The sequence below is a fragment of the Leopardus geoffroyi genome, chromosome A2 (assembly GCF_018350155.1).
Source record: "Leopardus geoffroyi isolate Oge1 chromosome A2, O.geoffroyi_Oge1_pat1.0, whole genome shotgun sequence".
NCBI lineage: Eukaryota > Metazoa > Chordata > Mammalia > Carnivora > Felidae > Leopardus > Leopardus geoffroyi.
The window spans coordinates 50,330,048-50,401,569 of NC_059331.1; the positions used below are offsets into that span (position 1 = coordinate 50,330,048).

A 71,522-nucleotide genomic window follows, 5' to 3' on the forward strand; every position below is an offset into this window, starting at 1 on the left:
AGGGGAGGGCAGAGAGAGAGGGAGACACAGAATCGGAAACAGGCTCCAGGCTCTGAGCCATCAGCCCAGAGCCCGACGCGGGGCTCAAACTCACGGACCGCGAGATCGTGACCTGGCTGAAGTCGGACGCTTAACCGACTGCGCCACCCAGGCGCCCCTATTTGGTCTATTTCTACAGACAGACATCTGTCTATTAACATCCATCTACACCGTCTAACTCAACCACCTCAACAACTGACGAGTAGAGTTATCCCCACTATATAGGAGGGGAAACTGAGGCTCTGAAACATTAAGTAAGTTGCCCAAAGTTTGCAAAGCATATTGGTTTGGAAGTGCAGGGGGTAGAAAAAGCTGTGGCTTTGAAGACCTGGTTCCAACACTGGTTTGTGATTGTCACCAAGTTACTTTCCCTTCTCCAGTTTCAGTTTGCTCATCTGGAAAATGGGAATAACTGCCTCCTCTGCATACTTGTTGTGGGTACCAGCTGACTCTGTCATGATCAGAGAGTATTCAAGCTTCCCGGGGGGTCCACATTTGTTGTCTTCCTGGCTGTGCCCCCAGTTCCTTGCGCTTTGGATGGGTCATGGTAAGGGGCTCAATCAAAAGTAACTGGATGGGGGCGCCTGGGTGGCTCAGTCGGTTAAGCGGCCGACTTGGGCTCAGGTCACGATCTCACGGTCCGAGAGTTCGAGCCCCGCGTCGGGCTCTGTGCTGACCGCTCAGAGCCTGGAGCCTGTTTCAGATTCTGTGTCTCCCTCTCTCTCTGACCCTCCCCTGTTCATGCTCTGTCTCTCTCTGTCTCAAAAATAAATAAACGTTAAAAAAAATTAAAAAACAAAAGTAACTGGATGAATGGGCAAATTAATTGGTTTTGAGAAACCAATTGCTTTGAGAAACCGTTTCTCAGAGCAGAAGTTTCCTGAGTAATTCCCCAAACGCTAGCAATCTTGTGGTCCTCAGCACCTGAGACAATAGTCACAATATTTGTCCTAGTTTTATCTGTGATTCCAAAGAGAAAAAAAACAGATCCCAGGTTTCAGGAGGGATTGGGATGCCTTAATGCAGGCTGGCTGTGCCAGAGGGAGGAATAGTTAGTATTTCTGCAAAGGCTGCAGTGGCTGGGCCCACTCCACAGGGAGGGTAAAGTCCCGGGAGTGTCTCATACGCTGAGTTTCACATAGAAAATAAATGTCAGTTACATTTATGTCCTTATTTTGGTGGTTCAGAGCTCAGCCTCCCTTTTGAAGGCCACACTAGGTTGGGTAGAGCATTCTAAGTCACTCACCGACTGCCCTGTGGCTGTCCCTGCATTCAACTTGCGTTCCTCCAACTCTGCTCAGCAGAGATTAGATTCTCATTAGTTTTCTACTGTATCTTGGAGGAAGCATATATCTGGTGATGAATCATGCCTGGAAAAATGAAGAAAACCCTCCAGAGGCAGCCATTTATTTGTTTGCAGATAAAACTGCAAAGGAAACCAATTAAGGTTTTTATTTTTAATTTAGGTTCAGTTTTGAAATGCTCCATTACCGAGAGCCCAAAGGAATGTGCTTCTAGTATCCTGAGGACTCGAGCAGCCAACGCAGGAGAGAAAGGAGCTGGGAATCAGAGGAGCCACAGACACCCTCCAGGGACAGGTAGCAAGGTCCCGAGGATGAAGCGCAAGCTTCCTGCCTGCAACAGCCCGGCTCTCCTGGTCACTGAGACACTCACTCGCTGTCCTACTATTATGCCCACTGACACGCCACCCCCAGTTCTGCCCCTTATTAGACGTTTAAGAGGGACAAGCGCCTAGCCCCTTTGAGCCTCAGGTTTTTCATCTGTAAACAGGGATAATGACGCTTGCCTACGTCAGAGTTGTTCTGAAAATTCCAATGCTATGTGGATTGACAAAGCAACTTTGCAAATGGGGGCGCGCTTCTAAGAATGGGAGCTTTCTTTTATTGTGTTGTAGCTCATCCTTCCCACCACTACCACACCTTCTCCAAAGAAAAGGCGAGCTCTTCCAGGGCGAGGTCCACATCTTGCACAACAGCAAAATGCAGCTCACAAGGAGGGGCTTTGAACAAAACCGCATCCTTTCAATTCTTCCCCCAACACTTTATGGCCGGGTCAACATGGGCAAGTTTCTTACCCTGAGACTCTGTTTTCTCTTCTGGAACACGGGGGTCCTAATATTTTCCTCATAGGGGGGTGGTGAGGATAAAATGAAATAACAGATTTGCAGTGTGTGACAGTGGGTGTTGCGATGGTTCGTCATTCTCTTCTCCTTTTCCTTTCCCCCACGAAATTTGCTTTTATAATTCCACAGTTTTCAGAACAGGGCTTCTGCACATAGTGTGTGCCAAATTAATGTTTGCTCGAAAAATTATCGGCACTCAATAAATACTTGTTCTAGATCATCTGGCTAATTTATCTGACCTTGTAGTGCAGCAAAAGAGTCATTTCCCATAAAGCACACCTATTACTCTCTCTGTGGAATACCCAAAGGGAACTCACAGAAGTGATAACCATGAATCAGCTATTAAAAGCAATAAGCTAGACTTCAGTGGTCTGGTGTGGAAATCGCCATCATCACCATCATCACCATCATCAGCATCAGCATCATCACCTAGGTAACCCTGACTCCACGCCAGGTACTAAGAGCTCTGTTAAAATGTTCGTTCATCTACTCCTCATAACAATGCTATGGATACAGGTTGTGGTACTATCCCATTTTACAATAAAGAAAACTAAGACATAGAACCCTTAAAAAATGGTCTCTAAGTACATAAAGGTGAAACAATTCAAGCGCCAGAACCATGAATAAAATTCTCGATCATGTAATTTTAAATACACACACACACACACATACACACATCACCCAGTGATGAGTTTAGGCCAACTTAAAGTTAGAAGGCACCGCCCCCAAGATGACCTTCACTTCCAACACCGATTGTGAATTCAGGGAGATGCCCAAAACCCTCAGGATCAATAATTTGCTAGGAAAACTCACAAAACTCATGAAAACTCTTATAATCACAGTTCTGGTCTGTTACAGGGGAAAGACACAGATTAAAATCAGTCAAGAGAAGAGGCACATAGGGCAGAGTCCAGGAGAGGGGACAAACGTGGAACTCCCATTGTCCTCTCCCTACTGAGTCATGGATGTGTTACTCTCCTGGCATCAATGTGTGATGATATGCACAGAGTATCACCAACAATGGAAGCTCACCCAAGTCTTACTGTTCAGAGTGTTAACCGGGTCTTATGACATGGACATGATTGATTCTTTGGTTGGTCTAATCGGCAAGTCAACAACTGATCATGACCCAAAGCCCCCACCCTAAATCACACTGTTACTATCTGGCTGGCCCAAGGCCCCTTGGCAAATGAAGATCACCTCCCAGGAGCTGAGGACCAAGGCCAGACTTCCTTTTGTGCAAGGCTAAACTCTTTACTGCAGAGACACATATATATTTGTATTTGTATTTACACAGATATGTATATAAATGCATAGAAGAAAGACTGGAAGGAAACATACCAAGCTGTTAACAGTCAGAATTGAATGAAATGGAACCTAAAATATTTTACTCTTTCTAAGTGTTCTTCCTATATTTCTCTATTTTGAGTCTTTCCCAATGAGAATATATTTGCATATTATTTGTAGGAATCGTCATCTTTAAAACGTAGAGAATAAAGAAAAAAGAGAAAAGAAAACAGAGTGTATTGTGGCCGCCAGGCCAGCCTATGAGGCGCCAGGTCTGAACTGCTGCATCATCCTATAAATAGTATGAAATCTGCTGACTTAACTGAGTGAGGAATGGCATGGGCTAGCCGTGTCAGGGAATTTGGAGTTGGGAAACCCTAGTGACACTGTGCAGCGTTAGGGCTCAGGAGGAAGGGGAAAGGGAGACAAATCCAGGAGAGAAATGGTGGTCAGACAAGGTTCAGGTTGACCTGCAGCGAGCTAGAGGCCGGACGGGGCTGAGCCCTGTGAGTAGGTTACTGAGGACAGCCGGCAGGATGCAGAACATGGAATTCAGACCTTGCCCTTGAAAATGGAGGGGGAGAGGTGAAGGTCAGCAGAGCAGGAGGAATCTTCCCCACCGTGACGCTCCTGAACCCCATGCCCTAGCCAGGAGCCCAGGGGAAGTGAGTGGCACCACCTCACGTCCCTTCTGTGTGACACTCCATGCCACTGCTCCGGCCTGTTGTCCTGGCCACGCAAAAGCACTGCTAGCTCAGCGCCTCCGGGGGCTCCCTGATGTACACCTCACCTCACCGCACATATCGGGGCAGGCCCGGGCCCACCTGTCATGGTTTGTCAGGACAGACCCTTTCCCTGTGGGGCCCAGTTGTCCCAAACAAAGGCAAGGCCTGCAACCTTCTTTCGAGACGCAGCTGCACTCTTTCCTCTCAAAAGACTTTCTAATGAAACTTAACAGTGAAGAAAGGCAAACTTACACAAAATTACATGCCTGAGAGACACACATTAGAAGTCAGCTTGAAACCATAATTCAAGCCCTCCGTGGAAATCCCTATTATTCATATTATCCACCATTTTCCTTTCAGAAAATGTTTTTCCTTTTTTTTCCTTTTCAGAAGAGTCACAGATTTTTTTCAAGAGCCCACGGTGCTCTTACAGGCATCACAGCAAAGGTATAAATGTGATGTCTGTCATATACCAGGTGTTGCACTAATTCAATGAATCCTCACAATTGACACTGCAAAGGACTATCCCCATTTTACAGATGTGGAAAACTGAGGCTCAGAGAGGTTAAGAGGCTCAACATCACACACACAGTGAGAGGAAGAGCCACTCTACAAACCCAAGACTGACGTGAGCATCTACACTCTTTCCAGAAGGTGCTAAGAGCTCCTGGTTCTTCCAGGCTCCCAGCCCACAGTTGCCCCTGGTTCCAAAACATACTGACCTATGGTTAGTTGCTTCCTCTCAGGCTTTGTACCCAAATTCAGAAGCATCCTGAATCCGAAACTGACTTGAGTGGACTTTAAGAGCTTGACCTATTACAGAGGTACATTTTTCAAACCAAAAATAAGCCCAGGGTCTAACAGACAAATTTTACTCTCCTTCAAGTGGGGAAGTTAATCTGGACATTGTCATCTGGACACCAGAGAGTGATGATTCTAGGGGGAGTTCAAGGTCTCGTGAAGACCAGCGAGTAGAACCTCAAGCCCTGGGATTGCACAGAAACCCTCATTCCAGTAGTACCCTGTGAGCACCTTGGGCACGCCTGCCACCCTGATGGATGCTGGTGATTGACATGTGTCTTGCCCAATGGCCTGCGACCTGACAGCCTTCGTGAACACAGACTGTGTTGAGGGTGGGGAGGCAGTGCTGAAAGGAAGGAGGAAAAGGGAAAAAAGGCAGGGAAAGTGAGAAAGGGGGAAAGGGAGGGAAGGAGTAAGAAAAATAAACTAGAGAAATGTTGAGACCTACAGTCCCACTACTTATGAACCCACTGAGTCGAGCCCCTTGGAAAGGTTCTACAGGTGAGCAGGGCTGTATGAGGTGGGAGGCTCCCCTTTCCCTGCATCTGTCACCCAGGACCCAGCCCTTCCTGTGGACCTCAGCCAGAAGCCTGGAGCCTGCACCCCAGCACCCCACACAGGTGACTGCTGCCTCCAAGCTCACCTCCCTCTTGCTTCCGGGGCAACACGGAGGGTTCCTCCAGGGTCCTCCAGATAGCAGAGGTCACTAGGAGTAGCCCGGGTTAACTGTGCACGAGACACTGCTGACCCACCTCAGTGCCTTCACCAGTACAAGTCAGTAGGGGCTGTGCTTGGACACAGGGTATCTGGATTGCAGCCCGGCCTCCCCAACCATCCCTGGGTGAGGGAAGAAATGGGAGCTCCATGACCACACAGCCTGTAACATGTCGAATGACCGCTCTGAAGGAGCGCCGAATAATGGCTTCACGGGAGCCTGAAAAGGGACGCACCAGCCCATTCCCACAGGTCGTGTTTCCAGTGACCTGGCGAGTGGAGGTAGCACAGAGCTGGGAGGGTGAATGGGAGGATTGGGACCCGAAAATACCCAGCCAGCCTGGAACAACAGCAGGAGTTCGACAAGGTGAAACTTTAATGGGGACAGATGGTTGGAAGCCCTGTGCCTGGGCCCTGAAACACAGCTGCCCCGATCCCAGAGTGTGGTGTGGCTTCCCAGTGGCACACGTGAGGAAGACGGAGGGGGTTCTGTTGCATGTAAAGAGTGTGGGCGTCTGCCAAGCCGGGCCGTGATGGTGGATGTGTGAGGGTGGGAATGAAGTGAGCGTCCGACTCCTCTCTGCTAAAGGACAGTGAAAAGCTGGGACCCATCCAGCGGAAAATGATGAGGACAGTGGTGTGGACTGAAGCCATGTCATATGAGCAATGGCTGAAAGAGCTATGTTTAGCTTGGAGAAGAAACTCGGGGAGGACATGAGAGCTGCTTTCAAATATCTGAAGGGTTGCCGCAAGAAAGAGGAATTTAAACCTGTTTTATCCGGCTCCACAAGGTGATACCAGGGCCATGGAAATGGCATCAAGGCATTCTGGGCCATGTAGAAGTCAGGTTGGCACTGTCCAGCTGATAGAGTTGTCCACTAATGAAACAGGTTGTCCCCAGAGAGCCTGAGCTCCCCATCATTGGAAGTAATCAAGCCCAGCCAGAACGACCACCTCTTAGGGGTGTCAGGAAGGGTGTCGGCGGGCCCAGATGACCTCTGTGGGCCCTTCCATCTCTAAGAACTGAGAGGCCTCAGGAGGGAAGACCTGCCTAGAGGTAGGCATCTCAAAGGGCCTTCTCCTTAAATTCTCTGGCTGAAGGCATGAGCCAAGCACTTTCAACAGCTGCCATCCCACTGATTCCTTTTCCTAAATTAGGCTCCCTGGGGCCTCTCACCGGCTGAAGCCTAGAAACGAGGGCCCTTCATAGCCCAGAAAGTAATTAAGTCCGTGATGTCATCACTCAACTGGTCCCAAAGAACACCGAAGCCCCAGGGGCACGGGGCCAACTTTCCTCAAATTACCATTCTTGTAGCAGATTGTGGCCTTTTGTCCCTAAGGGCCCAGGCCTCTGTAAGGTGACACATGCCAAATGGTGACTGAAATAGAGCAGAGCGCTGGGACCCAGGCTGTCACCCAGGAGGGGGACATTCAGTCAAGGACACTGGGAAAGCGGCATCCAGTGTCCCTGACCCCTTCTCCTCCAGTACTGTCTGCAGTTACTTTCTTCTCAGTCAGCCAAGCAAAGTCAGGGGCAGGAGGTGGACAGGAGACATCTTGACATGGGCAGGACTGGCCAGTCTGGGTGTCATGGAAAAGCAGGGCTTCAGAGTGGAAGGGCTCCTGAGAGCAAGTCGCCCACTGGCCCAGGAGATGAGTGAGGGCTCACGACACACTAGGTAATTTTGCTACAGCGACGAACAAGGCAGGCTTGATTCTGATGGTGGGGAAAGAAAGGAACAATAACCGAACAAACATTCTCTCTTGTGGCATATGAGGAAACTGAAGCCCAGAGAGGTTCAGGGACTTGGCCAGGGTCACAGGGCAGTGCACGGACTCTGTCAATCCTTACACAGATATGCCCGCCCCACGGGGCCCAGAAGAACCAAGGAGGCCCTTCTACCATCTAACTCATTGGCTCTTCTCATTTCTAGAACCTCTTTTTGGGGAGAATCAGAATTGTTGAGAATCAAAACTCATAAAGTGGTAGAAAATATACGATCTCTGAGTACCTAAAGGAGGCGGGTGGGAGCCCTACAGAGCTGACAACCTCCAGAAGAGCTTGGGGGCTCCGAAGACAAATTTGCCTGCCTTCTAAATTCTGCCCTAGGGATGGCTATACACCTGGGGGGGGCAGAACAAGGACGGAGGCTTGTGGATGGAAGAGAAGCAACAACACGAAGAAGCTGCCAAAACATGTTGGACCACGTTTGAATCTTCACTCTAAAAACCAGCTTCAGATAAATGTTTGTCTATTACCAACTGTGTAGGGTTCAACCTAACACATTCTTTTTTTTTTTTTTTTAGAGAGAGGGAGAGAGAGAATCTTAAGCAGGCTCCACACTCAGCATGGAGCCTGATGCAAGGCTCAATCCCACGACCCTGGGATCATGACCTCAGCCGAAATCAAGAATCAGATGTTCAACTGAACCACCCAGGCACCCCCAACCTAACACGTCCTTAAGTACTTGTGGATGAAATAACATAATTCTAGGACTTCCTTCCAAATACCCTAGTGGGGTAATGGAAAACAGGGAGGTGGGAATAGATGAAACAAGACTGGCTGTGAGTTAATATCACTGCAACTAGATGCTGGGCACGAGGCTCATTATATATACTATTCTCTCTACTCTTGTATATGTTTGAAATGTTCTATAATTAAAGATTTTAAAAGGGGATGGTGCCAATATTTTGAGCATCACTGCTAATGTTACAGCCTCAAAAGAGAATTTTAAAAGGATGCAAATAGTTGGCAAAGGTCAATTTTGGTGTTAGTGATTATGTCAGTGCTTATTAGGCTTTCTGGAAGTCATCTGAGTGAAATGTGATGGAGCAGGGCAGGGACTGAGAAAAGCACACTCATTAAAAACATGACAGTGGGGTGCCCGGGTGGCTCAGTCTGTTGGGTGTCTGACTACCGATTTCAGCTGAGGTCATGATCTCACGGTTCATGAGATCGAGCCCCATGTTGGACTCTTGGCTGACAGCATGGAGACTGCTTGGGATCCTCTCTCTCCCTCTCTCTCTGCTCATTCCCAGCTCATACTCAAATAAATAAACAAACGAACATTTTTTTAAAAAAACATGGTAGAAAAGTGGCTCATCCTTGCTTCTCTTTTCTGGGAGACCAATTTGCTGCCTTCAGCCCCCTTCATGGGAAGGGGGTACCTCTTGTCCTTTCAGTTCATTTGTGGTGATCTCCAAGCTGCACTGTTGTGCCCTGGCTCCAGCGATGTCACCAGCATCCCTTTCCCTTTCTGCAGAGCCTAGCCCATCCCAGACCCAGTTGCTCAGATGCCTTCTCTAAATAGAAGCGTTGTGTGAAGATGCCTGTCTTTTGCTGCTTGAGGAAGCCAGACTCAAAGGCCAAGCCGATTAATCCTGAGCAAATTTGTACCTGTGACCACCTGTCAATGTCAATTTCTACAGGTCGTGGATAGTGTAACCATGTGACATGGAGATATGATAGCCTGTCTTTGGGGCAGAACTGTCCAGGATGTAGGGTGGATGGTCCACAGCCCAGCGCTTAATAATACTGATTCACACACTGAGAGCTTTGCCATGTTCTGCCATCAACTCTCTTCAAATCTTGCTGGTGACTACAAGGAGAAAGGCTCATTTTTGGTGCCACTGTCTTTAACACCTTTCTAAGGTTAGCTGATCCCCCTTTTTAACAAACAGAAAGCAAGCCCCGGGTTTGGAGCCCTTGCCGGCAACAGTCTCTAGCCAAGATTAACTAACTTAGATTTTCATCATACTGAATTCTTGTAGCCACTTTCTATTTATGGAACAGAGGCCGCTTTGATGTACAACCATAAGACAATGTAAAGAAATGTTACGTAAATATAATTTGGGTGTTCTGCATATCATGACGACACAGATTTAATGAAGCTTGCACAGGCTTCCTGAGGCTGCCCCAACACCACCCAGCACAAGAGAGGAGGAAGTCAGGGGACAGAGAAGGCAATCAGAGCCAACTGCTGTTAAGATATCCAATATCCAGCTTTTCAAATTCTACAAAAGCATATAACCATATGAATATATTCTGAGTGATATTTTTCTTTTCTTAAAAGGCGGTCTCTCAGTCACCTGGCTTAGAAATCCTGACTTTTTCTTCAAATTCCACTTGTCATCTCCATCCATTATGGTAGATGTCACCATCATTATCGCCACCATCATTATCTTCATTTATCATCATCACCATCATCACCACCTCCATCATCACCGTCCTCCTCATCACTACCATCCTCATCATGAAGGGTTAACAGCATTTACTGAATGCTTTCCATGAGCCAGGCAGTGTGCAGGCTTTCCTTGAGTTATTTCAGTGAATCCTCCCTCTCTCCACAAGCAGAAATACTCTTATCTAGCCTATCTGGACCACAAAACAGACTCGAAGAGGTTAAGTGACTAGCCCATGTTTACACTTACAAGTAAGTGGCATAGTTAGGATTCAAACCCAGATTGATCCTTAGAGACCAAGCGCTTAATCATTACACTTTCCTGCCTTTGGTGCAAGCACTGACTTAGCTTATGCCTTCAGTATTTCTTCTCTGGTCTTCATTACTACTTAACCAGTCTTCTTGCCTCCTATCTACCTTCTACCCCCACAAGAACCAAGCCATCCATTGTCCACTCACCAGCATGGGCTATATAATATTCAAACATGTCCCAGAGACTCCCCTGCCTAAGATCTTCCAAAGGAGCTCCACCACCTGGATGGTATAAACTCCTTGTACCTATTAGGGCTCATTGATGAAAAGCAACAGAAACAACTCTGAACAATTTAATAAAGAAAAAAAGGCAAGGGCAGAGAATTCATTGGAAGGACAGGAGGTAGCTCACTTAACCACAGAGCCTAAGGTATAACAAGTACTCACCACGAGTTTGTTGAACAAATAAATGAATGAGAGAGTAAGTAAATGGATGGGGCAGGTTGCTTGGTTTCTAAGTGCAACTGTGAAGATCCATGGAATTGCTTCAAAATCCCAGGGCGGGGATGAGGCTCTGGGCCACACAGAACCCCCTCCCCACTACTTCTATCTGTTTATGAGTTGAGAGGACTCAAGTAAGACTCATCTGTAAGAGGTTCTACTTTTGCAAAACCACAGGTTGAATAAGTAAGGCACCAGCCTGGAATCTGGAGATTTACATTCTAATCCTGGCTCTACCTCTCACTGCGTGGGCATTCTTGCTAGACATGTTCCCTCTCTCAGCCTCAGTTTCTACATCTATAAGATGGTCACATCCAGCAACCCAGGGAGAAAGTGATCCGGGATGATAACATACACAATGGATAAGACCAAACACGAGTTCTGGGGATCAACTTTCTTAATCAGATTTTTCTGAGTTAACCGTAAAATGAACTCTACCCAGCCACAGCACATGATGGGGCCACAAGCGTAGTGACAGGAAGATGGCCTTGTCAGGGGCACAGCAGCTCTAGGTTTTAATAGCTATTACTGGCAATCTACGAAGTGAATTTCCAGCATTAGGGTTAGCTGGAGGAAACCAAACATTAAAGATGGATGATTTGTCATTTCACCATCCACCAAGTGGACTATGCAGTAAAATGTATATTTGGGGCATGTATGTGTATGTGTGTGAGCTCATTGGGAAGGCCCTAGAAATCTTTCCAACACGAACCCACGTGGTGAAGCAACCGAGACCCAGAGAGGCTAAACACCTGCTTCTTGTTCTACCGTTGATTTTGTACCAATGGCCTCTCGAGGCCCATGTCTCCTGATTCCACACCTAGCGCATGCCTACTCCTCTCATTCCCCATCCATAAATCCTTTCTCAAACCCATCCTGGCTGCTTCCTGCCAGGGGGTCCCAGTGCTCAGGCAGTTTCCTGGAGGAGACTGCGGTGGCTCTGAGCCCGTGAGAGGAAGTTGCAGACGCTTCTCTCCATGTGAGCCCAACACACAGTGTATTTACTCTAAGTGGGTTGGCACCAACCCATCAGCAACCTGCCAAAAATTTCCTGTACTCTTTGGGTTCAAGCCCAAGGTCATTGTATCACCTTCCAGGGAGCTATGGAATTGGTCCCAGAGGGAAGAAACATCTAGAAAGTAGAAAATAGATACGTATTACCCTTGGAGCCAGAGAAACTCCCACCTACCTACTGCATATGCTCACTACCAGTGGGCTCACCTTTAAGACTAATGGTGGTGAAGGTGGGACCTGGGGGTGGGGTGGGGCCTTGAAATGAGGCCCTTCCCAACTCCAGACATGCAGAGCCACATGAACACCTGACCTGAACAAGAAATAGGATGAGCACAGCTTCTCTGGAACGCAATTTATCCGCACATAACAGGAGCTGTTAAAGTATATGTATAATGTCACGCACAAACTTTGTACTCACATTTTTATGTTCATGTCTGATTATTTCCTTCATGCAGAATTTTAAAAGTGGGTTCATGGCCTGAAAGGACAGAAACATATATATATATATATATATATATATATGATATATTGAACAATATACATTAGATATGTGTATATATTGTTATATGTGTGTGTTTAACCATAATAGCAAAAAAATTAGAAAACAGAAATTAAATGCCCACTATCACAGGAATAGTTACAAAAACAAGCTATGGCAATCTGCATGATATAAAAAACAGTTTTAAAAATAATGTTTATCCATAATGTTTACTCATAATGCTAAGAGAAGGGAGTAGAATACAAAGTTGTAGGAACAGAATGACCACTATACTGGAAAAAAAAAAAAGCCTGGAAGAAAATATACTAAAAGAGCAACTGAGTTCTAAGTGGTAAGAGCCTGCGTATTTCTATTTTATGCCGTGGTTTTCAAATGCCCTATAATGAACCTGAATTGCTTTTATAACCAGAAAAATGGAGGAGCATCTTTTCAATCTCCTAGCTGACTTTGCCCGGACTGTTCTGTAAGTGCCTGAGCTCTGCACCCTCCAATCTGGCCAGCTGCCCTCTGTACTTACTTGTCTGACATCTCCTATGGTTGACAGTGTAACTAATCTTAAACCAAGCCCTGTGTTCGCGATCCTTCAGCTCTTTCAACGCTGCCATCTAACCTTGAGCCCCTTACAGTTTTCACATCAGTGAAGTGATCACCCCCAGCCATTCTCCAACTCCCCACTCTCTGAGTCTCCAGATCCTCATTGTCCCCAGCCTCAGTCGAAAGAAGACCACACCGTGATGGCACAAGGGGCCCCAGCCTGGGTAAGTTCCTAGGGCCACCCTGATTATTTTGGGACTCACAGTTTTTACTTCCCAGCGACCATAGCTGCTAGGGGCAGCCAGGCTGCCAGGAGATCCCACGAGAGCACCTGTTGGCTACAACCGGAAGTCAGCGATTCCCTCGCCTGAGTGAACCGCTGCTCGGGCCTCCCGCCCAGGATGCAGAACCCATGCCTCTCAGGCTTCCGGGAGAAATGCGCTCATCCCAAGAGAGTTGGTCAGTGTCTTGGCGGGAAACAGCCAGCACACTCAAATTAGGACAATTTAGGGAGTGTTTAATAGAAGAAAATTTTTACAAAGGTGTGGGCAGGGTGTGGTTGGTTCCCTGGGGCTGGCAACAGCCAACTCAAGGCAATGTGGAAGCAGAGGAACAAACATCCTCCCCCATCCCCGCCACACACACATCACTCTCCTCATTCCCTCTGATGCCCTGACCAGACATAAATTGGCTCCACATTGGCCAAACCAAAAGGAAGCCAGAGGGCAAGAGAACCTCTGCTAGATGGCCTCCCGGGCTATAGAAGCAAAGAGAAGAGATTCAGGCCACCAAACCTTGGGGATCTCTTAACAATTTCTACTCACACTGTGTATGTTCCCAGGGAAGACCCACACCACCCAGCACCCTGAATTTCTCTTGAAATGTCCCCCACCTGACACTTCAACATTCCTCAGGCCCTTCTCTGCTATTCCTCCTGTCTGTCGTCCTTCCTCCACACAGTGGTCGGGTTTTTTCATTTTTGTTTTGTTGTTTTTGTTTTGTTTTGGAGAGAGAGAGAATGCGAAGGAGAGGGGCAGAAGGAGGGAGGGAGGGAGGGAGGGAGGGGGAGAGGGAGAGAGAGAGAGAGAGAATGAGAATGAGAATGAGAATGAGAATCTTAAGCAGGCTCCACACTCAGCACAGAGCCTGATGGAGGGCTTGATCCCACCATCCCAGGATCATGACCCAAGTGGAAATCAAGAGTCAACCGACTAAGCCACCCAGGAGCCCCCAGGGGTCAGCTTTTAAAACCTCCCCAATGTCCAACTGCCCCCTCCTTAATTATGCAGAGCCACTTACAAGGCATCCGGCTCTCTGTTCCAAGGGGTCATCACAACATCTCGTCTGGGCCATACAGCCCCCTCCCCCAGAGGCAGTTTGGCAAATCATTTTCTCATCTCGCTTCACGTTTTTGTCATTCGTGTTGCACAGCTCCAAGTCATTATCAGCCACAAAGCCTTGTTTAGGGAGTGTTGCAAAAATAAATAAATAATTCTCCCTAATTGATCTGGATAAACATATGTCTGTCAATACAAATCCCATCCCTTCACGGATCATTTGCCGCATCTCCAGCTCTACGCTCCAGGGTAAAGCTAAGAAGGCTTTTCTGCATCTGTACAGGGGCAGTCACTGAGTGGATCTTTCTTTGAGAAAGCTCTCAGAGCCAAGCTGGAGGGATGAGAGAAATCAGCAGAGGCCAGGAGGATTTTCATGTTTGCATAATGGAATCTGGTCTGTTCCCTTGCAAGAGTCAAGATTCCCTCATGCCTACCAACCACCACAGACCCCAAGCCACCTGCCCAGTCTGCCTGTCGGTGCCCAAGGCCAGACCGCACTGGCTCCTGCAGCCCAGCTTGTCCTCATTCACTCTGTCATTCTAAGAGGCTGCATTCTGCACTACCTGAAGACAGCACATGTCCCTTAGAAGCAATTGGCTTTTTGTCTTCCTGAACCAGCTCCCCACTTTGAGGCAGAGCGATCCTCAGTGGACAGTGTGCCACAGGGAGGAAGGAGAGTGGAGAGCCTGACTTTGCTGCCTAGCTTCAGAGAGTCCCAGCCCAGCCCCTGAATCCTCAAAGGAAACTGTGCACCCAGGTTTCTATCATGTATGACACTGAACAGGTCCAAGCTCACTGTCTCAGGATGAAAAGAGGTTGGTTGGGGAAGGGGCCAATCTAAAGTGTGCACAAATGCTGCCCTGGGCATTGTTTATTCGGTCCCATGGATTCTCCTCTCATTCTGGGAATGGCACCCAGATTATCCTAAGGGAAACAAGCTTCTCCCCTTTTGGATCCAGGAAGTTTCCACGGAGCTGGTCCCATCCTTGGATCAAGGCTTGGCTGATCAGCTCATTTCATCACCCAGGCCACAGGCATTGGCACTAAGCTGGCCCAAACCAGGCCATTCAGCCCAATGAGTCTCAGTACTGGAACCTTTTCTGGAGCAATCAGGAAAGCCATGTGCACTTAGCTGTAAGAGTTGCTGAGAGAGTCAGCATAAGCCTGGAATTAAGGTGGATGGACAGCATGTCACCCAACTGGACAAGAGGTGGAGAGAAACAGGTTCCCATGGCACTGTTTCAACCTCTGGGTGCACCCAGGCCCCAGGCCAGAAACCACCTGAGGCTTTCCAGTTCTGCATGTCAACAAACTGTTTCCATCAGGGTGAGCAAGGCTTCTGGGACCCACAACCAAGTGACCCAGTGCCCACGTGTCCATCTATGTTTTTCTTCCGCTGTATCTAGGTCACTCTTTGCTGCTGGAGTTAGCAACATCTATCCTCTGCACACCTTCCTCTTCTGTCTTCGAGTGTCCTGCCTTGGTCTGGAGAGGGCAGTATGTGATGAGTGAGAGTCCTGGCCAAGCTTCACGGTGGACATGTGGCAAGCTGGCAGGTCTGGGATAAGAGCATGGAAGCTGGACCTAGGGACGTCCGGGATCGGATGCTGGGAGAGAAGGCTCCGGATGTCCAAAATGGTCTGCACTGTGAGAAGTGGGGCGGGTTTGGGCTCCAGGACACGGCTCAACAGGAGTCATCAGTTACAAGAGGGGACAAAACTAGAGTCAGAACAGGGGCCTCACAGACAGTGGGAGGCTGAGCAGGGAAGAGAGGACAGGGAAGGAAGAACCATGCTCTGTGTTAGTATGTGCCTCCTGGGACTCCTGAACCTCTTCTGGTGTTAAAGGAACTCTCTTCAATTCCATACTGGAGGTCAAGAAACCAGAAGGTCCTGGCTCTGGTCCAACCCACGTGACTTTGGACAGGACGCTCAAGCTCTTTGCACTTCATTTTTCTCATCTTTGAAATGGGTCTTAAAGTAAATAGGTCTCAAAGGATTAATGAGTACATCAGATTGGGACGGTAGGTGGAAAGGTGTTTTATAAATAAGCAGTTAGAAGCTGGTGTGGTTTAAAAGGCTGTTTCCAGGGCACCTAGGTGGCTCAGTCGATTAAGTGTCTGACTCTTGATTTTGGCTCAGGTCATGATCTCACAGTTCATGAGTTCGAGCCCTATGTCAGGCTCTGCACTGACAGTGTGGAGCCTGCTTGGGGTTCTCTCTCTGCTTCTTTCTCTGCCCTTCCCCTCCCTCAAAATAAATAAATAAACTTTAAAAAATAAAAATAAAAGACGAAAGGCTGTTTCCTACATAACAGGAAGTCAATTTCAAAGAGACTTCAATGCCTAAGAAGGACGTAGGATTTGGAGCCTGAATACTTTGAATTTCAGTCACGACTTTGACCCTTACTCTTTAGGAAACCTGGAACAAGACATTTTGCTTTTTCACATTTCTGCTGGAACGTCTTTCAAATGAGAAACGCATTTCCAGCTTTCCCTCAGATCCAGAGTGAGAACCAAATGAGCCTAAAAGAACTTAGTAAAATAAAACACCAAAATAGTAAACGGCTCTTTAATGAGCACTTACGGTGTGCCGTGTGCATTAAGTCATTAAGTCCTGCAGTGATCTCCGAGACAGACGCAACAAGAGTGATAATAATAGTCGCTGGCACTGGCTTAATGACAGTGACCACTACGGAGTGCTTAGTATGTGCTAGGCCCACTGTAGGGGCTTTCCAGGCATTATACACCCTTAGCGCTCAAACCACCCCTGAGGGAGGAACTACTGTTAACATCCCATTTTGCAGATGGGCAGACAGAGTGCTCAGAGATTGATGAGCCAAGGTCTTCAGGCTAAAAAGAGCATAGCTGGGATTTATCCAAATGTAGGGGTGATTTTACAATTTATCCCACACACGTTGTGGGATATATCATGTATCATATACAGTACAACATGTGAGTAACTCTAGCCGCGTGAATTCCTGGCGGGGAGAAGGATCACACAGGGCTCTGTTAGCCCCCTTCCCCAGGACGGTATCACAACTAGGAAGCCACGGACAGGACTGTTACTTGCACTCCAAAATAAAGTTCCTGCTCTCGGGTGTGGCTAAAGAGGTGACCTGGGACCCAGCCACCTTGAGAAGACGCCAAGTCAGCTGTGGCCACAGAGAAAGTTGGGCCCCAAGTTTCTGCCCAAGAAGAACAATGCACTTCCCTCCAGCAGCTGCCAGGCTGGGGCCTCCCAAAAGCCGCAGCTGTTCCAGCCGCCCACAGGCAGGCACACTGTCCGCCCACCGGCCTCGGGCAGGCCCTGCTACTGCTGTCAGCTGTTCCACACACTTTTCCCCTGGAGTCCTGGGGGTCACCCCCTCTTAGGCACATAAGCACACCGTCTATACTGGCCCACTGCATTTGCACCCAGGACTGAAAGCCAGACAGCATGGCTCTGCACTTTCCTGCTCTGTGACTTTGCACAAGTGATTTAAACTCTTGGGGCACCTGGGTGACTCAGTCGGTTGAGCATCTGACTTCGGCTCAGGTCATGATCTCACAGTTCATGAATTCGAGCCCCACATCGGGCTCTGTGCTGACAGCTCAGAGCCTGGAGACTGCTTCGGATTCTGTGTCTCCCTCTCCTGCTCATGCTCTGTCTCTATCTCTCAAAAATGAATAAATGTTAAAAAAAAAAAATTGAAACTCTCTGGGCCTCAATGTGTGTATCTGTAAAATGGGGATAAAAACCGTCCTTCCTTCACAAGGTTGTTAAGAAGATTTAGGGCTAAATGCTTGTAAAATGGTTAGAATAGTGCCTGGCACTTGGTAAAAGCTTAATAAATGTTCACTGTGATTATTACCTGTTTCAATCAGTGAAAAGGGGAACAGGGAACTGGAAGGAATCGCAGTGCCTTCCCAAGGCAGGTTAGATGAATCCCACAGAGCTGTGCAGCACACTAAGGTGGGAGGAGGTGAGGTTCTGTTAGCATAATGAAGTCCAGATGTCGGGTTGGGTCTCCTGGATGGAGTCAGGACCGCCTATTTGGCCACGTGCCTCTAACGCAAGATGCTTGGGTTTCTACTGGGTGTTGGGGGCATCCAAAAGAAACAGGCAAGAAACACAGCATCTTTCCTTTTGACTTCTTCCAGGAATCCAGGACACCATCACGGAGGGCAAAGACCAGACTGAAAGACTGCCTGGGCGAGGGGGGCAGAGGTAAACAGCTAGTGATGAGCCACCTTCATTCACAAGGTTACAGCGCTGTGCTGGGAGACCCCCCAGAAGGCCCTGAGCTGACAGCCCATTCTCGCCTTGTCACACTGAGACTCACAGGTGCCTGGTGGGGGAGCATTACCGCCCCCATTTTGCAGATGGAAACTCAGGCCCCAAAAGGTGACCTGTGGCCTCACATGGCTAAAGAAAGCCAAGTGGAAGCAATCATTTGGTTCACGGTGCTGATAAATCCGTGGGAAGAAAGTGCTTTGAGGTTGACAGCGCAGGGCTCAGCAGGCACTGGAATCCCGGGGGGCTGAATCATGACTCTCTGAGACCTCTGAGAAGCATGTGGGTTCCAAAGGCAAGGAGGAAATCAGTGAGAGAGAACACCCCTTCGCAGAGAGGTAAGGGCAGCATCCAGATTCAGCAGTTCAAATGTCATCTCTTCCAAGGGGCCTTCACTGCTCCCCACTGGGTCAAATCAATGCCCCCTCCCTCCAAGTCTTTTTAGCCTCCAACTCCACTCCATTCAGCCCCTGAATGCTCGGGGCTGAGGCTCTAGCTATAAACTGGATCCAGCTCTTTACTCCTTAAGGGATACAAACTTCAGGGAGATAGGTGTCACAGGGAGGGCTCCCCCCAAAGCAGGTCCTGAACCAAGGATTGCAATGGGAGTCCTTGCAGTCCTTTAGTTGGAAGGTGATTCCAGGAAACAATAGTAGGAGTGAGAGGAAATGCGACCTAACAAGTAGGAAGGCAGGGAGCATGCATACTGGAGCTGATACCGCTGTGACCACCTAGAGCTCAGTCCCACTGGGGAGCACCAGAGGGCGATAGAGAGCACACCTCAGAGTCGTCCTGCCCTAGGAGCTGGGGTTATTGATTCTCTAATCCCCACCTCCACATCATCTCCCCAGCACTGCCCCCCTGCCCGGCTCAATAAGGCGTCATCAGCGTGCCTGGGAACAAGGAGTGACTAAGGCACAAGTGTCTTACAGCTCTTATTGCCAAGTCATTATCATGCCTGCCTCCCCCACTAAACCAGGTAGATCATGGGCTCTGGAGTCACACTGCCCATGTTTAAATCCTTGCTTCTCCCCTCAAAGTGGGACCTTGATTTAACTTCTCTGGACCTTAATGCCCTCCTCTGTCAAGTGGAGGTAATAATAATACCTACCTGGTAGGGCTCACATCAGTTAGCACATATGAAGAACCTAGGATAGCAACTGATATGTGAGTAATGCTCTAAAAATGTTCACCATTATCTTAAAGAACAGTCCTCAAGGCTAGGAGGTCAGTGGCTGACCTGATTCAACTTTGTTCTCCCTGTGACTGCCCTAGTCAGTGCCCAGCACAGAGAAGGTCTCGGTTTTGGGGTTTCTTTTTTAAGTTGTATTTATTTATTTTGAGGGGGGAAGGGAGGGAGGGGCAGAGACAGAGACAGAACCCCAAGCAGGGTCCTCACTGCCAGCATAGAGCCCCATATGGGGCTCAAACTCACAAACCCATGAGATCACGACCTGAGCTGAAATCAAGATTCGGAGGCTTAGAGAAGCAGTCAATCGTACCTACTGAACGAATGAACAAATGAGTCAGTGAGTGAACGAATGAATTGGTTTCGAGAGCCAATGTGTTGACCTCAACCATTAACTTCTGGTTTGGCATCTGCAGCCTGGCTTCCTAAATGTCAGTCAGTATCGTTTCCCATGATGTCCTTCTGGAAGGAGAAAACATTTTAACTGGAGCCTCTGAATAATATTCAGTATAAATATACTGCATGCATTTCTGAAGAATTTTCTGGAGACACCTCAATCTCCCTGAGGCCCGGACCTTGCAAGGGTCTCCATGGCCCATGAACTGCTGACCACCACCTTCTTAAAGTTCTGATTTCATGAGACAAGGAACTCACTTGTGGGAGAAACTGCTCCATGGTTTCGTGTGCGTGCACCTGCTGCCCCCTGGTGGGCAGGGTCAAAAGTAACAGGAAACCTTAGAAACCATCAAGGTTATCTTTCCCACTGGTAATAAGAAAGATAGATAGATAGATAGATATAGATATAGATATATATACATATATGTGTATATATATATATATACATATATATATATATATATATATATATATATATATATATATATATGCGGTGTGCTGATTTATAAGCACTTTCACATTCCAAGTCTTATGTGAGCCTTCAAACAACCCTGGGATGTAGGTATGGCAGGGACTGTCCCCATTTCATAGAAGAAGCTGAGGTTTTGAGAAAGTAAGCCCACAGTGAGCTAAGAACTAAAATTTAAGGCGGACAATTTTGATTCCAAAGCCCAATCATTTTGACTCCAAATGCCAATTTCCTGTTCTATGCACAAGAATCATCTCGGGGCATTTATTAAGGCTACAGAATCTTAGACACCAATATCCTGAATATCTAGGGGTGAGACTGGGAATCTTGATCTTTGACGAACTTTCTAGGGAAGGCTGCTGCAGTCAGGTCCCAACACTCCGACTGGCGTTTGGAAACCACTGCCTTGTATCACATAGCGTTAGATTCTGTACTTAGACACCATCTGCCTTATTCTGTGCTGCTCTAACAGAATACCATAGACTAGGTGGCTTAGAAGCAAAAGAAAGTTGTGCCTCACAGTTCTAGATGCTGGAAGTTCAAGATCAAGGGACCAGAAGACCACCAGTGTGTGGTGAGGGTCTGATTCTTAGTTCATAGACGTTGTCTTCTCACTAAATCCTCACACGGCAAAGGAGATCCCTGGCACTAATCTCATTGACGTGGGCTCTACCTTCATGACCTAATTACCTCCCAAAGGTCCCATCTCCAAATACCATCACATTCAGGGGTTAGGGTATCAAAATATGAATTTTTCGGGGACACACATAGTCGACAGCACCCTCCTTCTGCTCTACCCCCAATGTTAAGGGTCTGATCTCTCCCTCCCAATAGTTGCCTCTTCCTGTATACTATTAACCTATACATACTACTAGCCTCTCACACCATTGAGGACTCAAATGCCACACAAACCACACACACTATTCATTGCATCTCCCACAAGGTGCATGAGTCCACATGGTGAATTGTGGCTGAGCCAGAATGGGAAGCCCAGGCTGTGGCCACAAGGCCACATCATGTGGCTTTGTGCACACTGTGCTATCTCCCCTACAGAATGCCCCACCCTCTGCCCCAACCCCCTTAAAGTCATGCCTGGCTTTCCGACCATGGGACAGAAACTAATTGTTACTAAAATGACAGTGACTAATTTTGCCCTAAAATATTAGCTCTTGAAAATATTAGCTCCCTATATCCAGGTCACCTCTTTCTTCTCCTTCAGCGGAAGACACAGCCTTTCCCAGTATGGAGCACCTACTGACTGAGCTCTGCACATCCCGTCCCTTTCCAACATGCCCTGCAAATCTAGTGCTGTCATCCCCATCTCACCGGTGGCGAAACACGCTCAGCAAGATGAGTGAATTGTTGTGTCACTCAGCTGACAACAGGCAGAGCCAGAGTTTCAACCAGAGGGTATATGACCCCCAAAGCCACATCCTCTCCACAGTCCCCGACCACTAGACACAAGCATATGCAGCCTGGAATTCTGAGGGTAAGCCGGCGGAGTCCAGGCTGCTTGAGCCGGAAGGGTCTCTCCTCCTGCTGAGAAACATAACTCCACCTGGGTTGTTTGTCCTGACTGTAAATAAAACAGTTGTCTCTTCGTTCTCCATAGCAAGGGCTGCATGTGAACTAGAAACTGAAGTTGGCCGTGGGCTCAACAAGCTAACCGTACAATGAAGGTTGGGTATTGGGAGCTACACGGATTAACAGGGCCCTGGAGCTAAGGGAGGAAAACTAGGTCAGGGGAGGAAGTTCCTCCAGCCTTCTAAGCAGTATGCTCCCCATCTGGCAAACATACACACACACACACACACACACATGCACGTACTCCCTATACATGCACAGCCCATACACACACACACTATATACATGCATACACACAGACATATACACATACACATGCACACACATACAATGTACATGCACACTCCATGCGCACACACATACATAAACATGCACACACATACCATATACATGCACACATACACATGCACACATACATACACAATGTACATGCACACCCCATACACACATGCACACACACACACACACCCTATACATGCACACCCCATGCACACACACAAACATGCACACACACACTTATACACCTATACCTCATGCACACACACATGCACACAGGATACACACACCCTATACATGGACATCCCATGCACACAACCCTATACATACACACTCCATGCACACAAACACGCAAATATACACACATGTGCACACACCATGCATATGTACACACATATCATGAATGCACCCATGCACATGTACACACATATACACATATGTACACACACACACAAGCACACATGTATCCTCTCTCATTCCAGGACCATATCCCTCCCCTGAGACCAAGATCAGTCCAAATTCTTATTTTAACAGCCAAACTGCAGAGGATAGCAGCCCTACAACCCCAGCAAATACAGGGAAGGGAAGTTCAGGGTTTAGACAGGGAAAGGACCCAATCCCAATTTCACCTCTCTGGCTTAAGATGTCATTTGGGGCAGAGTACACAAAAAAACTCCGGAACATCATCCCTGGATAAACTCAGCACTTTCTGTGTGTGCCTCTAGTGGACAGGTGCCCAACTTCCAGGGGTCTCTCTGATAGTCCCAGGCTGCCCCCAGTTTAGGGGGAGAGGGTTCCATGTGACCTAGGCTGGCCAATTCAGTCACTACATTCACTGGTCAGTGATTGGTTCAAGAATGGGCATGTGACCCAAAACAAGCCACTGAGAACCTTCCCTGCAACCTCTGTGTGAGAGTCTCTGGAAAATTAGCTTGCAGCCCCCTCTTTCCTGAGGTCATTGAACTCATATGATGAAATTCCAGAGCTGCTGGTAGCTGTCTTACTGCCAAGGTATGGAAAGCTTGCCTGTGAACAAAAGCAAAAAGAGAAAAGCAGACAGGAAAAAGAGGGAAGGAGGGCAGGAGAGACCACGTTGGAATGAAATCCTTCAAATCCCTGGATCCAGCTATACCTGAAGCTGGTAAACTTTATTAAGGGATAAGAGCTAATCAATGAGTCAATTTGAGTCACTGTCACCTGTAATCACTACTACTGACTTGGGTCTTAGGTATCTTCCTCTTATAAAGCTACCTGACTATCACATTCATTCTTTCATTGTCCCCTGCATATATTCTCTCCTACTATAGTCTTATAGTCTTATATGGTATAGTATATAGTCTGATAGTCTCTCCTATAGTCTTAGGGCAGAGACTGCAGATCTCCATGAAACCCTCACAAAGCCCAGCATGGTTCTGGCCGCCTGGCAGACTGACCATCAGTGAATAGAGAAGAACAGGGCTAGGGCTCTCCTTTGGGAAAGCAACAAAGAATAAGCAAATCACTTGAGTTTGTGTCCTTTTAAAACAGAATGGAGACCAGAGCCACAGTCTGTGGTGGCCAGTGTTGGGGTCCAAGCTGTCCTAATATTCTAATCTCTACCACCCCCCCACCCCCCAGTGACTTCAACTAGGTTTAGGGCTACACACGGGCCAACTCAGCCCGGGGATAATAGAAAGAGGCAGAAATAGAAAATGAAGTCATACCCTGGCTGCAGCGAAGGTCATAAAAATAGCTAACACTGCAGGGAGAAACAAACGACTGTTATCAAACAGCCAGAAGACCCAGGATTTATTTGGGACTTTTGCCAGAACCACGGGAACTAAGGGCCCTGTGGCTAGTAACCCACCGGTACTCGACTGGAACAGTGTCTCTCCGGACCCACTTTATTCCAGCTAGATTTTCTCTTTGGGTTCACACACCAACAGTATGTACTGGTCACTGGACACTTTTTTTTTTTATCCTAAAAGGACACTCATGTATAGACCACTTACCTGTTTTTAAAAACAGAAAACAAAAAAGCAATTGAATGCACAAACTGAACTATTGCAGAGGAATGAGAAGAAAGTAATATTTTAATGCACGTTATGTGAATTTGTGGACGCTCAGGCAGGACTGCAGGAGGAGCAGTAATGGGGTCGTCAGGGAGTTACTCCTTTGGACTTCAGGGTAATAAGAGATCCAGAAGCAACTTCAAACAAGACATGCAGGAAAATCAAAGAACAGAGCCGAACGCTAAATAAGAATTACCACTGCATCAATCTCAGCCACTGCTGAGATTTTGTGTAACCAGGTTCTCTGTGAATGTCAGTGGGGTATCTGCAAGTTGTGTAAGATGTGATACAGGCTTCGTCATACGGATTGCTAGACATCCCGCCTTCCTGGACTCCGTCTACCAAATGCCAACCGTGTCCCTTCCAATCACTGCAACAAACAAAGCCCGTGCCCTCCGTTGGTACAAACGCCCCCAGAAGCATCCCCTCTGAGGCCCACAGAGGTAAGCTGGAGGAACCGCAGGGTTAGAGGTGTTGGCCTCCCAGACTTGAGCATGACAGAGCTACAGGAGGAAGAGGAGGAAGGGAGGCTTATAGTACTCTCCCATAGTAGTCCGTCCCCAGGGACAGAATGCACCACCACCCAGGGGTGCACCTCATCCTGGCCTCAGCCTCCCCTATATGCGGAGCCCGTGGCGTTGGCGGGCGGCAGCTGGATCCAGGGGCCAAGTCTGAGCCGGGAAGGTTTGCCAGCTCAGGTGACTCAGGGTCTCCCAGCTCAGGGCCCTTTGCTTCTGCATTTCCCCTTGTCTGCCAGGTGGTCCCAAGAGAGCAGGACACCCCTCCCAGGGCTGCGGCTCCCTGTTAGCAAGACCCCCACCAGTACATAGTTCGGCCAGGCTTGGTGGGGAAGGGGCGACAGGAGTAACTGAACAGGACACAGCGAGTCCCCGGGGGGTGGGGTGTAACAGGTGAAGGTGAAGTGCTCATCTGCATACCATCTGTCAACAGTGCCCTGGGGGGGGTGGTCTCAGACATCCCAAGCTTCTTCTAACCAGGCCTGTTATGTCCACATCCTCGCACACCGAGGTGGACAAGGGCTGCAGGCCAGCAGGGGCCTGGGGATCAAGAGGGCGCAGACTGACCCTCTCGGTGTGTAGCAATTCCCTTCTGGGTAGGGTGCGGATGGAACAGTATGACAGAGGCCTCTGGTTACCCCCAACCAGCTGCACAGCGGCCCGCCTGGCCCCCAAAACAGCCTGGGCGTTCAGTCTTCAGAGCATCTTCCGTACCCACCCAGCCTTGCTGCACGTGACTGGGTTCACAGGACACCCTGCCACGTGAGCAGGTTCTAAGGTAGGCAGGTGATGTAAGAACCCACATATACCCCAAATCGCCCTCCAAAGCCGACCCTCGCATATGCATCGTGTCACCATCCAATACAGCAGCTTTGTCCCCTGGCCTGGAAACAGATCTCTAGTTTTTCAGTTGGGGTGTGTGTGCAGGGTGCCTACCCCTGGAGCTGCCACGTGGAGAGGAAGCCCAGGCTGCACGGAGAGGTCGCATGTAGGTGTCCAGCTCATGGCCCCTCACGGACGTCCCAGCCAACAGCCACCATCAGCCGCCAGACCCCTCGGTGAACCAGCTTTCAGATGATTTCAGTCCCCTGCTTTTGAGGCACCAGAGTGTTCAAATCTTCCCCGTGAGGCTTCAGACATCACAGAGCAGAGATAAACCATCTCCGCTGTGACGGTAGCTGAATTCCTAGCCCACAGAATGGGGTGTAAATGTTCTTCTCTTCTCTTTTTTTTTTTAAGTAGGCTTCACGCCCAGCGCAGAGCTTGAACTCACGACCTTGATGTCGAGACGTGAGCTGAGATCAAGAATTGGATGCTTCCGCAACTGAGCCGCCCAGGCACCCCTAAATTTTGTTCTTGATGCTTCGAGAGCACTCTTTGGTATGCATTACGAGGCAGCCAATCTGTAGGAGACCTTTAAACATCTCAGTAACGCTCAGCTGGGCCAAAGGCACTGACAGTGGCACAACAGAACGGAGGCAAGCAAGTCAAGGGAGAAGCAAAATCAAACTGCACGCTCGATCGGGGCACTGGCTTCGAGACCAGAGGCGTGGCCCCGGCCATTTCAATGATGTGTTGTGAAGAAACGTGCGTAGGTTAAACGCGTGCTGGATTCCACCAGGCAAGCTCTGGGGAAGACTTGTGGCTTGACAGATGATAAGCCGAATTGTCTGAAAGGACACACCAGGGTTTCTACAAGATGGTTCAATGGAGCCAGCGATGAGTGAGCTCGGGGACCTCGGCTGTGCTCCGTGGCAAACGAGACTGGCAGGCCGTGGAGACAGCTGTGCCCTGTCAGATGATGGTGCAGCCAAAGCAGTACCGGTCCGGGTAGTCCACCACATGTACCCTGTGGTCAGTGCCATAGATGTAGTAGACATATGTCTGTCCCCGGTACCAGTAATGGACTTCCGTGACGGGGATCAGCTCAATGGTCTGGCGCTGGGGAAACAACGGGCCGAGAAAAACTTCAGTGTTCGAGTCACTTGCCTGCTCAAGAATCTTCAGTAGCTCCCTACTACTCTGTGGGATGAAGTTTATGCTCTGGAGTTGGCGTTCTGGCTCCCATATGCCTTTCTAGATGTACCTCATACTACACTCCTTCAAACACACTGAGCTCTGGCCCAAACCGACTTCTCAGCTTTAGCCACTATCTGATTCTATGTTTCAGAAAGTGGGGGGGGGGGGGGGAGTCATCCCCAGGGACGTCCCAGGGTGTATGGAAAGCCACCAGCCAAACAGGACATCTTCCAGAAACATTAATTTTTAGATGGGGAGGAAGGGCAGAGAAAGGTGGAAGAGAAAGTCATTTTAAACATTTTTGTATTAAAACAACCATGGAGGGGTGCCTGGGTGGCTCAGTCGGTTCCGCGGTCAACTCTTGATGTCCGTTCAAGTCATGATCTCACAGTTTGTGAGTTTGAGCCCCATGTCGGGCTCTGTGCTGGCATCGCAGAGCCTGCTTAGGATTCTCTCTCCATCTTTCTCTGCCCCTCCCCCATGTTCTGTAAATAAGTAAATTTAATTTAAAAAAACAACCATGGAGATGTTAGGGAGTCCATGACACAATCTGAACTAAAATATAAGGTTAAGCGTTGACACCAAAGAAATTCCAAAGTCTGCTAGTCTGCTTCAGGCTATTTTCACAGGACCCTCCCTCTCCCACCATGGTTTTGCTCTGACCTCCCTTTGAAAGCGGTCCTTCTCAAACACCCCCCCTCCTTTTACAAACAGGGAAACTGAGGCCCATGGGCTCACGGAATTTCAGGTTGGGAACATCATCCAGGTCAAGGTCCGTGTGGGTAGTGCTCTACACTCCTCCCAGCACGTGGCCTGTACCTGAGAGCCTGGGGCACTCACTTCCCCCAGCAGAGCGGTCCTGAGGTGTCCCATTCTCTGGCCCCTCTGCTGAGCAGTTACTCTACAACCTTCCAGAATTGCAGGGCCCTGCATAGAACGTGGGAGACCACCTTGGGAGAGAACACGGGCGTCCAGCTGAAACATCCACCCCCATTAGCGCTAGGTGCTGCTGTGTTGGGACAGCTCCATACAGGGGACACAGCAAAGTCACTCCTCATCACTCCAGCTAAGCTTCCTTGGGGATGTACTGCGGGCCAGGCTCTGTGTCAAAACCCCAACGTTCTCCAGCACAAGCTGCTTCTTTGTCCCAGACTCACATCTTGGGGGATCCCAAACCCAGAGGGAAGTGGTGTGGATGGCCCAGGGCTAGACCTTCCTCCTTCAGGATGTTCCATTCCTTGGGAACAGCTCCAGCTCTCTCACTGTAGGTGAAGGTCCAGAGGTCTTCAGGGAAGGAGAAACAGGCCAGGGAGGGGGGCTTTGAAAAAAAGGACCCCTGTTCCACTGGAGGGGCGGCTGAAGGGCAGTGTGATATTGCGGCAGGAAGAGGGGACTCAGACTCAAGGAGCGCATCTTCCATGAAGTTTTCTGTGCCATCTTAACTTCCTTTCTCTAGGAAATGGGGGTGAGAGCTCCTATGCCACAGGGTTGTTGAGATAACCGAATGAGATCCAGAGACTTCCCGGAAGCCAGAAAGTTGTCTCTGAGTGGTAGGTTTGGAAATAAAAGGTAGAAGACCCCTCTTTGACGTTTTGGTATGGAGGACACAAAATGAGAACCAACAGGCAAGAGGAGGTGGGAACCCATATCACTGCTCCAAACGCCTGGGCAGTATGGTCAGGGCCGCTCTCATTTCCAGGCTTTTCTACCAGAACCAAATGGAGAGCAACACCAATACCACCCTCTCCTGCCTCCCTTGGCTTCTGATGCAAAAGGTCTTCAGGTTTGAGGCTACTGATTGGTTAGGACATCAGCTGCCATCAGGTGGCTACCTTGTAATCAGCCACGGATCTGTTGACACGCCTTGGTCATGCCCCCAGGATGAGCAGATTCCAAGTCTGAGAGCAAGAAGGAGGGCATGGTGTCATGAGGGGTGTGTCCTCGGGCTGACTCCACTCTCTAACTTCTCCATCCTGAACAAACTATCGGCGGACACCTTTGTCTCCAGATGCAGGACCAAAGGACAATTTGAGGAAGGGATTCACAAGAGCCCTTTTCTCTCAGTGCTAATCCCTTTTAACACGACACACCCGTCTGCCCCTAGCTTACATTTCCCTGCTCCGGGACTGGTTCACAGAGGGCTTGTGTTGCCCAAGACAAGACTACGCTCTAGGGGAAGGCCGCAGGAGACCCAGGCCTGCCACCAACATCCTGTGTGATCTCGGGCAGGTCACTTCCCCTCTTCAGGCCTCAGTTTCCCCAGATGTCAAAATTAAGGGCCCAGAAAGGATTCAAATTATCAGTCTCAGAAATAAAAGAATCTCAGGATAATCACGAGTGTCACAAGCTGACAGGCTCATTCCTAGAGTAGACACCTCAATCCTGGGGGCTCTCCATGTGACCCACACCGTGAATATGAGCTCCACAAGAGCAAAGTCCCACAGAGACGATGTTCTGGGTCTTCCATGAACAAGGTTCTTGTCCCACCCATGCTCCTGCAAATCTGCCTCTTCTCTGCTGCTCACAGCCCATTGTCCTTCCTCAGAGCCCTGTCCTTGAGTTTCAGAGCCCGTGTCTCACAGAGAATGCACAAAGTGCCTGCGAAGCTGTGCCCGATGTTTGGACGGTGCTAAACAGCAAGAGGCCAGTTCCCTCATCTCCAGGCACAGAGTTGCTGAGGTGTAACGAGCGCACAGAGGTCCCCTGGGACAGGGTGGTGGCTGGGCCCTCACCACACCTCACCCTTGTGTGACCCCTGCCCCTCCTATGCTGGCTCCCCTAGTCCTTTACAGGTTCCTCCTGGGAGCCCTTCCTTGACAAATGTCCTGCACACAAGCTGCCGTCTCGAAGCTGCTTCTGCAGAGCCCAACCTAAGGCAGGGTCCAACCCAGCTCATTTGAAAGATGAGGACACCAAGGCCCTCAGGAGGGGAGAGCGTGGCTCAGAGCCACATGTATGTGCCAGAGATGACAAGCAGGTCCCATCCCTGCAGTGTCTGGCCCCAGGTCCCCCTTCGCTGATAGCCCCGTAAACCTGCACTGGCTTTCAAAGAGCCGCTGGTGTGCCTTGAGTGCAGTGAGTAATAACATTTGACTTGGAGATAGGAAGTGGGTTCTACTCCTGGGTTCTTGCACTAAGAAGCTGTGTGATTTTAGGTAAATTGCTTCCACTCTCTGAGCTTCCTTTGATTTAGTGGAAAACTCGTGGGTTCAGGCTAGACTAAGGGGTAGCTGACATCACCCCACAGGCCAAAGCCAGCCCGTCAGCCCATATGGTATTCCTAGCATTTTTAAAGTTTTGTTCTCAATCTTGAAAAATTGGAAGGTTTCCTATAAAAGTCTGGCTTTCAGAGGGTCCAAAATCTCTGCCCCTGTGCCTGCACAAAGATGCGTCGTGGCTGGCTCCTTTGGAGAAGACGGCTCTCTCATGTTACCACCCGGCCGTGGCAGGTCTCTGAGTTTGCCGTGCCCCCAATCCAGCTCCGAGATGGGATTCATTACTTTTTAATTAAATGCATCCTTCTCTCCCCTGCAAACAGGGGAGATGTGCAGAAAGGGAAGGGGAGATACTCATTGCAGAGGGACCAGAAAAGGACATTTTGAGCGGCAGTTTCCAAGCACTTAAAGCAAACCCTCTGAAGGAGTGTTAACGTCTCTTTTTCACTGGTGAGAAACCAGACTTCGGGGAGGAGGAAGTAGCTGGCCCAGGAGAATGTCAGGGCACAGGAGAACCTGGATCTAAGCCTATTAGATTCAGGGAGCTCGGCCCTGGCCATTCCGGGGCCAAACCCCCATCTCCTCCAGGGACCCCCATCAAGCAGCTGGCTGCAGGGACCATTCAAAGCTGCAAGAGGCAACATCGCCACCTAGTGGCCATCCCAACACAGCACGAAAGCAACCTAACCCTGGGGGCCTCCACCGCTCCCCAAGGGAGGCGGGAGAAGATAGGCCTTGGATTTAGAAAGTGCCCTGAAGGGCAGAACTCTAGGTGCCAGACTTGCGTAAGCCCTGAATCCTGAACTTCCCCACCCGCCCCTCTCTGAAGATTCTAACCCACGAGGTTAAAATCAAGATCTCTCTGCCACACTCCTGCTTGAGACCCTACAATACCTTCCAGTTGCTCTCAAGATAAGAATCCTAATCTTACACAATTTCCAGTGGTCCCACCTTCTGTGGAGGCCCCACAGTGCTCTGCTCTCTGCCCTCCAGCCACACGAGTCTCAGGTCAGTCTCCAGTACTGACCCCCTTCCTAAACTGGGGCTCCTGTCCTCCACCCTTCCCTTAACTGACGCCTTCCCGCCCTTGTCTGGAAGGCCCCCCCCCGCAGCAGGAGCCCCAGCCTGGCCCCAGAAGCCTGGCCTCCCCACAGCCCCCGACCCCTACCCCACTTACCTGCTGCAGGACTCGGGCCCGGGGGGACAGGGCAGCGCTGTGCTCCGCAATGCCCCTCTGGGAGGCCAGAGAGATCTCCCGCAGCGGGAAATCCACAATGGGGTACACCTGCGGGAGAGACACAGCCGACCTGCTGCCCTGACCCAGGGTGTCAGCACCTGGAGCCTTACAGCTCTGATTCACACGGGGCAGAAAGCAAGCCCAGACAGGGAAGGGCCCCCGAGGCCAAGAAGTGAGTGGGTGGGAATTGTTGAACCTCCAGGTGCCCCTGACTTCCTGAGGAATTCCAACCAAGAAAGCGGGGCTGTGGGACAGAGAGCAATCCTTCTCCTGCAGCCCACTCTCACCCAGCACACCTTTGCTGCTGACTCGGGCTTGGGGTGGGGCTTCCTGAAGGGTCATGCCTGAACTGAGCCCCTAGGGAGTCAGACTGGGGCGAAGAAAGGCGGGTGAGGAATACTATTCCACCATAAAAAAGGAAACCTTGCCGTGGGAGACAACATGGATGGACGTCACGGGCATTATGCTAAATGAGATCAATCATTCAGAGAAAGACAAATACCATATGATCTCATTTATACGTGGAATCTAAAAAACAAACTCCTAGATAGAGAACAGACAGGTGGTTGCCGGGGCAGGGGAAGGTGAGATGGGAGAAGGTGGTAAAAAGGTACAAACTTAGGTATAAAATAAGTAAGTCCTGAGGATGTGACATGGTGACGATAGTTAATAATACTGTGTTGTATATTTGAAAGCCGCTAAGGCACTAGATCTTAAAAGTGCTAATCATGAGAAAATAAAAACTAACTGTGGTGAGAGATGTTAACTAGACATTGTGACGATCACTTCACCATACGTACAAATATTGAATCACCATGTTATACAGCTGAAACGAATATGATGTATGTCACTTGTGCCTCAACTTTTAAAAATCCACACTACAGGGGCGCCTGGATGGCTCAGTCGGTTGGGCATCCGACTTCAGCTCAGGTCATGGTCTCGCAGTTCGTGAGTTCGAGCCCCGCGTCGGGCTCTGTGCTGACAGCTCGGAGCCTGGACCCTGCTTCGGATTCTGTGTCTCCCCCTCTCTCTGCCCCTTCCCTGCTTACGCTCTGTGTCTCTCTGTCTCTCAATAATAAATAAATGTTAAAAATAAATAAATAAATAATAATCCATACTATAAATTGAAAGAAGCCAATCTGAAAAGGCTACTATGAATGAAAGAGAGAGAGAGAGAGAGAGAGAAAGAAGAGAAAAAGGCTGAGCACCTGGTCTCTCTCAGAGAAAACAGGATGACCCTGCTCAGATATCCCATAAAGGCCAAGTTCCCTGCCAAGACCTACAGCAGAGGTTGGCAAATCTGTTTTGCAAATGGCCACACAGTAAATATTTTAGGCTTTGTAGGCCATAGGGCCTCTGTCTCAACTACTCAATTCTGCCCTTGCAGCACGAAAGCAGCCACAGACAATAAGTAAACAGACAGGCATGGCTGTGTTTCAATAAAACCTTATTTATAAAAGCAAGGCCAGGGCCAGATTTTGCCAACCCCTGTCCTACCGGACTCTCCCTGATCTGGTTGCTGACACATCTCATGTCTTAGCTGCTTGCTCTGCCCGACTCAAGTCCCTTCTGTCCCACTGCCCTCTGCCGCTCCCTCTGCTGGACCCCTTGGCTCGAGTCCACATGGTCCACTCCCCCACCGCACCGTTCTGGTCTTTGCCCAGGGTCACTTCCTGGCCACCAGCTGAAACCACACCCCTCCATGTCTCTTTTCCTTGCCTGCATATTTTCAGTGGCCCTTACAACCACCTGACATTGGGGTGGAATACTATTACCTTCTCCCTCACTGGACTATGAGAGATCTACAAGGGTGAGCATTTTGTTCCACGGTATCCCCAGGGCCTAGAATAGTGCCTAGTATGGGCAGAGGGTCTCAAGGCTTGTATGAGGGTGTGGGGGGAGGAGGAGGAAACGCAGGGTTGATCATGTGAAATTCAGGAGAGAACTGGCCCCACAGGCCCCAGCAGTCACTCTCCTGCTTGGCAGCAAGCACCATCGTCACCCAGCCCATCTTTGTCTTTCCGAGTGAACGCAGCACACACAGGAGGGGAGGCAAACCCAGCTTCCGTGCGACAGTCTTGGAATCCCTCCTTACCGCGGTGTTTTCGTCCTTAAAGAGGCTTTCTCCTTTGGCTTTGGCAAGGAGCTCCCTGGGGCAATTCAGCCGGTGCTCAGATACAAACTCAAACAGGCTGTTTTTCCTGGAAGTGCAGAGGATAGGTTTGGAATCGGACAGGCATGGGCTGAAGGGCTTGCATGACTACCGGTGGGGCCTTGGGAAAGTTCTTTAGCCTCTTTGGGCCTCAGCATCCTCATCTGTACAGTGGGAAACTGAAGTACTGACAGTTCTGTTCTATTACCTCATTCTGTCCTTGCCTGTGAAGCCCCTTAGCATGGCGCCCAACAAAGGAAACCCCTAGCGCATGGGGAGCCTTCCCTGACATGGGAACTTAAGACACAGGGACTCTAGTCCCAGAAGGGAAGGCCCAGGCACTGAGTGGCTGCTGCACTAGAAACTGTCAATGTTAGAATTTGAACTCGGGTCTGTCTGTTGTGGAGCACGCCAGCATCCAGCCACCCACCCTGCCTCTCCCCAGGGACCTCCCCCCTCCCAAGTGGCCTAAAGCCCTTTTCTCCCAGCGCAGAACCCTGCATTGTGAAAGCCCCAACCAAGCGGAGTTTCTCTGCAGAAACCAGTCCAGGCCATGTCCCCTGGCCTCCCCCATGGGGCCACAGCCACATACCACATGATGACCAGCTGGATGAAGTGCAACAGTCTCTTCTCCCCCTTGCAGGTGGCACAGGTCTTGCTTCCCCTCCCTGAGCACGTGCTGCACCTGAGAGGGGCACAGGGTCGGCACCACTCACGTAAGTCACGGGGTCCTGGCGGCTTCCAGCACGCCCACCCCCAAATCCTTCCTCATAAAGGTGGACTAAGGTGAACACCACTGGCTTCCACTCCCCACCATCTAGACCTCCTGCTTCTGGTGGCAGTGCCCCAGTTTCCCTTTGGAGACCACCCTTTCCCCACCCAGCCCACATGGATTGTGGGCTTTCCCCCACCCCTTCTATGACTAGCTTCGGACCTGGGCGTGGCCAGTCAGTTCAGTCCATCTCTATGGCCACAGTGGCTGACACAGATATGAGCACATGACCCAGTTGAGTGCAATGAGATCTGCCCTGTAACTGTTTCTGAAACTATCAGGAGAGGGATATCCTTATCTACTATCAGGAGAGGGATATCCCTATCTACTGAGGCTACTACGCTTGGAGCTGTTGGCTGTCCCCTCTTTTACCACAAGAGACAGCTTGCCTGAGAATGAAGTCAACACAAAGACACTCCGGGTGAGGGACTGAGACAAAGTCCTGGTGACATTGCTTAAGCACCTGGATCCAGCTGTACCTGAAGCCATCCCAGAAATATAATCCTGGACTTTCCTTTCACAAGGGCAGGGTTTTTTGTTAAGCTCATTTGAATTAGGATTCTTTCACGTGTAAATAAAAGAAACCTGAGCAAACAGAGATGGAACTCTGTTGATTGTTCAGTCAATCAAGCAACCTCCCTTGACTCCTGCACTCAGGCTCTGCAGTGAGTTATAAGTAAGAATTTGCCTAGGGGCGCCTGGGTGGCTTGGTCGGTTAAGCGTCCGACTTCAGCTCAGGTCATGATCTCGCGGTCCATGAGTTTGAGCCCCGCGTCCGGCTCTGTGCTGACAGCTCAGAGCCTGGAGCCTGTTTCAGATTCTGTGTCTCCCTCTCTCTCTGCCCCTCCCCTGTTCATGCTGTGTCTCTCTCTGTCTCAAAAATAAATAAACATTAAAAAAAAAATTAAAAAAAAAAAAGAATTTGCCTAGGCCCCGATCCTCAGAGAGTTAAAGATATCTGGTTCGAGTGGTTTCCTGTATTCATTTCCCCACCATGTGGGCGGGAAGAAGTCTCCCCTCCTAAAGCCCTCCCTCCCTTCCTCTCTGCAGCACTTCATTCTTTACATCTCTACCCACAGACTGCTGGACGAGTTCTAGTCTCTTCTTGAAGTATCAAGCCTGGAGGAAGGCTCACCCACTCCACAAATATTTACTGAGCACCTACTACACACACAGCTCTGGGGCACAGGAGCGACAAGACAGGGTACCCGACTGCCCTCCAGAAGGGCAGACAATGAAAAGCAAGAGAGCTGGTAAGGGAGCGCTCTTCACCTCAGTGCCGGGGAGACCCGCTCATACCTCCGCCTGCCAGACCCCGAGCACATCTGACATCTCCGGGACTGCTTGGCTTTGCGCTTGGCTCCACTGCAGGAGGGACACCTCACCTGCGGACACACCACGGCCTCAGCCTCTGCTGGCCTCCCAGGGAAGGGGGCAAAGGGCATCCTGAGACCTGGTTCAAATCCCAACCCGGTGATCTTGAACAAGCCACTTGTCTCCCTGGGCCTTAGCCCCTTCATCTGTAAGATGGAAGGGAAACACTGTACCTTTGGGTCCCACCAGCTGTTGCCTTCAAAGATGCTACAGCCTTACATCTGTGTGTCTCCTGAGACATCATCCTCTCCTGCTCCTCTCTGATCCCCATGACTCCTGAGACTCTGTCCTGACCGAACAGCCATGGCCAGAGGGACTGGGAAGAGGGGCGGGCTGGCTGAGGAGCCTGGAGTTGGGAATGGGGAGCTCAGTCTTGGAGAGGCCCCCAGGCTTCGTTCCCACAGTTGGCTCACAAAGGCCTCTGGAGACATTCCAGGGAAGAGGGAAGGGAAGAAGGGGGCAGGGGTGGAGGGAGGAACACAAAAGATCACAGGGAGGGGCTCCACGAAGGCTGCAAGGGGGTGCACAGCAGGAGCAAGGGCACAGGAGACAGAGACGGGTGGGAGGGCATAGGCGGGCCCCACAGGTGGCCTGTGAGTAGGCAGAGGAAGGCACACAGCAGGTGGAAGGTGGGCATCCAGAGGGTGGAAGGCAGGTGGGCAGAGGGAAGGATGGAGGAAGGCATGGCTTAACGTGGCGAGTGGTCAATATGTGTCCAAAAGATCAGGAGCAAATGGGGAGAGCTGAGGACACATAAGGGGCATGATCTGACTCCCAGTGTGGTGAGCAGCCCCGAAGGCTGATGGCACCAGAGCCTGGCAGTGTGCTTACGGACCTGTACTAGGTTGACCAGTAACTCCCCCACCACCACCCCCCAAAATTTATAGCTACCAGAACCTCCGAATGTGCCTTTATTTGGAAATAGTCTTTGAAGATAGAATTAGTCCAGATGAGGTCATGCTGGACAAGGGTGGGGCCTAAATCTAGCGCCTGGTGTCCTCACATTCTGAGGGAGCCCCAGGACACACGCGGAGAATGGAGTGGTGCACCTACCGGCCAGGGTGCACTGGACTGGGGGGCAGCTGCCAGAAGCTGGAAATGTGGCTCGGGGCCTCCAGAAAGAACCAACCCCATGGATACCTTGACTTTGGATTTCCAGCCTCCAGAAATGTGAGAGAATAAAAACCGGTTGTCTTAGCCCCCCCCACCCCCAGTTTGTGGTAATGTATCATGCTCTCTAGGACACAAACCGAAGGCCCCATATATATTTTGCCTCTAGAAGCTCCCATGAACGTCACTTTTTCAGACTCATCTCCCCATCCTGCAAGTGCTGGTCGCTTGTCGGTCTTACCCAAAGACAGAGGGTTCCCAGTGGGAAGGCCCACCTCTTACGGGGTCCTCTTACAGGGCCCAGCACAGAGCGTGTACTCAGTCTCAACAAATGTTTGTAAATGAATGAGAAAAAAGGAAAAGAGTTGAAATCATAAACCATAAACCACTGCAGTGAACAAAGGCCAGTAGCAGACGTCCAATCCAACTTACCCATTTTGCAGGTGAGCAAATGGAGGCCCAGAAAGGGAGGACAACTTGCCTCACGTCACACTGTTAGTGGGGGAGCCCCATACCCGGGGCAGAGCCCTCTGTCCCCGCGTGGTGCCTCCTCCCACATCATCACTTACTCACCAGAGGCCACACAGGACTCACCATGCCGGACCCGTGGCAGCCGCTGCATTTGTAACGCCCGCGCCCATGGCATTTGTGGCATTCCTGAAAGTGAAAACTTCTCCTGGGCTCCAGTTTCCCAAGCCCCAGCACCTCCTGATTTCACCTGCCCCACACCCACTCCACGATGTCACCAGCCCAAACAGAGGTGCAGCCAGTAAGGCCCAGGGCAGGAAGGTAGCCATTCTCACTTGATGAGGATTGAATCCTCATCAAAGGGCCTTGAATGCCAAGCCAAGGAGGTCATGTTACCATTTCCTCAGAGCCCCAGCCCAGTCTGTTCTCTGAACTCCGTGCTCCCAGGCTATGCCACAAAGGCTGACATCCTTGGCCCACTGGGTAGCTGAGAGGTCTTTTGGAACAGAAGCCATAAAAATTGCACAGCATTTCTGTGCAAGGCAAAGAGCTGGCTATTGGAATTTAATCACCAAATCAAAATAGCTTTTCTACTCCTGAGAAAAGAATGGAACCTCCTCCTGACCTCTCAAAGTCCTGGTCATCACGTGACACTATGAAAACTCATAGGTTACGTGCTTGAATCAAGTTCTAAAGTGAAAATAAGGCAGGTACAGAGATGAGAACAGAATAGGAAATATCACGTGTGTGGTTTTGTAATATGTTACAAAATATGTTACAATGTTGGCCTCATTGCAGGTCGCAATTACATTTCCATAGGACAGGAAGGAAGTCCAATTCTGTCCCTTTAATGACTTGCTGAAAATCCAAACAGTTTGAACTTTATTTTGTATCAGTTTCATTCAGCACTTCAGCCGTTTACTGTTTACTGGTCGGGCAAAAATAAAAACACACTGAGGGTCTAGGAATGTGAATGTTCACTGTTTAAAGCTGGTGACAGGTTAGTAAACGGAATCCTTTCGCTATGTGACTATTCTCTAATCTGCATGAATTAAAAAAATGTTTTAATGTTTACTTATTTTTGAGAGAGAGAGAGTGAGCAGGGGAGGGGCAGAGAGAGAGAGGGACAGAGAATCCAAAGCAGGCTCTCGATGACAGCAGCGAACCGTGAGCTGATGACCCGAGCCTAAGTCGGCTGCACAACCCACAGAGCCACCCAGGCAGGTGCCCCTAATTTGCATGGAATTTTGGATGGGTCTATATTCCTTGCACTGGGTTTCCTTAGAATTAGCCCGATTAATAGCCAAGGAATGAACCACCAGTCTGCATTCTGGATTTTCTTTTCTTAAAAAATAAAGCTTAGGGGCACCTGGGTGGCTCAGTCGGTTAAGTGTCTGACTTCGGCTCATGTCATGATCTCGTTGTCCGTGGGTTCGAGCCCCGCGTCGGGCTCTGTGCTGACAGCTCAGAGCCTGGAGCCTGTTTCAGATTCTGTGTCTCCCTCTTTCTCTGACCCTCCCTTGTTCATGCTCTCTATCTCAAAAATAAATAAATGTTAAAAAAAAATTTTTTTAATAAATAAATAAATAAAGTTTGAGGAAATACCCAGTGACTTCCTAAGATCAGCACTATGAAGTCTGAAACCAACTCAGAGAGAAGGGCAAAGATTCCAACAATCACGTTACCTTGACTAGTGACGAATGAGGGACTTGGAACTTCCTCGTGTCTTCCTGAAACATCGGGGGGACCTGGACCTTGATGTCCCAAAGCCTGGGAGAGGTCCCTCTCTGTGGCCCATCCACTGGCTGGTCTGACACAGAAAGGGATCATTGTAAGGCCAGTGAACAGCTACAAGAACAAGCTTTCATTTATTTACCGAACAGTATGGAGCCTTCACCTGATGCCAGGCATTAGGCAAGATCCTGTGCTAAGGGCCCCCTCAGAGTCTGTGGTTAAGCACCCAAGTGTTGAAGTCGAACAGACCTGGTTTGACTCCTGACTCTTCTGCTTCCCAGCTGCGCAACTCCAAACAAGTTCATTTACCTCTCTGACCTGCAATTCTCTCAACTCCAAAATGGGGGAAATACATGGCACCTACCATATAGGATGGTAGTGAAATTAAACAGAAGGCATAGCAATGCTTAGCACAGGAGTGGCACATGATAGAGGGATCAAAAGCAAGAACTGCCATCACTGTGGTGACCATTCCCCACCTTCTTGTCCTTTCTCCTTCCCCTCCTCTGTTCAAGGAGATAAGGCACATCTACAATGATGATACAATGTAATAGGATATGGAAAGTGCTTGGGACAAGAGTTGCATAAAGCCTCTGCAAACTCAGAAGACTGACTCCTGTTGGATAAGAGGTCAGCAGGTGAAGAAATCCTGAAAGGCTTCGTAAAAGAAGTGACACAGGAGCTGAGTCTTAAAGGATGAACCAGTGGTCAGCAGAAAGGAAGCGCTAAGGGCTTCCCAGAGAGAACCTTCAGCAGCTAGTGGGGTTCAGCAGCAGGCAGGATGGCACAGTGAATGGGGTCCTCAAGACTCAGGGAGGCACTGGGGATGGCCTAGAAGGCAAGCGGAAACCCAACCACACAGGCTGCCTTTGTGATCTAGCCCTGTGTGGTGGCACCAGTGTGTGGCCAAAGGCAAACCCTAGAATTTTCAGGCCCTTCTGCAAACCACTTCCAGACAGGAAGGATTTATTTCCCAAGTTCCACACTGGAAAGTCTGGATAAAAGCCCACCCTCTCATTTTACAGAGGATGGGGAAACCAGGGCTCCAAGCAGAAGAGCATCTCACTCAGGGTTAGTGGATAAGACATATCCTGATATTTTCCACCAGCCCCTGCCATATCTGTTCCCAAGTAAACTGATTTCACTTACTAGTAAAGGGTTGAAATGTCCATTCACTTATCCTGGATTCACTAAAAGTCTCTAGTCGATACTATAGAGAAAAAAAAACCAGCATGTTCACAGTCATGCCCTTTAGGAAGACAGCATTGTGAAAAAAGATGAAGCTTTCCACCTGCCGAGGCTCCCCGGGAAATTGAAAGGCCCCACACCCAGCACCACAGGCTGCTTTGAACAGCTGGCAAAGATGATTTCTGTTCCAGATGCCCCTGGACGCCTGCAGGGAGGTCAGTCAGCCCCAGGAAATCTCCCCCGATGGGCTCACAGGCTGATTTCAGCTCCCATTTCTTTACACCCAGAAATGCTCTATAAGGCAAGCTGTGGGACAGCAATTGCCCTTTAACAGATGGAGGCCAGTCGAATCTGCTGCCTCAAACGTCCCCTTTGGAGGACTTTTTCTGCCTGATGTCAAGGTCCTCCCTCCTGATCTCATCCACAAAATCACAAAACAAGAAGGGATCTTGGACATCACCTGGCTCCTCCTCTGACACTGGAGAAAACAGAGGCTCAGAGAGGTCAGTTACCTTGACCAAGATCACACAGCTACACAGGGGCCTCTTCCCCTAGGCTCCTGCTCTAACCACTCCCTGTGAGGCTTCTATGCTTTCTGTGTGATGGTGCACTCGCCAGAGGATGGCTGTGCCAGTGGCACTAGAAAATGTGAACTTAAAAGCTGTTCCTTGGCCCTGTCGATGCAGAAGGGGACATAAGTGCCCACTGTGGTCTCAGTAACAGACATAAGATTTCCCTGGAGCTTCGGGCCCAGGGGTCATGAATAAACGATTCCTTGGCACAGATGTGACTGGCGGGATCAAGGGGAGTAGATGGGCCTTTCTTGGCCCACCTCTCCCGGAAGCGGGTTACTCATGTATTTAAAGACACGGACTTTGGCGATGGCGAACCCGATTTACGTCCTAGCTCTGTCACTTCTAGCTGTAAATTCGGGGCAAGTAACTTTACCTCTCTAAACTTTCAATTCCTCCCCTTTAACTGGTGACAGTAAGATCTACTGTGCAGGGCAGTTGTGGGACTTCATAAGACATACGTGTAATGTGCCACCCATGATGCCGAGCACAGTTGAGCTTTGCAGTAAAGACTGGTAATGACTCCTTGTGTCATCGTGCACAACTACAGACCAGAGGAGTGGCAAAAGGCACTTCAGTGTCACTGCTATTCACATGCACTGACCCCCCAAGACTCCTTTCTCCTGTTTGACCTCACGCAAGCCACCCCCCGCCCCAAAGCCTAAAGCCCTCCCCAGGCAACTGCCAGGCCCAGGCCCCCTTACCCTGCACAACGTCTGCTGCTTCAGCTCTTGGATGATGAGGTCACCGGCGGCTGTGCTGCCATAGCAGCATTTGGAGCTCACAAAGCTGAGGAGGGCTTCGCGGGCCACTTCCTCTGTCACCAAGGGGACTCTGCTGGGGACAGAGCACAGAAGCAGGGTCTATGGAAAGGGCCTGCAGGCTCATCAGGGCCAGCCAGCTCCCTCTTGATGCAGATGGAAATGGAGGTCAGGAGAAGGGAAGGGCCAGGCCGTGGGCCACGGTAGTGGTGAGGCACTCGGGGGTCCATCTGGGGAAGGAACCTCTGGCAGAGGGAACTGTGTGAACAGATGCCCACAGCGGGAGCAAGGCAGTTCTTTCTAGAGGACAGGACAGCAACACTGCTGTGGCTGAAGTGCAGGGCTCAGGAGAAGAGCTTAGAGAATCTTAACACGTGCACGCGCGCGCGCACACACACACACACACACACACACACACACACACACACTTAAAGATGTACTTAAAGACGAATCACGCCATTTTACAGATGAGGAAAACTGAGGTCTGGAGACGATGTCACACAGCTAGGAGGAGGCAAAGTTAGGCCAGACCACGTTCCCATGTTCCTGCCCTTGGGGACCTTGCCCCCTCAGCCAGAGGAGCTATGAGCAGTGTTCATGAGAAAGCCCCTGCCAAGAACTACCAGGCCGTGGTGCCCACAGGGACCCACCATGAGCCTGCTGGGCCAGCGCGGCAGTGGGTGGGAAGGAAGACAACAAATGGCCCCTTCCTTGGCCTTCTCTCTGGATGCCTCCCTCTCCTCCTAGAAAGCTCTTCCCTGAGGCCCAGCTGCCATGCCCCCTCCTAGCAAAGCCCTCCCCCACCAAGACCTCCAGGAAGCAGAAGTCCCCTCCTTCTTCCTCCCTCATATCTTCATTTACTTCTCCACAGCAGCCTGACTCCAAACAGTAAGCCCCTCTCATGCACAGCGATGTCTCCAGCGCCTCTGGTCTGGTGCACAGAGGGGCCTGCGCACATGCAGGAGGTGTGGGGCCCAGAATGGCCAAGAGCACTCCATTGAGGAAGCGGGGTCTGCCCTGGGCATGGAAGGTGGGCGGCCAGGGAGGGGAAGGGGAGGCACTCTAGGCAGCAGTGCGGCCAGGAGCACCCAGGAGATTCCTTGAAGGCAGGATACAGCCACCCAGCCAAGTGGCCAGACCCAGAAAGCAGGGGGTTGCACCTTCTCTCTGCACAAAGCTGGCTGGAAAGCCAGAGCTCTGTCCAGAGTCCTGGGTCCAGGGAGTCAGCAAACTCCTTCTGCAAAGGACTAGAGACTAAATAGTTTAGGCTTCATGGACCATACAGTCTGCCTCAATCACTCACCTGTGCTGTTGTAGAACAAAAGCAGCCACGGACAGTATGTGAATAAATGGCATGGCTCTGCTCCAATAAGACTTGATTTACAAAAGCAAGCAGTGGCTGGATTTGGCCCAGGGAGCTGCAGTTCCCAACCCCTGGTCGACACTGTGCTTCTCGACCACAGCTTGGTAGCCAAACAGCCTGAAGAGCTTGCTTGGTAAAGTACACATTCCTGGCCTCTGTCCCTGGAGGATCTGATCCAGTAGGTCTGGGATCCTGATGCACTGTCAGGGTTGAGATCTGTAGACCCTAAAATCCGCGAGGAGGGCTCTTGGCACAGTGGGGGTGGGGGTGATGTGAGGGTCACTGCACATGATCCTGTGTGATGGCACCACAGCTCACCTGTGCTCCAGGAACGAGGACCAGCACCTTTGCTCCAGGGGTCTCCCTGGAGCCTCCAAAGGTGGGAACATTATCTGCTGTCCTGGAGGAGAGGGGAGGAGTCAGGGGCTCTACAGCCTAGCTCAAAGGCACAGGTATTTGCAGGGTGAAGGAAGAATAGACTGGTTGAAAGGGAGGTTGAATGAGACAAAGGGAAATGCTAATGTATCTAATGCAAGAAGAGTGGTTCTCAAACCAGCATGATTCCAGTCTTAAATACCTGTGGATATGGTCATGGAATGTTCGTGTACACAGGGCTGATGTCCCTATGTGCTCCTTGTCCCTCCCAATGGTGATAAGAGGCTTCCCAGGGCCCCCCAGGGGAAAGTGGCGGTATCCCAGCACTGGCCTGTTCCAGATAGGTCTCTGCAACCAGCATAAGCCCCAGGAAGAGGCTGTAGGAACCAAGACCCGCCAGACTTACCACCTCTTTGAAAAAGCCAGTCATAGCTGGGCAGTCTCTCCAGGAGTTCAGCTGGCGGCGCCAAAGGACTCTCGGCCTCAAAACTGAGGTCCACCACACCTGTGGAAGGAAGGCAGTCCTGAGCTTCTGGGAGGAGGGGAGTCAGTGGTGACTTCACTGGAAGCTGACAAGCCAGGGTGGGCGTGTTACAAAAAGGCTGACCGTTTAACAAGCCAATCTCACTCTGGCACCATGGGACACACAACACATCTGTAGGCAGGGATGGGGTGGGGGTGTGATAGGAGCAGCGATAATAATAATGATGAGAAAAACATTCAGAATGGCAGCTCCTGTTTGCTGGGTACCTACTCTGTGCCAGTCCCCCATGACAGATGATCATATAGAAACATGATCATATTCCACGACCCTAGGAGACAGGTACTGAATTAGAGATGGCCACACTTCTTTGATGCTTCTGTCTTCAAGTGGTGTATCTGTTATCTCCTCCCCTTGAACCTTCACAGGCTTGAGGCTGCTTCAAGCAAGGGAACATGGGGGAAACATGAAGAGACCACAACTTCTACTTCTTGTCTCTTGGAGCACTCCCTCCCGGAGCACTCCCTCTCAGACCACTCCCTCTTGGAGCACTCCCTCTTGAAGCACTCTCTCTCAGAGCACCCCCTCTCAGAGCACCCCCTCTCAGAGCACTCTCTTGGGGCACTCCTTCTTGGAGCACTCCCTCTTGGAGCACTCCCTCTCAGAGCACTCCCTCTTGGAGCACTCTCTCTTGGAGCACTCCCTCTCAGAGCACCCCCTCTCAGGGCACTCCCTCTTGGAGCACTCCCTCTTGGAGCACCCCCTCTTGGAGCACCCCCTCTCAGAGCACTCTCTTAGGGCACTCCTTCTTGGAGCACTCCCTCTTGGAGCACTCTCTCTTGGAGCACTCCCTCTTGGAGCACGCCCTCTTGGAGCACTCCCTTTTGGAGCACTCCCTCCTGGAGCACTCTCTTGGAGCATCCCTCTTGGAGCACTCCCTCATGAGCCCTGAACTTCCATGTATATATCAGGTACCCTCCTGGGGAGACCACATGGACTACAGGCAGACTATAAGCCCACACGCAGAGGGGCCCAGTGGAGCCCAGCCTGCCAGCCACTCCCCCATCCTACCGAGCCACCAGGCATCCAAGCAATGCCATCACAGACCCGCCAGGCCAGACCAGCTTCCTGCTGAATACCACTGAGTGACCCTGTCATGGATTGCATGTCCCCCCAAATTCATATGTTGAAACCCTGAATGGTATTACAAGGTAGCGCCTTTGGGAAGTGATTAGGTTTAGATGAGGTCATGTGGTGGGATTAGTGCCCTGCCAGGAAAAGACAGAACCCAGAGGCCAAGGATCTTTCTTTCTCTCCCCAGTGAGCATGCAGTGAGAAGGTGGCTGTTTACAAGCCAGAAGTGGACTCTCACCAGACACCGGGTCTAAGGGTGCCTTGGTCTTAGAATTCCCAGCTTCCAGAACTAGAGAAATACATGTTGTTTAAGCTAGGAAGCTTATGGTGTTTTGTCACAGCAGCCTAAACTGACCCTAATGGATGATACAAGGAAGAGATGAATCAGCCAGCTGACTCTGCCCAAATTCCTGACCCACAAAATCATGAACTATAATAACATCATTGTTGTTTTAAGGCGCTGGGGTGTAGACTTGTTTTTTGTGCAGCTTCCTCTAACGGGCAGTGGAGTCATGGTGGGGTCCAGAGCCGACAGCCAAGAAAGAATTCTTGGGATGTCTTTGGTGCAAAAAGGTGATTTTATTAAAGCATGGGGACAGGACCCATGGACAGGAAGAGCTGCCCCGGGATGGTGAGGAGAGACTGATCACATATTTGGGAGTTGGGAAAGGTAAAGTCAAAGGGGAATTTCGAAAAGAATTTTCACATGCCAAAGAAGACTCACAGGGTGTGGGAGGTCTAACTACCTCCAAGCCAAGGTTGTTTTCCCCGCTAGCAAAGCATCAACACCAAGACAGTAGGGAGTTCCTAGAGAAATGCCATACTCTGCCTGCCTCAAGTACTCATCAATGGGCTGCAGATTATAAGGAAATTCAATTTTACCTGCCATTTCCTTCTGCCTTTTTTTCCCACAACAGCTTCCTTCTGCCTTTTTTTCCCACATCAGGCAATCTTTGCTCTGGGATTCCCCACAAACCTGGCAAAACTTTCCGAGAGCCACACCATGGTCTGAGGCTCCTTCCTTCCCTCCTTCTCTCCTTTCACGGGGGTCCAACCTGCAGTTAGCCTGCAGACGGTCCCTGCCCACACCTGCTCCCTCCTTTCCTCTTTTCCTTCCACATATGTTTCCCAGGGACCTCGGACACATCTGCCATCTTAGTATCTGCTTCTTGAGTGACCCAAACCGACACAGAATATTATCCATTCTCCCAATGAGGAAATGGACTTAGAAAGGCTGTGGCTCGCCTCAGATCACACAGCCAGTGAGTGATGCAGCTGGATTCAAACCAAGGCTCATTGCTCTCCAAAGCCCACATCCTTCCCACATACTTCCCATGAGGTGACCCCTGTGGAAGAATCACTCACTATATATCTGCTTTTAAAACCTCACCTTATACACCTGAAACTAATATAACACTGTATGTTAATTGCATTTCAATTCTCAAAATTTAAATTTAAATTTATTTTGTTAATATTTAGTTATTTATTTTGAGGTGGGGGCTGAGAGGCAGAGAGAATCCCAAGCAGGCTCCACACTGTCGGCACAGAGCCTGATGCGGGGCTCAGTCTTAGAAACCATGAGATATGACCTGAGCTGAGATCAAGAGTATGACACTTAACCACCAGAGCCACGCAGGTGCCCCAATTTAAATTTAAGTAAACTAAAAAAAAAAAAAAAAAAAAAAAAAAAACAAACACCTCAGCTTGATCTGCCAGGCCATGGCAGAGACACACATAGTCCTGAGACTGCACGGAAGAAAGCATAATATAAGCACTGACTCCAAGAAATGCTAGACAACTCAGAAAGCACCTCCCCATACCTGTTGCTACACCCACTCTCTCACCTGGAGATACAGAAGGCAGGACTTCTAACTCCATTTGACATGAGGAGTCTGAGGCTCAGAGAGGTTACTCCAGTATTCGTAGGGTACACAGCAGTGAAATCAGAGCAGGATAAACGCTCCTTGCTCCAGCTCCAGCACACCTGGCCACCCCTCAAACCTATTCCCTGAAGCTCTCATGCTGGGGGACAAGAACCACTCAGCTCTGTCTTTCCAGTGGCCAATTTGATTACGGGAAGTTGACTTTAAAAGGGTAAGTTGATAAGTGGTCTGTGGAAAGAAATTCGCTCTGCATGAAGTCACTGAACACACTCAGGTCAACAGCTGATCTGTTTTAACCCCTAGATCCCTCCTTTTTCTTTTCTTTTTTTTTTTTTTTTTCAGCTCTTGAAAGCCTAATAGCTCTTTCCCTCTACAAAAATAAAAATAATATGTCCTGTCCTTTCAAGTTTAATAAAAACAGAGTCCAGAAGAAGAAACAGATCTTGTAAATTGGAGCAGCGGAGGCTATTTGGAAGTGGGCTGAGAACAATGGAGGGAGGAGGGGTGTCATTAAGACAAATGAAGCATCTCATTCTACCACTTCCCTCAGAGTACGTCTCAGCCCTCTGACAATAAGAAATGCATATGTATCTGTAAGGTTTCTCCTTGCAGGAAATTTGCAAAGGAAGCTGAAAGAGGAGAGTGTTTCCAGATACGGAGAGTGTCTTTCTGAGCGAGAAAGCTAAACTTTGTAAGCAAATGATTCTGCGCAGAAACCAGTGAGAGACCTTGGACAGTTGTGGGTGTGATGCAAGGAGACACCATCCCAGGCCTGCACAATGGTGTATGCCAACGTGTCTGAAATCCCCAACATGATAATTCATCAGGAACTATTATATTCATACCTTGGTTCTCAGTATTTGCTCCTACTAAGTTTATTAGCATTTTAAGCTATTTTCGCCACCAGGGATCTGCGAATATTTTCTGCAAATAGCCGGGGAGTAAATACTGTAGATTTTGTGGGCCATACGGCCTGTTTCAATTATTCAACTCGGGCGAAAGCAGCCATAGATAATGCACAATTGAGTAAGCATGGCTTTGTTCCAATAAAACTTTACAAAAACAGGCAGCGGGTCAGACTTGGCCCTTGAGCTGCCCTCGATACTCACCTGTGTGGGTACGTTTGAGGGGGTCAGAAAGAAGGAGGCTGGAATTTCAACCTGTCTGGCGTCAGGGCCCATGCATGTCATTGCAGCTCCTGTGAGCCCAGTTATCAGAATTAAGGGTGAAGGTCAGGGTTGGACTGTAGCCAAGAGTGTCTGGAGTCAGAATTGGTGGTTGGACACCTGGGCTCTGATATGTCTGAGTCATGCACTATGTGACTCTGTGCCAGCCACCCATCCTTGCAGAAATCAACCCCCCCCCACCCCCGGCTGTGAACCAGGGCAGACGATATTAGTGCCCATCTAATGAGACAGCATGCACACAGCTCATGGCCCCGAGCCTGGCATTTAATAAATGCTTCGTCAATGCCTTGGACCTGAGGAGGGCGAGTCTTCCTCTTTCTTTGTGCTCCTTTAAGCCAGGGGACAAGAGGTGAAAATGTCGAGCACAGAAAGAAAGGCAAGACCTTCATAGCCCTCTCCCCGGGGAAAGCCCCCCGCCCACCCGGAAGTCTGGGGTCTGCTGGGGCATCCATACTCTCCAGTGCTAGAAGACAGAAAAATGCCATATGGCTGCTATGTCCAGCTGGAAACCAAACAAAGAGGCAGGAAGAGGGGAAGAATGAGAGGTGGGAAACTCACAGCTCCATCCATCAACCAGGAGCCACCCTGACCTCTCAGGGCAGTAGTAATTCGTCAGAGCTAAATTAATCTCACCATTATGTTATGTACAAAAATAAAGGACTCCGGCTGACCTACAGGCAGATGCGTCATTTCCTGTGCAGATCTCAACGGGCACAACAGGAACGTGGACGTCACAGGTCATTGTGTGACGCCCAGCGTGGGGCACTTCGAAGGGGGTCCCCAGCCGTGTCACTGTTTCCATGGGGTCAGGGCCGAGTTCCAGCACGGCCACCCCACCCTAATACATGCATTGTGTCCCGTGGCTCACAAAGGGATGGTGCGGGCATGATCTCTTTTGCATTTCATGACAACCACTGTTTTCCCTGCTTCGTAGAAGACCGAGGTGAGACTCAGAGATGTGATTATGGGGCAACGAGCTCACACACTCATAGCAGAGCCAGAAAGAAAGAGTACTTAAAACTGAGATCCTGGGATGCCTGGGTGGCTCAGTCAATGAAGCCTCCGACCTCAGCTCAGGTCATGATCTCACAGTTTGTGAGTTCGAGCCCCGCGTCAGGCTCTGCGCTGACAGCTCAGGGCCTGGAGCCTGCTTCGGATCCTGGGTCTCCCTCTCTCTCTGACCCTTCCCCGCTCATTCTTTCTCTCTCTCAAAAATAAACAACCATTGGGGTACCTGGGTGGCTCAATCAGTTAAGTGTCTGACTTCAGCTCAGGTCATGATCTCACGGTTTGTGAGTTTGAGCCCCGTGTCAGGCTCTGTGCTGACAGCTCAGGGCCTGGAGCCTGCTTCTGATTCTGTGTCTCCTTCTCTCTGCCCCTCCCCCACTCACACTCTATCTCTGAAAAATAAATAAATGTTAAAAAAATTAAAAACAAAAACTTAGATCCTAATGCTAAGCCAATGTCCTGTCCACCTAGCTGAACACCCTATTGCTCTGTGCAAATGTCATCAAGTGGTTGCTGAGAAAGCTTTGCAAGCATCTCTCAGGTAGTGCTCACCAGCCGCAGCTATTTTTCTTTTGTGTCAAAAGGAATTTTTCTTGTGGAGCAAGGTATAATTAGTGGACAACCTCTTTAACTTCCACTTTGTAAAATGCCATTCCCTTTATTTCAGAGGAAAAAAGGAGTCCACATCTTCTGCCTTAGATTCCAGTACTAATCATCTTAAAAGCACTGAAATCATGCCATGTCTCCACTCACACGCCTCCCCACTGCCAACTTGCTTTAGTTTGTTTCGGCCCTTGCCGCCTCCAACAGGGGCGGGAGACCCTTTAAGACAGGGAGCCCCCCCCCCGCTTCCTGTATACAGTCGATGCACAAAAATGCATTGTGATCTGTACACTTAAGATGGGACAGGAGAGACTCAGGTGGTCAAATCCACACAGACATGAAATGGAATGGGGTTGGCTGGCAGCAAAGAGGAGAGGTATGTGGGGGACTGTTGTTTAAAGGGGTTAGAGATGAAAGGACTTGAGAGATGCATGGTGGTGATCATATTCCCACAAGAATGGGACTGTATTTAACGTCGCTGGACAGCACAATTAAAGATGCTTAGGATGGCAACTTTCATGTGATGTGTATTTTATCACAATTGAAAATAATAAAAACAGGAGAGTCAGGTGATCACAAGAGAAAGGAAAGAAAAAAAAATCCTGCTTTGCCAAGAAGAACAAATACTTGGCTCTATTATTTAAAAGTCTTCATAGTGGGGGTGCCCGGGTGGCTCAGTCGGTTAAGCATCCGACTCTTGGTTTCAGCTCAGGTCATGATCTCACGGTTCATGGGTTCGGGCCCCGAATCGGGCTCTGTGCTGACAGCGTGGAACCTGCTTGGGTCTCTCTCTCTCTCTCTCTCTCTCTCTCTCTCACACACACACACACACACACACACACACTTTGTCTCTCTCTCAAATAAATAACTTAAAAAATATTTTATAAAAAAATAAAAAATAAAAGTCTTTATAGCAAGACTAGAGGGCCTGACTGGGCCATGCCATCTCTTAAACTGCAGTGGCTCACTACTGCCCACAGCTAATGTCTAAGCTCCTGCCTTTAGCAGAGAAGGTCCTGTGTTAAATGGCCCTAGAGTACCCATGGGACAGGAAGAAAAGATTCTAGTCTCCTCAGTCCTGAGGGGAAAAGCCTCCCCACACAGCCCAGAGCAGGGTGAGAGGAAGGAAAACAGTTGCTGCGGAAGGGGAGAGGGTGGGGATAAAGAACAGAGCAGAAAGGGGAAGCAAAAAGAAGAGCCTGCTTGGGGCTCCAGAGAGGAGTCAGGGGTGTGGGAGCTTTGAGGTGGGAGCCACTGAGAACACATTTGGAAGATCAAACACAGAGCCCACCATGGGAGCGAGGCCAGCATCGAGGGAAACAGGGAGAAGGCCGGGAGAAGTTTTCCTTGGTGTTCTGCAGGGCCCTCTGGTGCGTCAGGAGAGACCCCGGCAAATGTTACAACGAATTTTCAATTAGTTGGGATGTGGAACTCTTGCTTTGTCGAAGTGTCATCATGCCAAGATAGGGACACGTGGGGGTGGGATTTGTAAGTGCGGCCTCGTCCCCTGGGGACACTGATGTGTGCATTCCCCCTGGCACAGGCAGCGTGCCATTTCTCCCAGCTCTTGTTCTGGCTGTTCCTGCCCATGATACACACACCCCTCACCCTCTTTGGCTGGGCTCAGCCCAGACCTGACCTCCTGCAAAGCCTGACTGGGTGTGGATCCCCCCCCCCCATGCCCCTCAGTACTCTGTTCCACTCTCTACCATTGTTTCTGCCAAATGGCTTTCCAAGAGTTATTTGCAGAACGTCCATCTGGGGTCTGCCTCCTCCACGAGGCTTTAAACACTTGGAAGGCAAATCAATGAATCATCCTTATTCCCCCAGCCATGAGCACAGCAACAAATAGCTAGCCTACTGTGTGGTCTGGGGGGGAAGTCACTTTATTTTTTATGGCCCTGGTCTTCTTTCCCTACAAGAGGGTCCAGGGAATCTGGTTGCTGACAGGAGCACTTGGGAAGATGGATAAGAGAAGGCTCTGCCACTGATTTAGGAGGGTCCTTGGGACCCTTTCTCAGCTGCAGTATGATTTCATTAAAGGTTTTTATTCCTTGTTCCCCAAAGGGGACACCCTATCTTTCCATTAGGAGTTGTGGGAACCACAAGCCCCTTCCAGAAACAGGACAGTCTACAAGAAAGACCAGATGGGCCCTGTGAGGACAGGGCCAACTTGGCAGGGAGCACCTGCACTCCTGGTGGCCATGCCTCCATCCTAAGGGATGGGTGACATACGCTAAGGCCCCACAGTCAGTCACCAAAGCTCCTAGAAGCTGGGCCCCTGCCAGGAGTCCAGCATCTTTCCCACCAAGGTATCCTGAGAGCTTAACCCAGTCTCTAGTCTCCAACTCAGAGCTGGGGTGGGGGGAACACTAAGGAATAAGCCTTTGGGGAGCAGAGCTGGCCTGGGTACCAAGGGAAGTGGGCCACTGATGGCCTCAGATCACTGCTCCGAGCACTCCCCAGATATCAGTGCCCAGAAGAAAGGAGGTGCCACCTAGGTCCTATTGTCCAGAATCACAGCAGTCCCCTCCTCAAATTATGGGGACCTTATCTTACTTGAAGAGGCTCTTGCACACCAAATCTGGGAGGGAGCTCGGCATGTAATAAAATAAGTTCTATTATAAGAGATATGGTTTTTAGAATAAGGGAGGGGATTTTTCTTCTTCATCCCTGGGCTGGGATGTCTCCCTCTAAGAGAAGAGAGATTGAAACCACAATTACATCTGGGACCATTGGAAAAACAGGACCTGGTCAGGCTAGAAAAGAAAAGACTCTGAAGACTTCTTATTTTAAACAGGGAAGAGACATGTTCTAAGTAGCCTTGGGGGGTAGAATCCAGACCAAAGAGTAAAAGTTACAAGGAAAGAGATGTCAACTCAATGTACGAAAGAATTCATGATGGCCTCGGCTATGGAAGGGGGACCAGCCCATCACTGGAGGTGTCCCAACCAATGGTGGGAGGTGCTGCCTCCAGCCAAGAATGCTGTCAGAGGTGTCTCAGCAGCCGACGGTGGCAGTGCTAAGAGGTCTTCATGGTGACTGCCACACGGGTGCCACATCCCAGAACGTTTCTATCCATGCCCACTTTGGTCCCAAAGTGTGTCACTGTTAGAAGATATTCTTTCTCTGAAGCTGCCCACATTACAGACTCAAAAACTGAGGGGACAACATTTTCGTGACTGGGGAGGGTAACTCAGTCGGGATAAATGGGCAGCCGTCTCTTACCTAAGAAGGGACATTTAAATTACGTAAGTCCCATAGCAGTCTCCCTTTCTGAAACCTGGGCAAATATTGACCTAGTTTCAGATTCCATCAGTGTTGCTTCTAAAAACTTTTCTGGGGGCACCTGGGTGGCTCAGTTGATTAAGCATCTGACTTTGGCTCAGGTGATGATCTCACAGTTCATGAGTTTAAGCCCCGCATCTGGCTCTGTGCTGATGGCTCAGAGCCTGGAGCCTGCTTCTGATTGTGTCTCCCTCTCTCTCTGCCCCTACCCCACTTGAGCACTTGCTCTCTCTCTCTCTCTCAAAAATAAATAAACATTTCAAAATTAAAAAATAAAAACTTTTCTGGATAATCCCATACCTTGCAGTAGACCTAAAGTTTCAATTATATTGGAAACCAGCATGGAGGTTTGGACCCTACGACAGAATCAGAGTGTTTAGAATTTTAAAGGAACTGAAGAGTTTACCCTACTCTCACCTGGCTTGCCAAAAGTCATGATGCCAGAACAGAAACACTACAGATGATAATATTTTTCATTAATAGCAAGTTTAATTTTAAAGCCCTGGGACACATAATCTGATAATTTTTCTAGAGTCAACATTTATTCCATGCCTACTCTATTCTGAGCAATGTTGTAGGCACTTTTCATCCAATTAATCTTCTACAATTCTTCAAGATGACATGATCTCCATTTTTATTGTGGGAAATGTAGCTCAGAGAGGTTAAGTGACTTGAGCAAAATCAGCCAGCAATCAGGAGGCAGAGCTTGGATGTGAATCCAGATCTGACCAAACCCACTGCTACTAAGAGAAACTCTGATTATAAATTGCAAGACTGCTAATGAGCAGTGTTTTAAAGAGGAAAAATTGCATTTTAATATTAGTAGAAGCTTATAAGACTATGGATACATGATTTCCAATATATCAGAGATCAGATCCTGCCCAAATACATGCTAAAATATCTCTGTACAGTCTCCAACTTCAATGTGAAAAGGGATTCCAACAAAAATTTAAATTCTAATATTTCACATGGGTTTATTTCATATCCCACCTCAGCTCTGAAACTTAAAGCTTTGAGATGCCTACATTAAAGACAGCAGTGTTGGACCTGTGCAGGACATTCAAAGTCAGCAAGTTCAGGAACTGTGAAAACGTACTTACTAGTGTCACAGGCCTCTCCAGGATTCAAATGAATTGTGAGAATACTTTTCCACCCCCCAGAAAAGTACATTCATACAACATTTTGCCCTCACCTTCATGTTCCTCAAATTAAGAACTCCTGACCCATCTCCTTTTATAGATGGGGAAACTGAGGCTAAATGACTTGCCTGAGATCACACAGCAGAGTCAGGACCTGAACCCTACCTTCCCAACCCCCAATCTGATACTCTACCACACTGCTCCTTCCAGATCAGGAGCAAAAACCTCTTATTTTTAAAACACACCACATTTCTTCCTAAAATGCCATTTCCTTCTTCATCTATTTAAATAGTCCTTAGATTGCATTGTGTTTCTGTCCCAGGAATGACAGCCTTGGGGTCATGAGGACTGTGTTCCTTAAGCAGTAATGAATAAGCAGCTCTTTGCTAGAGGAAGATCACAAGTAAAGACAATCCATGACATTTCTTTAAAATTAACTTCATCTCAGAACAGAGCCCAAGTGAGGTATTCTGGCTTACATGTAGCTGGGGGCGGGGGTGGGGGGCCTGTCAGCCAGAGAAAGGAAGACTGAAGAACACGAGACTTGGACCGCGATCAGGGAGAAGAGTTCTCCTGGTTGTTACCATCCTCCCCCACTGTCCAGAGAGAGGCACATAATGGAAGAACAGCCAACAGGCTGCAAATAAGCTTTACAAGCAAAAGGAAGGAAGGAAGGATGCCCTCAGCAACACAGACCCAGAACCCGACACAGCACGGAGGCCAGAGGGAAAGTTTTGGTCAGCGCTGGCCACAGAAGTTGGCGCTCCAGGTCTCCCGGCTGTACTTACTGTCGTCCTCACTCAGATCCCTGTCCATGGTGCAGATGTCCAGCCAAGGAGGTGTCTGCCCTCCCAGTGGGCTCAGGCCGCTGGGATCTGAGGGACCACCCTCGGGCCCTCCCAGAATGCCGGGCCCATTGTTACCTGATTTGAATACAACAGAGGGAAACATCTCGGGGAAGCACAGTGCCCCTCCGAGCTGCTGCTCTGGACCCAATCTGCAGGGGTCCTTGCAGCTCCTACTCACAAGAACTTCTACTTGCCAGGCTCTTAACGCAGTGCCTCTAGCCACTGGTGCCCATTTTTCTGAGCTGGGATTCAAACCCTCATCTGTGTGACTCTCAAGTCGGAGCTCTTGACCACTCTGCTAGCTTACTCATGTGTTGGAGGCAGGCTTCTAAGTGTCGTGGGGTGACAGGGGAAGGGATACAGAGAAATGTAAGAGCACACAGAGGTTACCTCCCCTAGGGGGAGAGAAGATACGGGTGGGGTCTCTAAAGTCTCCAGCTCTGACCTCCTCCTCTCACTGGGGAAGCAGTGAGGCTCGGATCATGAGGTGGAGCCATGCAGTACGTAGCAGACAGAGCCAGCTTCCAACCCAGGGTGCATGGCCACTGCTCTCACCACACCAGCCTAGCCCCCTGTGAAGTATCTGTGGGTTTTTCAAAGTCTCTTCCAGAGCCTTTTGCACTGGAGTTTGAAACCGCTTCAACCCAATGCTTAGAGGATCACTCCTCTCTTCTGGATGAGTCTAAACAATGAACACCTAGACTGGGTCTCCTGGAGGTGGAAACAGACAGCTGTAAGCTGGAGCCACCTGCTCCGCATCCTTGGCAATGACCCCCCACACCTCTGGCCAGGGAGGCCTTGCTCCGTAGGGCAAAGCAAGCACCCCATACCCCGCTTGCCCAGGCCAGCAATGGCTGTGGGGTTGTACCATGATTCTCCTCAGTGAAGACTGACTACTGCATTCACCAAGGGAAGCATTGTCACCAACTTGTCAGAGGACCGTCTTGGATGGCTACAATGTACACACTGATGGCTTAAAGGGACCCCACAAAGTACCTTTGGTCTCTCTCTGTGTCTCTTTCACCCTCATCATGCACTGCCTACCCCCAACAGAATGCTAGTGGCAGTAATAAAAGTAAAGAAGCAGTAGCAACAACTTGGCAAATGCTTCTTAAACACAGGCAGATGACTCAAATAGGTTTTTATGGTTGGCAGGGGCACTGAATTTCTTAAATTTGAGAGTTATGTAAGTTTCATTACTGCATGTGCATGAGAAAGACCCAGATCCTGAAAAATAAATAGTCTTTTTTTTTTATGGACACTGTATGTGCCCTACTGGATATAGTCTTTTAATACCTTTATACAGTAAGCAGTTTTTAAGTGCTTGTAGAACTGACTCCATAGTAACAGGATTACCATGAATGTGTGTGCCTTGGTGTGCATGTATTTTACTCTAAACATATTGTGTATGTGTATCTATGTCTGTGTCTGTGTGTGTGTGTGTGTGTGTGTGTGTGTGTGTGTGTGTGTATTTGAGCCTAAACACAATAGATAGATGATGGATACATGGATAGATGGATGGATGGATGGATGGATAGATAGATAGATAGATAAGTAGATAGATAGATAGATAGATAGATAGATAGATAGACTACTCATGGCTTAACTAAAATAATATACCACTATTACACCTCAAGTACTTTATAAGCAGCAATATATGCTTGCCTAAATCCCTCTGCAGCATTTGAAAGAAACAACTATAGGAAATTATTTAAATGGCAAACAGAAGGAACAGAATGTTAAATAGAGTTGAGTATTAAAGACACCAGAAATCTGGAGCCTGCAGAAATGCAGATAACCATGAGTTGTATCTTAAGAATGAGAGTGCAGACCAAAGAGGGTGATAGTCCCTTGCTGCACATGTTAATAAACATCTCTTAAAATACATGGAAGATGAATAAAGCAACTACTAGACCTTTCTAATCTTGCTTAACCATCAAGGCAGGAAAGCTGTCTGTAACCATGTGCTAGAGTGACTGACGGCAAATAATATACCCATTGCCACCTAGCATTCGTGGTGCTAGCGGGAAGAGGCTTCACTAATTCTAGGACCCAGGCCAGCATAAAGCTAATACTGGTTCCCACCTCCTGCTTGTACCAAAGGGGCTTTGGGTAGGAGAAGACAGGCATGAACTGTGTGCATGAAGACAGGCTTCTTACAGTCATTCTGTAGCACTGCCATTGATGTCAGGAAGTGGGTTCCTTAGAGCTCTTCTTCCTGAACCAGTCCTCAGCGGTCCATGGGTATGATCCATCACTGTCCCTTCTACTCATGGTAAGTACTCATGAAACATTCGCTGGACGAACAGAGCTGTCCAAGAGTTGACTCCACCCATTCATTTCTGACTGTGAACCTTGTTTATTCTTGGAAACAAAGTCTATGTAACCTTACTGGATGGTCTCTGGGTCTGGAGGGTATGTTGTGGCTCAGGGAAACATGTCAGGGTGGTAGAGGCTTTAGAAGGAAGTCAAGAAGTCACCTTGTATGACTGCAGTTGAATATGATGGCAAGAGAAATAGAAGGGTTTAACAAATACCTTCGAGTGTTTAAACAGCTGTCATGGGGGAGGAGGTGGCAGAATTGACTCTCAGGATACTTACTGATGAGCAGGCGTGCTGAGAGCTGGTCCACAATGGGGGACCATCTTCAACTTACCAAAAGGATTATCTGTCTAGTGAGTAAAGTGTAAAGCTTCCTTCTGTTTGATTGAGCCTCTCTGAAGATTCAAGCAGAAGCATGACAGTTACACAAAGTGGGCAGTAATACAATGTTAACAGAAATGGCTTCAGAGCTGGCGTAACTGTGTTCAAAGCCCAAATGACCCTTTTTGGAGCATCCCTGGAGGACAGGTGATGGGAAATTCTGTGGACAGGTGATGGGGAAGAACTGTTAACAATGCACCTGGCTGTGCGTTTTGCCTGCAAGAAGAAAGGGCCACAAGGGAAGGGTCTACGCCAAGGGGCTATGGAAAAGGGTTTAACGGGATAGTCAGGAACTCTGGAAAAGGGTTTAACGGGATAGTCAGGAACTCTGGGAGGAACATCACCGGAAAATTGGTGACAGGAGGTTTGAGGAAGAGGTATACTGATAGATTTCTCTGAATGGATAAGGAATATGAAGAGATTTATATCCCATGTCCCATGTTGCTGCTCACCAACTTCAGCAGAGGGGGACTTCAGTAATCAAGTTGATGACATGACCCAATTGTGGGCACCAGCCACTGCTGTCATTGCCTGGAGGGTCAAAGTGACAGGGTTGGAGGTTGTGCGTGGGCTTCCACTCAGCAGGGCTGGCCTGGCTACAGCTAAATGCTCAGTCTGCCAGCAGCAAAGAGCAACACTGGTCCCAATATGGCACCACTCTCTGAGGTGATTAGCCAGCTGGCTGGTGGCCAGTTGATTACATTTAACCACTTCCATCATGGAAGGAGTAGCACTTTGTTCTTCTGAAACAGATACTCTAAATACAGATTTGCCTTTCCAGCATACAATACGTCTATCGAAACTACCATCTCTGGGGGCCTGGGTGGCTCTCTTGGTTAAGGGTCCGACTTCAGTTCAGGTCATGCTCTCCCGGTTTGTGAGTTCAAGCCCCGCATCGGATTCTGTGCTGCTGACGGCTTGGAGCCTGGAGCCTGGAGCCTGCTTTGGATTCTGTGTCTCCCTCTCTCTCTCTGCCCCTCCCCCAGTCACACTCTGTTTTATTTTTTTTCCTCTCTCTCAAAATATTAAAAAAAAGAGAGAGAGAGAGAGAAAGAAACTACCATCTGTAGATTCTAACAAAAAGGGAGCAGAAGCTGCGTCTTCTGAGACTAAAGAAATTATCAGAAACTATCGGTTAGCCAAGCCCCCTGCTTGCCAATTCCCTACTACTAAACCTCAGGCCCCTGCTGGCCACCACTGTTTTTTCTCCCACCAAAATGGAGTCTCTGCTGTGTCTCCCAGGCTTCCTAATAAACTCACTTGGGCTGGCCCTGGGCTCTTGTTTCTTAGTTTAGTCGGTAGGAAGTGGTCTGTAAATAATATAAATTCCCAGGCTCCACCCCCAGAAATCCGCATCAAGTATGTGTGAGGTAGAAGCCTGGATTGTGTGTCTCTTTTACCAGAGCCCCAAGTAAGTCCAATTCAGGTTGCCTACATTTTTAAAAACACCGACATAAGGAACCCACTCAGGGTAAATTCAGCATTCCAACTTCTTTCATACAAGAGTCATTTTAAGATACAACCACTAGATGTTTAAGGTGATTACCTCACCATCTGTCTTAGATTTTTCTTTTCATGGGGGGGATGGGCACTTTCTTGGGCTCAAGATGAAGACATAATAGTGAGCTAGGTACTGTAGAGGGGTCATTCTCTTATCAACCCATGGGTTTTCATTTTCCTCCTTCAAGGGCACCAGTCCTATGGGGGTGAGAGCAATAACCACGATGAGAATTGGGAAAGCATTTTAGAGTTACAGCTGTTGCCTCAGTTGGTGGCAGCCCCAGGCTGAGTAACCCTAGGACACTCAAATACAGATGTGCAACCATCTGCTGACGAGTTGATGGCATCAGGAGTTCACCCATAATTTTAAATTATTCAAGATTCGGCCATTTTTTACAGGTAGGCAAGCGCAAAGGCTCAACTCCAGTCAAGACAAGGTATTGTCACAATGGTGGTGATGGTCGTAAAGCACTTTAAAAAGGTTATTGAGGGAAAGGTTATTCCCTCGTAACAGGGAATCTACCCCATTTACCATTTTTAAGTGTATGGTTCAGTGCCATGAAGTATATTCACACTCTACAACCATCACCACCATCCCTATTGAGAAATTTTCCTTCATGTTCAGCTGAAATTCTGTCCCCTTCGAACACCAACTCCTCATTCCCCTCTGCGCCAACCCCTGGCGACCACCGTTCTACTTTCTGTCTCTAGGAATTTGAGGACCCCGGTACATCAGATATAGGGCGGAATCATAAAGTATTTGTCCTCTTGTGCCTGACTCATTTCACCAAGGTTCATCTACACGGTAGCACATAGTAGAGTTTTCTGCCTTTTTAAGGCTGAATAATGGTCCTTTGTATGTACAGACCACGTTTTCTTTATCTGTTCACCTATTGACAGACATCCGGGTTGCTTCTACCTCTGGGCTACTGTGAATCACGCTGCTGTGAACAGGGGTAGTGTGCAAATATCTCTTCAAGACCCTGCCTTCAGACCTTTTGGGTATATGCCCAGAAGCAGATTTATGTTAACATAATAAGAAAACATCTTATTTATGTTTTCAAAAGGCTTGAAGAGATGAAGTGAGCTGTCCAGGACCACATAGTCAGGAGGCAGCCTGGGGCCTCCTAACTCCCGTCCTGCCTTGCCCCCTTGCCATGCGGTGACACGCGAGCACTGGTTCCAAAACCAGTCTTGCCCTTTCCAGATGAAGGTCTCGCCCCCCATCTGATAGGGCTCTCCGTCACTTCTTCACCCAGTGAACACTCACTGAGCATCTACTAGGAGCCAGGCCCTGCCCCAGACCCTCTCAGCACTTTGTCTAAACCCGGATCCACCCAGAACCCCCCGCAGGAGCCAAGACTGCCCAACAAAGGAATTCTGCCCAAAGGGCCTGGCAGCTGCGATAACATTGTTCCTGGCTTATCTGCAGGCTGGCTGGATGGAGACCAGCGGTGCCCACGGCCGGAACCAAGGATGGAGTGGAAGAGAATGGTCTTGACACAAATAAGAAGTCTGCCCAAGCGGGAGGTTCCTGGAACGCTGCACCCGAGCACCCCCCTCTCCCTGAGAGCCAGGGAAGCTGGCACATCCCTTTGGGTTCAAGTCACAGGCGCCTGACTGCAGAGACAGTGACACTGAGGTCTTCTGATGCCTCCCAAATGCCAGCGATGAAGGCGCACACTTTCATGGGTGCTTTCCCGCCAAAACCCTCACAACAACCCGTAAGGTAGATAATATTCTCTTTATAGATAAAAAAAAAAAAGGGACTCAAAGAAGGTGAGTGACTTAACTAAGGTCACACAGCTCACATGCGGCAAACCCAGGATTCGAGCAAGATCTGTTGGCACTAAGGCCCTAAGGTAGAAACTACGAGCACCTGTGCGCATTGTGATGTGTCACTGTAAGAAGCTGGGGGGAAGGTGACCACCGTGACATGGTCTTCCCATCAGAAAACAGCTTGGTCCCTGGAAGTCTGGCCACCTGGTGTTCTTCCTCACTGACTAGGAAAACAATGGAGGAGCGATTCCTGCAATTCTTCGGCCTTCTAGAAGGTCACCCTTCCACCCTGCCCTTTTCTGGCTGAGTGATAATCGTCTGAACCCCTGTCACCTTGACAACAGGAAAGTCACACTTCAACAAGCATCCCGCCCAGGTCTTTCTGGAAGTTGCCAAGGAATGCTCACCATTGCACTAATATGCTGGGTACACACTTGTGCCACCCTGGTCTGATGCTCTCCCCTTCCTTCACCTCCTCTAGGCCTCGGCTCCGCGCCCCTCCCCTCATGGACATTAGCGAGGCCCTGTCTGTAGGTCTCTAGAACCAGGCAGACTGACTTCCCAGAACCCAGCTGGGGAAATCACAGTCTCCATTACCATGAAGGGACTTCATCATCCTATTTCTGGACTTCTGAGCAGACTTCTCCAAAGATGAGTTTGTTCCATCATCTGGGGAGGGAGAAAGGGAGAGAGAGAGAGAGCCATGAGTAATTTTTAAATATGAGAGGCACCCTGGTGTCTCAGTCAGTTGAGCATCTGACTCTTGACTTCTGCTCAGGTCATGATCTCATGGTTCATGAGTTCAGGCCCCATGTGGGGCTCTGTGCTGACACAGCAGAGCCTGCTTGAGATTCTCTCTCTCCCTCTCTCTCTCTCTCTCTGCCCCTCCCCTGTTCTCTCTCTTTCTCTCAAAAATAAACTAAAAAAATTTTTTTTAAATATCAGTTTCTGGTTTTAGACTTTCACATTTTCAACAACAGAAGAGCCCAGTCTCTGAGCGCCTCATTAAGGGACGGCAGGAGAGAATTCACTTGACCCTGAGGCTCAAATGCTGAACTAAGGCTTCTAGAAGCTGGAAATAAGGAAAGCTCTGTCCCCATGGGGCCGGAAAACTGGCTGGTGACAGCTCAAGATCCAGTCTGTGGCATGACTCTAAAAGACGTAACTCACAGGGCTCTTGAGCAGGACCAAGGTGATGACCAGCCAGACTGCTTCAGATACAGCCGAGGACCAGTTTCTGTGGCCTGGCTGTTGTCCTATCTGGGCTAAAAACTGGGGGAGGTTTTCATTCCTGGTTCCTAGCAGGCAAGGAGAACAGAGTGGTCTGTTTTCAGCAAAAGTCAGAAATGCTCATCTCATTCTGAGCAAGGCTGCCCGCCAGCTAGTCCACACATGTGGAGGTATCTGTCCATTTCTCCGTCCCTTCCTACTAATCCAATCTGTTGGTCTCCAAACCCAATTTGGAATTTGAAAAGGCCAGTCCTCTTGGTCACTTAAATTTTCAACCACAAATTCAGTTTGCTTTGTGAGGCACCACCAGCCTTCCCAGGTCTCGGGACAGCACTAATCCCCAGCACTCGGACACAGAGGGATGCTTCTGTCATCAGTGCTTCAGGGTCCAGCCTGTGCCTCCCTCCCCCACCCAGCAAGGAAGGGAAGCAGCCAGGAGAGGGTGATCATCATGGGTCATGAACTTGTGCTGGCACTTCTGAAATCCCCTTGCCCTACCTCCTCACCGAACACATGGGGAAACTGAGGCCAGGCTAAGGGAAGGGATTTGCCCATGGTCACATGGCAGTGAGCGGCAAGTCATGGTCTAGGATTTCTTCTAGGAAAGATGTGCTTCATGCTTTGCACTGAGGTCCCCAGATGTGAAGTGACTTCTGAAGGCCACACAGGGAGCTAGGAGCTGGTTGGGACTAGGAACTGGGCATTTTTTCACTCATCATCATCATCAACAAGCTTTAACTCCCTGTAGAGACCTTGATGGGTACTGGAGCCACAAGTGATAACAGACATAGCCCCATTAAGGGGCCTCCCAGTGAAGGCAAAAATGGCGGAAATGATTTCTCCTCTCTGCCCTGATGTTGGGCCTCCTGTCTTTTGTCAGTTGGAGACACAGCCCTAAGCTAGATGTGCTGCCATGACTCTGAATAATTACCTTCCTCCCTGGCCAGCCCCTCCCTTCCTTGGCCTCTGTTTGGCCCACCGCACAACTGCCACCAGCCACAAACTGGAACCCTCTAGTTATCCTCAATTCCTGCCTCTCCTCACTGTGGATGCCTCCTGCCGATCTCTCCGGAATCTTTGCAGAGACTGCCCGGTTCTGTCCCTCCCCCACCAGCCCCCACGCTGTGCCCCGCCTCCTCTCACCTGCTGCGCAGCGTCAGTGCCCAGGGGGAGGAGCTCTAACCCAGGAGCACGTGCTCTGTGGGGACCAGCCACGGCCAGGTCACAGTGGGGGGAATCGATGACCAGCCAAGCATGAGCACACTCAGGGTCCACAGTATGCTACAAGGGGACACTCTTTTCTCCCGTGAGTCTTCACCATACGGAGCCCACGTGGACCCCTTCTCTCTGCTCTCCTGCCTCTGCTCCACCTGTTCACACTCACCCCAGGGTCTCAAGGTCTCCCTGAGTCACAGGCATAGCTTCTGGACTCAGAATGTGCATGGCTTCACCGGCCCTCCATTCCTCCACATAAAACATCCACAAGGCGGCAAACCTTTGTGTCAACTGCCTCTCCCAACATAATCCTGCCAACTTATAATGTCTACCAAGACTGTCTTTATTCCTACTGGTCAGAGGCTCCCTCTCTAGAAGGGAGGGTAAGAGAGAGAAAAGAACAGAAGGATCAAAAGCTCCCTCCTGCCTCATTTCAATGTGCATAAATCTTCTGCTTCAGACCATCTATGGCTCCCTATTATCATCACCATGAAGTCCAAATCTTCGGTGTGGCTCCAAACAGCTTTTCCAGCTTTAACCCTCACACTTTCTACTGACCCATGTCATGAGTTCTTGGTCACACTACCCTCCTACCTGACCCCAACATCCAAGCCATCATGACCCCAAGCCTTTGCGTGTGCAGTACCCTCCACTTGGAACATCCTCCTCCTCAATTATCTGCTGTCAAACTCCTACTTATCCTCAAAGGACCACTTCCAGATGCCCTCTCCTGCAGGAGGCCCTCCCTGATTTCCCTGGGCAGAACCAATTGTTCTTTCCCCCATATTTCCACACCACTCTCCACAGGGTGGATATGGATATGAGCATATTGATGGATATGAGCTTGTGACTGGCATCTCCTGAGGTGGGAGGGGCGCGGGCTGGGAATTGCTCCCTGAATGGCCATCCTACAGCACATCCATTACACCTTGCTTCCAGATGTCAAACTTGACTTACAGAAAGAATGTACAGCAAAAACCCAGAACAACAGCTACATGAATGGACAAGGCTGAATGCCTTGGATCTAGATTAAACACACACACACACACACACACACACACACGCACACATGCACACACACATAAATGGAGATTCAGTGCCACACAACGGAAACCATCAATATTGCTGGGTGCAAAGGTGTACATTAATCATAGACCCCAAAGCGTGAAGAGGGGACCTCAGACATCATCTGCTCCAAACTGTTCACTTCCTTTCCCCTTTTATTTCTCGTCACTATTCTTTTTTATATCTACAAAAGAAATACCTTAATGCTGTGAGAAAAATCAAACCCACAAAAGATTAAAAGTTAAAAATTAGTGACTCCCCACCTAAAATGTCCATGTAAAAATTTATATCTAGATCTGCACATCTCTGTACATACACTTAGAATTTTTTAAACCATAAATGATATTATATTATAAATATTACTTCATACCTTTTAGTAAACACAAAATGTATCACATAGCTTTCTGTTTTTACTCTGTTCATTTTTGTAAATTTTGTAACAAATTTTTCTTTTACTGTACACTTATGAGTCCAGGCACTGGGTCTGATACCAATCACAGAGAATGACTGAAATATGAGTCATGAGCCTTTCTTTTTATTGATAATCATTCTTTTTTTTTTTTGGATGAGTTCTTTTCTCTTGTAAATTTTACCAAAATATAACACATATCATAAAAATGCACAAATATCAAGCATGAATGATAAATTTTCACAAGGTAAAGGCACTCGTGTGATCAACAGTAAGATCAAGGACAGAACACGACCAGATCCCAAAGCCTCTCTCCAGTACTCACCCCCTACCCCTGGCCCTGCCCCTGCCCCAAGGGTAACCGCTCCCCTAACTTGGCCACAGCTTGGTTTTGTGTGTTGTTAAGCTTGATATACTTGGAAGTTGTTGAACTTCTTATACTAGGTACTTACATTAGCCAGCTGGCGTTGCCATGACAATAGACAGGTGGCTTAAACAAGAGTTTATTTGCTCACCCTTCTGGAGGCTGAAAGTCTGAGATCAGGGCGCCAGCATGGTGGGCTCTGGGAGAGTGCTTTCCTTGGCTTGCAGACAGCCAGCTACTCGCTGTGTCTTCACATGGTGAGGGGCGGGGGGGAGGGGGAGGGGGGCGGGGGCACAGAGAGCAAGTGCAAGGGTGCTCTCTGGTCTTATAAGGGCACTAATCCCATGATGGGGGCCCCACCCTTATGACCTCATCTAATGCTAATCACCTCCTCAAGGCACCACCCCCAACTACCATGGCATTATACCAAGCCCTGGTTAAGGCTTTAGTGGCTGGATTTGAGGTGGGGGGGGGGGGGGAGGGCGCAACAGGGGGGCAGCTATAACGTAGAGCACGGCAAACCTCTCTTGTGTCTGGCTTCTTTCATTCAACATTACGTTTGTGGGAATTGCCCATGGCATCCCAGCCCAATCCACCTCCAATATGTCACAGCTATCCATGGTAGGAATGTGCTGTGATGTATTCAACCACGCTTCTCTTTTTTTTTTTTAATTTTTTTTTTTAACGTTTATTTATTTTTGAGACAGAGAGAGACAGAGCATGAACGAGGGAGGGTCAGAGAGAGAGGGAAACACAGAATCGGAAGCAGGCTCCAGGCTCTGAGCCATCATCCCAGAGCCCAACGTGGGGCTCGAACTCACGGACCGCGAGATCGTGACCTGAGCTGAAGTCGGATGCTTAACCGACTGAGCCACCCAGGCACCCCAACAACCACACTTCTCTTGATGGACTCTCAAATTGTTTCCTATTTTTTGCAATTACAAAAAGCATCGTGATTTACAAAAAAAAAAAAAAAAAGTCCTTGACACATGCCTGCACATGTGTGCATTTTTCCACAGGGTAGATTAGGAAAAACAGAAGTGCTGTAACTGCCTTATTTTACGGACAGATGCCAGGCTCAGGGGAAAATGTGAACACCTCAGTGTTTCAGTCTAGGACTTCCCCAGGTTCACAGTGGGTGACATGAATGAATGGTCTCCCCAAAGTCACAGTGAGCGGTCCCTCCAATGTTACACTGAATGGTCTCCCCAAGTTAACAGTGAACGGTCTCTGACGGTCACAATGAATGGGCTTCCCAAGGTCACACTAAGTGAATGCTCTCTTCAAGGTCACACTGAGTGTCCACCTCAAGGTCACAGTGAGTGGGTAGCAGAGGTAGTGCCAGGGACACGCTCCCCTGACTTGCCCCACCTGCCCCATCAGTCCACACTACCTGTCTCTACATTGAAAATATTCCCTTGGAGTTAGTTATACACGCAAACTCCTTAGAATCCCCAACACGCCTCAGGCAGGTTTCCTGACTGACATTTCAAGCTGACTGCGTGGAGAGAAAACACTGCCCATTTTTTTGTTCACAGCAAATCAGGCAACCTACCCATACAGCCTCAGAACCACACAGCGTTTTTCCAAGGTAACACTTGATGGTTTCTGAAGCGGAAGACCCGGATCTCGGGCGCACGTTGGGGCCGGGGGAGGGAAACAGACACAGACCTCGATTCGGAAAGCCCACTCTGCTCTTTTTCAAGTTCAGGACACTGGGGAAATGTTTCGGATTTCTCCACTTTTTTCCTTCCCCTTGCACCACCGGGGAGCAGGGGAAATTGAATTTCAAAAGGATATTTTTCTAACTAAATATAAGCCTTTGCTGCTATGAAAACAAGGTTTTGTTTTTGTTTTTAATCATAATGTGTGTCCCACTTCAACAATGGTCAAGGAAATAAGATTTTACGAGAAAGACAGAGTGCAAGCAGAACACACAACTCAAAAAGCTTCGTATTTAGGCTCAGGACCGAGAAACCCCAAATCTGGCAACACACCCTCCCTCTTTTTTTGTCTCCTACTAAACAGCTAATTTTCCCATCAACAAGTCTGCAGGAAAGGGAACAAAAGGTCTGGCCCAGGACAAGTTCTAGTATTTGTATTCCGACAACACATGGGAAATGAGACCTCTTGGAATAGTGTGTGCAGGCCAGGGGAGGGGTGGGGGTCCTTTGGAAATCTGGGGGGGAGGCCCGGGGGGGGGGGCGGTGAGGGGATACAAGCAGTCAGGCCCCATGCAATCTTGCCATCAGGAGAACAAAAGCAATCAGTTGAACCAGTGTTTGGATTCCAAACGTTAAATGTGACCTGGCTGGCTCTGTGCCCCTTCTCTGGGCTGTGGTTTGTCCGCTCGTGGGGTGAGGCTGGAGGCTGGACCAGGGAAGGCAGACTGCTAGAAACTGCCCCCTTACCAAAACGTACGGTACAGACCAGAGGCAGGAGAGAAACGAAAAGGGTCGACTGATTGGAAGGGTGATTCAGAGCATATTTAGGACCAAACTGGTACACAACCTGATCATTTCAACTCCCAGGCTCCAAGCTCCCCACAACCAGCAACAGGTACCCAGAGGTGCAGAAACAGGCTTTCCACAAAGTCGCCCCTCCCGAGTAGAAGTGTGATAGAAAGGGGGAAAGGGCCAGGTGCCTGATACACACCATCTCATCTAGTCCTCACTACAACCTTGTGACCACGAATTATGACTATCTCCACTTTGTAGATGGGGAAACTGAGGCACAGGGAGGGATCAGACTTGACCCAAGCTCCCCCAGCTGGGAAGTGGCAGAGCCATGACCTGACTATGGATTTCTCTGGTGCCCCAAACCTTTCTGCCTCCTCCTTCATAGGATTTACCATCCTGTGGTAGCTGTGACTGCTTCCCTCCTTAGCCAGACTTCTGGGTCCTGGCCACTGTGTCGCCACACCCCTAACATTGCACTTGAGTATTTGCTGAATGCGTGGGCGGATGGATACTGGATCCTGTGTGCAGGAGGATGTCACTGAAGATCTGAGGGCAGGGGAGGGATAGAAAGTGATGTAGACTAGCACAAGATTCAGCCCCTACCCTCAAGAAGTTTTCGATCCAGTTGGGAAGGCTTGGCTTGGACCCTTGAAATGTCTCTAACATTGACAATCCAATTCGCCCGAGAGACCCCGTATTTACAGATAGAGGAGGTGAGACAGGAGGTCAGATGAAAAGTACCCCCACACTGCTCTGGGCAGCAAAGGAAGTCAGGGAAGGCTTCCTGGAGTAGGTGGGGCTGGAGCTGGACACTGGAGGACAGGGAGAGTTAGACGGATGGAGAAGAGGAGGGAACAAAGGTGGACTCCAAAGACCAGGTTCTTTCTGCTACATCCTACCAAGAGGTGAGTACAGAAGGAAGGAAGAGAGAGAGGAGAATTAGACAGAGAGAGGTGGGGACAGGGGCAGGGAGAGAAGCAGGGAACATAAGCTTCCTCTAAGGTAACCTGCGGAGGATTCAGCTCTGCAGGATTCTGACCCCTCACCTCCCCCTTACTCAGGGGAGAATTGGTGTGGTGACAACTCAACCTCGAGTGTGTGGGCATCATGGGCTGGCATTAATATGCTGTTGTGGCTCTCCAAAGTCTCTTTCCATCCTCCTTATTTTCATAGGCCTTGTTTCCATCCTCCTTGTTTTCATGGCCAGGAGCACAGGCATAATTACCCCCATAGGAACTCCAAGGCATGAAGAAGCCACAGATTCACTGTCCAGGTCAAGGGTAACATCAGGACTAAGGCAGGCCCCCTGACTCCTCCCTGTTCTTGTTCTCCTGCCTGGACAGGCAACGAGCCGGGTCACAGGGGCATCCACGGTGCAGCCAATAAGTCTGAGGCCAAACCACTTCCCAGCTGGTTAACCCTGAGCAAGTCACTTAACCTCCCTGAGCCTCAGTTTCCACATCTGAAAAATGGGGCCATTCCTCACAGAGATACGACGTTAGGAGATAGTGCATGTAAAGTAGGCAGCACAGTGCCCAACATCCAGTAGAATCTCAGACAGTGGGTCATTACTGTTAGCAGTACTGCTTTTATGCAGATCGTTGTAGAGGATTAAACTAAACCCTATTGCTTCTTGTGCGATGACTTCAGAAACTCTCTGAGTGAGAATTCTGGTCTCCTAGTTCCCAGCTGAGAGAAGAAGGCGGGGGGCGGGGCACTCCAGGACTCTCTGGGACACCTGGCCTGCCTGCCAGGGACACTAGTCCCCCAGGGACCCAGCTATTTGCTTCCCTTTGCCGCCTACAGGAGACCAGCCTTTGCTGGCGACTGACTCAGGCCGCCGGGCGGGGTGGGGCTGCATTCTTGGGCCCCCCCAAGGTAAAAATAGTTTTGCTTTGTTAGGCTGGGTGGTTACACACTCCTGGGCCTGGCAGCCTGCCGGCTGGAAAGGCAAATGCCAGACTATTTCAGGCTGTAAAAACAAGCCCCCGCCAGGCCCCAGCGTCAAGCCCCCAGATAGCGGTATTAATATTCCACTATCTCATTCTTTCAGGCCAAAAAAAAAAAAAAAAAGAAAAAAAAAGCTCCGTGGCTGCATGATTCCTCCTTCTGTTACCCACAAACACAGCTGCCAACACCACCACAGACAATGCACATGACCCTCAAGGCCAAGTTCTCTCAAACAAAAAACCCAAAAGGCTGCAGTAGGAATACTAATTAATAATGACGATAATATCAGAGCACTTACCATACAAAAAGCAGTAGGACAGTCATGCTGCCTTCATTTGATCATCCATTCACAGCAGCCCTAGGAGGTACCTATTACAAGCCCCATTCTCTAGAAAAGGAAATTGAGGCTCAGAGAGGTGAAGTAACTTGTCCAAAGTCACACAGGTAGCAAAAATGAACTATTGGGACCTCATGAAGATAAAGTTTCTGCACAGCAAAGGAAACAGTCAACAAAACTAAAAGGCAACCAACGGAATGGGAAAAGATATTTGCAAATGACATATCGGACAAAGGGCTAGTATCCAAAATCTATAAAGAGCTCACCAAACTCCATACCCGAAAAACAAATAATCCAGTGAAGAAATGGGCAGAAAACATGAATAGACACTTCTCTAAAGAAGACATCCGGATGGCCAACAGGCACATGAAAAGATGCTCAACGTCGCTCCTCATCAGGGAAATACAAATCAAAACCACACTCAGATATGACCTCATGCCAGTCAGAGTGGCCAAAACGAACAAATCAGGAGACTATAGATGCTGGCGAGGATGTGGAGAAACGGGAACCCTCTTGCGCTGTTGGTGGGAATGCAAATTGGTGCAGCCACTCTGGAAAACAGTGTGGAGGTTCCTCAAAAAATTAAAAATAGACCTACCCTATGACCCAGCAGTAGCACTGCTAGGAATTTACCCAAGGGATACAGGAGTGCTGATGCATAGGGGCACTTGTACCCCAATGTTTATAGCAGCACTCTCAACAATAGCCAAATTGTGGAAGGAGCCTAAATGTCCATCAACTGATGAATGGATAAAGAAATTGTGGTTTATATATACAATGGGGTACTACGTGGCAATGAGAAAGAATGAAATATGGCCTTTTGTAGCAACGTGGATGGAACTGGAGAGTGTAATGCTAAGTGAAATAAGCCATACAGAGAAAGACAGATACCATATGTTTTCACTCTTATGTGGATCCTGAGAAACTTAACAGAAACCCATGGGGGAGGGGAAGGAAAAAAAAAGAGGTTAGAGTAGGAGAGAGACAAAGCATAAGAGACTCTTAAAAACTGAGAATAAACTGAGGGTTGATGGGGGGTGGGAAGGAGGGGAGGGGAGGTGATGGGTATTGAAGAGGGCATTTTTTGGGATGAGCACTGGGTGTTGTATGGAAATCAATTTGACAATAAATTTCATATATTAAAAAAAAAAACAGTCACACAGGTAGCAAGCAGGGAGGCTGGGATTCAAGCCCAGGTCTACCTGACTCTGAAATCTATGTTCTTTCTTCCAGACACTTCTCTTGATGCCTTACTAAAAGAAAGCATGATTCTTTCATTGGTTTTCCCTTTTGTTTTAAGTAAGAAACCCCACTGGGGTATTTTCACTGGCTTTCTGGCACCTTCAAGGTAAATTCCAAACTCCTTAGTGTGGCCTTCAAGGCCACTTGAAGTCTGGCCCCTCCTACCTAGTTTGTATCTCTCCAAAATTCACAGGTTAAAATCCTAACCCCCAACAACATGGTGTTAGGAGGTAGGGCCTTTGGAAACTGATTTGGCCATGGTATTAATGCCCTTATAAGAAACACCACAACTTCCTCTCTCTGCTCTCTGCCATGGGTCTCACCAGATCTGCAAGTGCCTTGATCTTGGACTTTCCACCGTCCAGAACTGTGAGAAATAAATATCAGTTGTTTAAGCCACCCAGTCTATGTTTTTGTTATAGCAGCCTGAGCAGACTGAGACACCATTTTTTGGTGCCCAGCTCCACCTCACCTCCTCCAGGCAGCCTTCCCTGATCTCCCTGCCCAGAGCGGAGTGAGCTCCCTCCTGTCTGACCTCCTATCCCACTGTATGAGTGCCTGGAGTACCTCTGCA

The 71,522-nt window shown here is 49.2% G+C and overlaps 1 protein-coding gene across 4 annotated transcripts; it reads right to left on the bottom strand.

The window, feature by feature from the left end:
* Positions 1-24,269: 24,269 nt before the first annotated feature.
* SSUH2 (ssu-2 homolog) lies at positions 24,270-54,735 on the bottom strand. 4 transcript variants are annotated; one of them, XM_045493624.1, is made up of 12 exons: positions 54,636-54,735; positions 43,531-43,629; positions 43,068-43,149; positions 41,330-41,462; positions 40,015-40,075; positions 38,817-38,941; positions 37,258-37,320; positions 35,452-35,564; positions 34,000-34,092; positions 33,351-33,456; positions 31,196-31,303; positions 24,270-26,725 (listed from the first exon to the last, which is right to left on the bottom strand). In XM_045493624.1, the coding sequence occupies exons 1-12, from the start codon at positions 54,661-54,663 to the stop codon at positions 26,579-26,581; spliced, it is 1,158 nt and encodes a 385-aa protein (XP_045349580.1). In that variant the 5' UTR covers positions 54,664-54,735; the 3' UTR covers positions 24,270-26,578. The 4 variants fall into 4 exon arrangements, with proteins under 4 accessions (XP_045349580.1, XP_045349581.1, XP_045349582.1 ...); XM_045493625.1 differs by having other exon boundaries at positions 41,330-41,459; positions 54,636-54,734; XM_045493626.1 differs by having other exon boundaries at positions 35,479-35,564; positions 54,636-54,731.
* Positions 54,736-71,522: the final 16,787 nt, after the last annotated feature.

What these genes read in the sequence shown, in the direction of transcription:
- SSUH2 (XM_045493624.1), bottom strand. Translation starts at nt 54,663, where the DNA reads ATGGACAGGGATCTGAGTGAGGACGACA. An exon ending in ATCCAGCTGGTCATCATGTG is followed by an intron (nt 33,457 to 33,999) that starts GTATGTGGCTGT and finishes CTGCACTTCCAG; the next exon opens with GAAAAACAGCCTGTTTGAGT. An exon ending in GGGCCCGAGTCCTGCAGCAG is followed by an intron (nt 26,726 to 31,195) that starts GTAAGTGGGGTA and finishes TTGTTTCCCCAG; the next exon opens with CGCCAGACCATTGAGCTGAT.